Genomic DNA, 72,089 nt, shown 5'->3' with positions numbered 1-72,089 from the left:
GTAGCGTAGCCCGACGTCAAGGAAGGACAGAAGAAATTAAGAAAGAAGCGACTTGATCGAAACCCGCGTCGCAGTGGCCGAAAAATGACTCGTGAGCTGAACATATCACAATATTCCATTCGGCAAATATTGAACCAGTAAAGAAAGTCTTAAAGTCGGGCGGGGCCGACTTTATGATACCCTACACGACTTTGCTAATTTAGTAGAGCTCCACATAACAATTAAAAGTTTTTATGGGTGAGTTCAATCATACACGCTACGATTATAATTATAATTTAAAGTTCAAAGGACTAAATATGCCGAAGCATTTGTATCTTTTAAATTCGGAATTGTATTGCCCATTTGGTGCACAATTAATTTGAAATCGGATAAAGATATATATGGGAGCTATATTCAAATCTGAACCGATCTCGATAAAATTTGGCAAAGATATTTCTGAGCTGTATTTGATATATTTCCCTGAATATCGTTGTTACGGAGTGCATACTACGGCTGTGGGTAACAAATATGACAAATCGGATGAACAATATATATGGGAGCTATAGCTATATCTGAACCGATCTTCACCAAATTTGACATACTAGCTTCTAGACCCAATTCGGTCGTAAGTGCCAAATTCCATCCCATTTGAACAAATATTAGACGTTTGGTGCACAGTAAAAGGTAAATCGGACGAAGTTATATATGGGAGCTATATCCAAATCTGAACCGATCTCGATAAAATTTAGCAAATGTATTTCTGAGCTGCATTTAATATATTTCCCCAAATATTGTTGTTGCAGAGTGCATATTACGGCGGCGGTGGACAAAAATAACAAATCGGATGAACAATATATATGGGAGCTATAGCTATATCTGAAATTGGCATACATAAAATTTGGCATACATATTTTCAGACCTAATTTGAGTGTATATACAAAATTCCATACAATTCGGGCTGATATTACACGTTTGGTGCACAATACAAGTCACATCGGACGAAGATATATATGGGAGCTATATCTAAATTTTGACCGATTATTTCCAATTTCAATAGGGTTCGCCCTTGGGCCAAACAAATAATTTGTGCAAAATTTCATCTGGATCGGACAATAAATGCGACCTGTACTTTGTTTACAAAAATACATGGACAGACGGACGGACGGACAGACGGATGGACATGCATAAATCGACTCAGAATGTGATTCTATGCAGATCATCAAAAGTAACTATGGGTCTATGTCGTTTCCTTCTGCCTGTTACAAACAAATGCACAAAGACATAATACCCTGACCACCTTGTGGTGTAGGGTATAAAAATGAGCTCGGGGTAAAGCTATTGAAATTCCAAAAAATGCAAGAACTTACAACGCAAAATAAAGAAAATAGACTCAAAAGAGCTAAGGAGTTGCTTAGCTTGGCCGAAAGTGGTGAACTGCTGATTTTTTTCTCCCATGAGAAAACATTCGTTGTCCAGCAGCTAGTATAGGTTGAAAAGAGGGGCGAAGCAATTTGCCGCATGCCCTGTTGGGCATACACTTTAGCCAGTATAGGCCTGTTGTGCGCTCTGGACTAAGGGTTTTTGGAAGAAGACGGGCAGTTTACAGTCTGTTATATTTGAAATTCAGTTGAATTTATGAAATTTCTTAACTGTCTTATATTATTAACCATGGTCTGATTATGGTCTGGTACGGAGTTTCCAGTTGTCCAGCAGTTTGCGAACAAATAAAATGATCGTATTTACTTGCGATGGTGCTGAGTCCTGTTGGAATGTCCAAGGTCTGCGGCCAAAATGTTTGCTTGCCCGAGGCTTTTATACATCTTCCAGAATATTTTCGCGATAATATTCTGCATCTATTCTTATGCCACGGTCGATTAATACAAGGCGAGAGCGACCATCGGTTGTTATGGCAGTCCACACCATCACCACGGCCGGCGCTTAAGTTCTGGTGACCAACCGAAGGTGCACATTTTCAGCTGACCTCTTTGGCAAGTGAACACGATCATTTTGTTTGTTTACAAACTGCTGGACAACGAATGGTTTCTCATCGAAGAAAACCAAAATCGGCAGTTCACCACTTTCGCCCAAGCGAAGCAACTCTTTAGCTCTTTTGAGTCTATTTTTTCAGTCGCGGTGTAAGTTCTTGCACTTTTTGGAATTTCAATGGCTTTACCCCGAGCTCATTTTTCAATATTCGCCGAATGGAATTTTGCTATGAGACACAAAAGATTTATTCACATTTAAATGCTGGAGTGCTCTAACGATAGCCACTTGTTGTTTTCCAGCCAAATATAAAGAAATCCCACTATCACGCTCGAATTCCATCACGAATAACTTTTTTTTTTGACGATTTTAGCCACATTTTCCAATGGAATAGTCTGAAAATCCACACGAGGAGTTCTCTATGAGCACTTTACTCCCTAAAAGAGAATTCGCTATATAGGTCCACGATATCGTATAGCCCCCATATAACGGTACTCCCCAATATCCGGTATTTTGACGATTTTAGCCACATTTTCCAATGGAATAGTCTGAAAATCAACACAAGAAGTTCTCTATAAGCATCACGAATAACTTTTTTTTTCAGGAAAATTCTCACCAAAATGCTTTTGTATGCTTATAAACAATATTATGAGCTGTCACGTAGATAAACATTCATTAACTTTCATAGTTTAGATAATTTACTTTTTACAAATTCCCAGTGTAAACGTATAATTTTTAAGGTTATCTCATTTAGCTGAGTGTATAATGCTGCAGGGTATCACATTATCGTCCCCGCCCAGTTTGTCCTTTCATTACCGGTTTATGATGTTTATTGAAAAAAAAAACTGCAAAAAGATTTCCCACTTTTTCCCAAGAAAAAGGCAAATGACTTAAATTTCTGCGTCTCCTTTCCTTCTTGTATCCAACCTATATCCAAATGATCATCCTTACAACCAAATTTTGGAATAGATTTCAAATGTGTTTCTATTCACATTTAAGGTTTACCATGTTTTGTATGTAAATTTAGTAACATCTTCAAATATCTAAAGTCATACTGCTCAGGGAATCCCTCTCTCTCTCTCTCTGCCACACAAAAGTCAAAATGCAAGCCCCCTTTTCGTCTGCCACGAAATAATAGTCATGACATTTTGACACAACAACAAAAAATATCTAAAAAAAACCGCATCAACCAAAAAAATGGTTAAATAAAATTTACATGACATGTTTTATACTTTTGGCCTTAACCAAGATCGTGGCTGTATTCTTTGGATGTTACAACGCTAAGAGCGGGAGAGAGAACGAGTGACTGCCGAAGAAGAGGAAGCAGAGATGATGTCAAAGCTACATAAATGGAAAATTGGGTACGGTTACATTGCTTCCCAAGAGGCAGCAAAATAGACGTGCCATTACATGTTGTTGTTGTTGTACATGACAAATTATCTCGTGAGCCGATTTGTTTTCAAGATTTATTTGCAAACTAATAAAAAAAAATAATATTTATAATAATTGGCAAATTTGTTTTATTGACAAACTTAATTTTGTTTTCAATTTAAATTCAATTGTTTTCATTTAATTCAATTGATTTCATTTTCTATGTTTTATTTCGGTTGTGAGGCAAAAGAAACCCTTCAAGGTTAATTAGCAATTTGAGGTTGAGAATTGGATTTATTTTTGAAACTGTTTTCCTTATATGTGAGTAGGTTTATTGTTAATAGATTTTTGTGGTATTTAATAAATACTTTAACCACAAATTTTTGACCTTTAGTGGAATAACATCAAATCATAGACAAATAAAGGTATAGACTAAAACATTTTAAAATTTCCCCTTCCAGCAGATGTCACTATTGTTGATATTGGGCCAGTCAAGTCACTCAGGGCTAGTGAAGTCACTCGACTTCGAAAACAATTTATTCATTTTTCTGCTATTTAAGTTCTATATTTTTATTTTTCACGACATAATTGGATATGTAAAAGTAAACAAAGTCGATGTTTCATTTTTAATTGATAAATAATAAAGAATCATAAAAATATTTAATATTTTGTATTTTGAGAGAATTGAGTGAGTCTACTGAACCTCTCTCACAGCATGAACGACATCTATTGAAGAACTTTTTTCAGAGATAACAGAAGAGACAACTTTTTAGTCTATACCAAATTTGTCTATGATCAAAGTATATATATTTGTCTTGATTTTTTTTTTTTGGGATGGTTAAAAAACGTAGATATACAGGGTGAGATGAAGAAACTTCAACCAACTCCACTCTGTTGTCATTTCTAAGCCACTCGTCCGACAGCTGTTAAAATTTTTCCAGTGACAGCTCATTGTATTGTTTACAAGAGTACAAAAGCATTTTCCAGAAAAAAAAAATTATTCGTGATGGAATTCAAGTGTGATATTGTGATTTCTTTATATTTGGCTGGAAAACCGCTAGTGGCTAGAGCACTCCAGCATTTAAATGTGAATAAATCTTTTGTGTCTCGTACCATCGCTCGTTACCGTGATACTGGTAGCGTAGCCCGACGTTAAGGAAGTGGACGGAAGAAAACAGCAACATCAGCAGAAATGGTTCGAAAAATAAAGAAGGGACTTGATCGAAACACGCGTCGCATGGCTCGTGAACTGAACATCGGCAAATATTGAAAAATGAGCTCGGGGTAAAGCCATTGAAAAAGTGAAAGAACTTACACCGCAACAGAAAGAAAATAGACTTAAAACCAGTAAAGAAAGTCTTAAAGTCGGGCGGGCCGACTTTATGATACCCTACACCACTTTGCTAATTTAGTAGAGCTGCGCATAAAAATTAAAAGTTTTTATGGGAGAATTCAATCATACACGCTTTGATTATAATTATAATTTAAAGTTCAAAGAACTAAATATGCCGAAGCATTTGTATCTTTTAAATTCGGACTTGTATTGCCCATTTGGTGCACAATGAATTTGAAATCGGATAAAAATATATATGGGAACTATATCCAAATCGAAACCGATCTCGATAAAATTTTGCAAAGATATTTCTGAGCTGTATTTGATATATTTCCCTGAATATCGTTGTTACGGAGTGCATATTACGGCTGTGGGTAACAAATATAACAAATCGGATGAACCGTATATATGGGAGCTATAGGTATATCTGAACCGATCTTCACCAAATTTGACATACTAGCTTCTAGACTCAGTTCGGTCGTAAATGCCGAATTTCATCCCATTTGGGCAAATATTAGACGTTTGGTGCAGAATAAAAGGTAAATCGGACGAAGTTATATGTGGGAGCTATATCCAAATCTGAACCGATTTCGATAAAATTTAGCAAAGATATTTCTGATCTGCACTTGATATATTTCCCCAAATATTGTTGTTACAGAGTGCATATTACGGCTGCGGAGGACAAAAATAACAAATCGGATGAACAATATATATGGGAGCTATAGCTATATCTGAACCGATTTCGATCAAATTTGGCATACTTATTTTCAGGTCCAATGTGATCGTACGTGCAAAATTCCATACAATTCGGACTGATATTACACGTTTGGTGCACAATAAAAGGCAAATCGGACGAAGATATATATGGGAGCTATATCTACATTTTGACCGATTATCTCCAATTTCAATAGGGTTCGTCCTTGGGCCAAACAAATGATTTGTGCAAAATTTCATCAAGATAGGGCAATAAATGCAAACTGTACTTTGTTTACAAAAATACATGGACAGACGGACGGACAGACTCGACTCAGAATGTGATTTTATGCAGATCATCAAAAGGAACTATAGGTCTATCTTGCTTCCTTTAACAAACAAATGCACAAAGACATATTACCCTGACCACCTTGTGGTGTAGGGTATAAAAACCTTATTTCTGAAAATTTAGCACTTTCTCTCAATCTTTTGCACATTTTCTTATACAGGGTGAGATAAAAAAACTGTAACAAAGTTAAACGCCATAATTTTTACATTTTTTTAAATTTTATTAAATGAAAGCAAAAAATGTCAGAAATAGCATCAACTTTTAGAATAGGTTTAGATTTGTTCGATTGGTCACCTTTGCCACGAATTATGGCCTTCAATGACCAATGAAACCGTCAAACGCTGCCCCAATGTTGCTCTGAGGTATTTTGGCCCATTCCTGGCGAAGCGATTGCTTGAGGTGATCGACACTTTGGTATTTTTAGTGCCAACCTTGCTTTCCAAAATACTCCAGACACAGTAGTCCAAGCGATTGGCATCCAGAAATTTTGGTGGCCATTGTGAGCTGGAAATGAAGCGAGGAACCTCATTTTGAAACCATTCTTGGGTGGCGCTTGCTGAGTGCGATGGTGCTAAGTCCTGTTGGAATGTCCAAGGTCTGCGGCAAAAATGTTTGCGTGCCTACGGCTTTAATACACCCTCCAGAATATTCTCGCGATAATATTCGGCATTTATTCTGATGCCACCGGCGATTAACAAACTGCTGTTTACAAACTGCTGGAGACGAATGTTTTCTCATCGGAGAAAACCAAATTTAGCAGTTCGCCACTTTCGGCCAAACGAAGCAACTTTTTGGCTCTTTTGAGTCTATTTTTCTATCTGTAATATACACTATAAGCCTAAAATGTATGGATTGAAAGTGTGGATGAGGAGAGAACTTGTCCCCACTATTTTGTCTACTTTTCGATGTAAACTTTCAAAACTCCGATACATGTGTCTTTTTTGTTTAGCTCTACTTGCATAATCTGCCTGATTTTCCCAGTAATTATTGAAAAAATCTACTTCATTTTTGTGGCACAGTGTAATTTGTATTTTTTCTAAGTTTTCATCATCATTCAACAGTCACTTGTCAAACGAAGATTCTTTTTCACGTGAACCTGACCTATAGCAAAATTTTCCCACGCTCAATTGCGCATTTTTTGTTTCCACCTCATCGAAGATTCATTCAAAAGTTATTTCAAAATGCAAACCATTCATTCATTCGGTTGGTTGTTTGTTCGCTCAGGCTGGCAGGCTGGCGATAATGTTCATAATCACCAGAGCTTTGCTGCGACTCATCCCCACATTTGCTTATGTTGTTATTTTTGTACATTGCCGACCTTGACATCAGTAATAATTTTAGTGAAATAATTGTTGCCTCTACCCTGGCTGTGCAGAAGAAGAAAAAAAATATGATGATGAAGAAGAGTAATGGTGGAGTCAGTGCGGTCGTCTTCAATAATCATAGAGTACCACAAAACTTTACATCTGTTAAATTCTATTTAAATGTTAATTAAGAGAAATCGTTAATTGTGGGAGCTTGTCTAATTACAACAGAATAGGAATAGCAATTAAACAAATTTACAATGTTTTCCAAAAAATATGAAAATTTTTGCCAGTGAAGAATTAGGTTTTGAGTCAATAACAGAATGTATTTTTAAAACTTTTAACTGGGAAATTGAAGTTTAGCAAATTCTTCAAAAAGCAAAGGAATTGATTGCGTCTCCAAATCGGGTATTATTTTACCCAACAGTACTTTTTCTCAGAGCTATTAAACATATGATTCTATATACGAACTTCTGTATAAACAACAACTTTGTTACCCCTCCTAGATTGATACTGAAGATCATCGTCATTGACACATATAGATCTAGCTTTCATTATTTATGACACAATTCAAGTCAAGTCTGCAGTCAAATAAATTGGAACAAGTAAAAAAGCTGTTAGTTCGACCGGGCCGATCTTTGAATATCCTCCACCATTTGGAACGATTTTGGCAATTTTCAAAAAATAAAATCCGTTAAAAATTCTGTTAAAAATCTTAAAAATACCGAGTGTAGTCGTTATATTGGGGTCTATGCCAAGACGTGTGACCTGCATAGGGAACTTTTGTCATAAGCCATTACAATATTCCAATGCGAAACTTGAAAAAAATCTGTAAATAATGTCGCTAAAATCATCAAAATACCGAATATCGGGAGGTACCGTTATATGGGGGATATACGAAGACCTAGACCTGCACAGATAATTTTCTGTCATAGGCTGTAGTATCCATTACAAACTTCAAACGCCAAATTTGAAACAATTGCGGAAAAGAATGTCGCTAAAATCATCAAAATATCGAATATCGGGAGGTACCGTTTTATGGGGGCTATACCAAAACGTGGACCTACATGAACCATTTTCAATACCAAAAGTCCTGCAGACATAAGACACTTTTGAGTATAGTTTTATCAATCTTCTTCATTTCGTTCGGAAGCTAGAGTGATTTCCACAGACGAAAGGACATCGCTATATCGACATCGAATTTTATGCTGATCAAGAATATATATAGTTTGTGGGGTCTAAAATGTATATTTCAAGGTGTTATAAACGGAATGACAAACTTAATATACCCTCCATACTATGGTGGAGGTAATTAAGCGCCCAATATGAAACTATGCATGTTTATTGTGCGCATCAATCATGAACAACCATGCGAAGTAAGATACTTGATTGTCAAGCAAATGCAATCCACGCAGATATTAATAACATGGATAGGATTTAAAAGTACTAAAAGTATGACGAAAAATCGTGTAAATCGAACTGAGCTATGATTATATTCTCAGCAAATTTGAAAGATTTTACGGCTTCACTGCCACCCCACTTAGGATTTGAATTTTACCCAAATTTATATGTTGATTTATTACAAAAAAAAATAAAATTGTTTTCAACTAAAAATAATTTAAAACAGACTGGAAATGTAAAAAAATACTCAGTGCACTAAAAATTAATTATGTTGTTTTAAGTTTAGCTTTGGTTTCTCGTTGTTTCTTCAGCAATTTGATCATCATGGAGAAGGAGGTCACTACAGGAACCATAATGGGTAAGAACAGGGGTATATAAATTGCATATTTTTGTTCATCCGGAAAATATAGTTGAGCCAAAAGACTGGCATCAAAGAAGGCCTGTTCCGAGGCGATAAATGCTTTTTGAGCTAATTCTGAAGCCTTCATTAATTCATGATTGGCCAAGGCTTCTTTGGCTTTTATTATCAGTTCATAGGCCGAGTTAATGGCTTTGCCGACATCATCGTTAATTACAATATAGCTGATGTTATCTATGAAGAACAAGAAGAAAATAATGATTAAATCATTTTTAATATTTTGTTTTTGTTTCTTTTTTAATTACCCAATAATTTGATAAGGCTCTGCAAGGTATTAGTAGTGGTTGTAATGTGGGTTATGGCACTGCGTCTTAAATACGATTCATACTCCCACAGGCGTGGTGCCAACTGTTCAACGGCAACAGTTTTAACACCTTCGGTGGTTACCTAAAATATAATGTAAATTAAAACAAGTAAGCAAACGCTACAGTCGAGCGGGGCCGACCGTTGAATACCCTACAACACTATAATAAATGATACAGTTTATATAGGCGAGATACTCGAAAGAATTCCACAAGCTATTGTGACAAATAATAAAAGAAAACCATCAGGTTTCGTTCTCTAATTTTCGAATAATAGCAACTTAAACTAATTTGCTCATTTCCAATTTATTGGTAATTGGTCTTCCTAGATCTGGAAAATATATTTCCCAAAGACCTATAATATCTTAGAAGTGGCAAAAGATTAACATTTATTATTGGTTTTTGACTGAAACGCATCTATAAGAGATACAGATATTTGACTATATTCTTCAACAAAATCAGCGTTAACGAAATAGTCAGAAGTGCGTCTTTCCTGTATTTGTGAATTCTCCAAAAAGTCACTGGAATGGACATTTTCGTATTTGGTCTACAAAAGTTGGCAAACTCCTTCACACATTGAATATTTTTGGATGGCCATCCAAAACTACTTGGCTTTTGCAATGTCCGGCAACCCCCATTCAAATGTGTGTGAGGATCGGGCGATAATTACGACCTGCTGACAATTTTTCAGTTTTCTGGTCCATTTCAACACCTAAATATATGGCGATAATATCCAAAAAGAGTAGACTTCTATTCTGACCCTCATCTTATCCCCATGCAAAATTTCGTAAGGATCGGTCCATAAATGCGATCTGTATATGATATCCTGATATCCTAACTACTTAGTTTTGTTAGCTGTAGAAATATTACCAAATGTTTAATTCAAAATGAAAATATGCCAAAAATATGACAAAATGGAAAAAATATGTGAAAATGTTACAAAATAAATATTTTCGTCTTTAGAGAGATATTTTTATGAGATTTTTTTGACGTTTTTTCTTTCCTGCCAAGAGGCCATTCTGAATTAATGAGAACTGTCGAAATCAGTTCAGCCGTTCTCGACATATATGAGATCTTCTTTAATAGACATATATATCGCACATATTTTGCTATATATCCGATTTGTTCGATCTTAACATCAATGTAAAGATTAGAAGTAACCTTGTCATGGCTTTTTAATGAAAAATTTTGATTTTTTTCAACAAAAAAGATATGGTCTATTTTACCAGCTAAATATTATCCGATGACCATCAAAATTGGTAGGTTTCTTCCCCGCCCAAAACTCTAGCTACATACAAAATTCCGCGTCGATTGGTCTATAATTGCGACCTGTATAGCTACTGCAAAATCCGACATTTTTTCAGTATTTGGTCCATTTCAACCCCTAAATATTATGCGATCATCTTCAAAAGGAATAGGGTTATATTCTGACCTTAACCCCACCTCCATTCTAAATTTCGTGAAGATTGGGTCATAATTGCGACCTGTAGAGTGATTACAAATTAACATGGACAGACGGACAGACGGACGGACGGTCATACATAGCTAGATCGACTCAGATCCCTATATGGGAAACCAATATTTCATGGTGTTACATGAATTCTGGCCCAATCAAACTTATAATACCCCCAACACATCGTGTTGTAGGGTATAAATACAAAGAAACCCTTTATTAGGTCAATTTTATAAGTCGAGAATTTTTATTTTTCAGTAGGAATTTGAAACCTAGTCCACATTTAGACTAAATATAAATTACAATGGCAGAGAAGGCAAAGATGAAAAACTAAATCAAGTTGCCTTGTATACAGAGTGAGATGAAAAAACTGCAACCAACTTCAGACTGCTGTTATTTCTATGCCACACGTCCGTGCAAAAGCATTTTGGTGAGAATTTTCCAGAAAAAAAGTTATTCGTGATGGCGTTAAAGCGTGATAGTGTGATTTCTTTATATTTGGCTGGAAAACTACAAGTGGCTATCGTCGCAGTGGCCGCAATATTCCATTCGGCAAATATTGAAAAATGAGGTCGTGGTAAAACCATTGAAATTCCAAAAAGTGCAAGAACTTACACCGCAGCAGAAAGAAAATAGACTTAAAAGAGCTAAAGAGTTGCTTCGCTTGGCCGAAAGTGTTGAACTGTCGTTGTCCAGCAGTTTGTGATCGTGATTACTTATCAAAGAGGTCAGCTGAAAATGTGCACCTTCGGTTGGCCACCAGAACTCAAGCGCCGGACATGGTGATGGTGTGGGTCGCCATAACACATAACAGCCGATGGTCGCTCTCCGCTCGTTTTAATCGACCGTGGCATCAGAATAAATGCCGAATATTATCGCGAAAATATTCTGGAGGGTGTATTAAAGCCTTGGTCACGCACACATTCTGGGCGCCGACCTTGGACATTCCAGCAGGACTCAGCACCATCGCATTCAGCACGCGACACTCAAGAATGAGGTTCATCGCTCCATTTCCAGCGCACAATGACCAAAATCTCCGGATACCAATCCGTTGGACTATTGAGTCTACAGTATTTTGAAAAGCAAGGTTGGCACTAAAAAATACCAAAGTGTCGATCACCTCAAGCAAGCGCTTCGCCGGGAATGGGCCAAAATACCGCATACCAACATTCTAACTGCGTGTGACGGTTTCATTGACCGTTTATAGGCCATAATTCGTGCCAAAGGTGACCAATTTGAACAAATCTAAAATTATTCTAAAATTTGATGCTATTTTACACATTTTTTGCTTTCATTCAATAAAATTAAAAATTATTGCGTTTGACTTTGTTGCAGTTTTTTTTTATCTCACCCTGTATACATGAATGAAATGAATTTATAGGGATTGCCACAAGCAGAACAATTCATAATGAAATTAAATCAAAAATTTAAGAAAATAATGGTTACGGAAACACTGACATATTGCAGCTTTTCCCCTATGGACTTGAGCTTTCAAAATTTATATAAAAACCCAAATTAAAACGAATACGTTGGAATGCGAACGATTCGAGTCAATCGAACCTTTTTTACAATAACAGATTGTAAATCCGGACTTGAGTTATCGAACAATATTTTGTACCATTTTGTACTAATTATTATGAAATACCTATTACTTTTTTATGTAAAAAAGTTTGAATTACAAAAAATATTTGCTATCTTACCTCCACACTAATGTCCAAAAGTTTCTGCAATTGATGCAACATTATCTGCATAACATCATTGGTTTGAACAAAAAATTCCACTTTCTTCGAAGGGTTGTCATTATATTCTCGACATATTTCCAGTGAAGGATTTGCAATGATAATGCCACCCCATTTTGGAGAAATAAATCCGTTTATATTATCCTTAGAAACTCTTTGATTTTTGGTATTATAAATATAGACCGGAGCAATGTCACAGGGGGTTATGTAAACCACCAGATTTAGGGGTGTCTTATCCGTAATTCCCGATCCCAGATTCTTTTCAATGGCCGTAATAATGTGCGGCAACGAAGTCTCTGACAAGGCATAGTGGCGATTTAATATGGTATTATCACGGACTTGCCTCAAATCGGCCTCGAATGGTAATTGATATTTCCATTGTGTGGTAAGGGTGTAGTTGGATATGTGTGAGACTTGATCCAAATAGGGTTTTAAATAAGCTAAAAAAAGAGCAAGTTTAATAAAAATCTAGACATTTTAAAATTGTTAAATAATCGTACTTTCCACAGCCATTTGCACATGCCATTTGGCATCCATTATATCTGGTCGGGGATTCAATACCGAAACGGTGACATCATATTCTGCCTGAGGCGCTTCTGATTTCAACGAATCCATTTGGTCTTTGGCCAATATTTGTTTGACACGATGTGTTTGCAAAATGTAGCTATTCAAGACATGCATCAACCTCTTGGAAGCTATAATTAAAAAAAATTAAAATCATATTGAACGATTTTTGCAATTAGAAAATCGGCAAAAAACAATTTTTTGCAATTTTTCCGATATCATAAAGAAAAAAATCTGTTATCGTTGAATCATTTTTACATAATTGCAGGTTCTGGAACCGAGCAATTGCTACTTACTGGCATCGCTACGTATCAATGCTGTTCTATCGTTGGTTATCAAAACTTCTTCTTGTAATTTTGGCCATTCAATAAAAGCAAAATCGCCTTCTCTCAATTCTACCTCTTTTAGAATTAGAGTTTCCAAAGCTGCCGGGGTCTTAACAGTATTGGCATTTTCAAAATTATTTTTATGCACAAATTCCAAAGACCATATATCTGCAACGAAAAGTAATTGTTATTGAGCTGGGGGAATATTTTGATTTAACAAAATCAACTTACCACTTTTGGCATATTCCTCTTTCAATTCATTTATTAGAAGTGAAGCTCTTTCGTTCTTTACATTAAAAATACCAATCTTGATATGCATTTTCAATGGCTTGTCACTCAGCTCCATAATATCTGATGATGGCAGTCCAACTCTGTAAAATAAAGAAAGTAACACATAATTTTACAGAACAATCAAAAACAATATAAAATGTGAATGCAGAAAGTTCACAGTAATTTAATTTATCCCAGAAAAGTTGAATTGATATTGGAGAAGTATAAGTAAAAAACTGGCTAAAGCATTTGCAATTTTGCCACATTAAAACTTATTTGAGCAATTTGTAGTCAACTCTATTCCAGCAACAGGGATTGAAATCAAGTTGTCACAATCCGAAACTTCCTATTTTTTTAAGTTTAGGACCCCAATAGAACCGGATCGACCCGACTTCCACACGGTCGACGACTGACACTTCAGCCCATTGTGTAACAACCAATCGTGCTGTAATACCGTATGGTAGGCATTAGGTCTTCAAGACCTTCAGCCTCGCCATATAAGATAACTGCAAACAACTCGGACGGAAGAAATAACTAAAAAACGTTATGATCGGCCGAACTTTTAATACCCTGCACCCAGAAAAAGAAAATCTTTATTAGAAGTATCGGAATTTAATATTTGAACAGGTTCCATTTTGTAAACTAAAAATTCCATAACGTTGTCGGTTTCGTCATATGGAGTTGTTATCTATTGCAAGTTACCAAAAACAAATTAAACAAGTAAAAAAGCTGTAAGTTCGGCCGGGCCGAACTTTTAATACCCTCCACCACTTGGTACAAATTTGGCAATTTCCACAAACAAAAATAAATAAATAAATAAATAAAATCCGTTAAAAATTCTGTTAAAATCTTTAAAATTCCGAATGCTTATACGACGACTTGGACCTGCATAGGCAACTTTTGTCATAAGTTATTACAATATTTAAATGCGAAACTTGAAGAAAAATCTGTTTATATGCACAGACAATTTTCTGGCATGGGCCGAAGTATCCATTACGAACTTCACATGCGAAATTTGAAACAATCCCGGTAAATAGTGTCGCTAAAATCATCAAAATACCGAATATCGGGGGGTACGGTATATCGGGGCTATATGAAGACGTGGACCTACATGGCTTATTTTTTGACTTAGGATGTAGTATCCATTACGAACTTCAAATGCCAAATTTGAAACAATTCCGATGAATAATGTCGCTAAAATCATCAAAATACCGAATATCGGGAGGTACCGTTATATGATAACTTGGACCTACATGGCCCATTTTCGAACTTAACCTGCCTACTGGCAAAATATACATGTGTGCAAAATTTTAGCCTTCTATCTCAATTTGTTCGAAAGATAGCGTGATTACAACAGACAGACAGACAGACGGACATGGCTAAATCGTCTTGGAATTTTACGCTGATCAAGAATATATATACTTTGTTGGGTCTGACATGAGTATTTCGAGGAGTTACAAACGGAATGACAAAATTAGCATAGTATGGTGGAGGGTATAAAAAACAAGTAAAAATTTGGAACGATTTTGGCAATTAAAAAAAAAATAAAATCCGTTAAATATTCTGTTAAAATCTTAAAAATACCGAATTTAGCCGTTATATTAGGGTCTATACGACGACGTGGACCTACATAGGAAATGGTTTACGACAACCATTACAATATTTACATGCGAAACTTGAATAAAAAATCGGTGAATAATGTCGAACAAATCACCAAAATACCGAAAAAAGGGAGGTACCATTATATGCGGGATATACGAAGACGTGGACCTGCACAGACAATTTTTTGTCTTTGGATGTAGTATTCATTACGAACTTCAAACACCAAATTTGAATCAATTCCGGTCAATAAAATCATCAAAATATCGAATATCGGGAGGTAGCTTTATATGGAGGATATACGAAGACGTGGACCTGCACAGACAATTTTCTGTCATAGCCTGTAGTATCCATTACGAACTTCAAACACCAAACTTCAAACCTCACTTCCGGTGAGGTACCATTATATGGGGTCTATACCAAAACGTGGACTAACATCACCCATTTTCAATACCAAAGGTCTGGCAGACATAATTCACATTTGAGTAAAATTTTATCAACCTACTTCATTGCGTTCGGAAGCTAGAGTGATTTCTCCATACGGACGGACATCGCTAAATCGACATAGAATTTCATGCTGATCATATATAGATACTTTGTGGGGTCTAAAATGTATATTTCGAGGTGTTACAAACGGAATGATAATATACCCTCCATACTATGGTGGAGGGTATAACAATTGTATCATCAAAATGCCGAATATCGGGAGCTGCCATTTTATGAGCCTTGTAGGAAAACGTGGGTCAATATAGCTCATTTTCAATACCGATACCGTGAAATTATAAAATGAAAATATCATCCTTGGATTCCACGCCTGCATAAGCAAGAAAATAATATTTTTGGTGCAACTGCATTTCTTAAGATCAGATCCTTAATAGGTATAAATAGCAATAATATTCATCGTGAGCTTTTCCAAAAAATAAATAAACAATCCAACAATTATAAAGCATCCGAAGACTTTAAAGAATGTTTCACTAGAAACATATCAAGTTTTAATGTTTATATTCATAATTATAGAAAATAAAGTTTCTTAAACATCCTCTCTAAATTATTTTCCGTACATCAACTAAAGTACACACATGATAAATACATATCACTAGGGGTATAGTAAATCCTTAACGTTTTCTAAGGTTCGTCTACACAGTTGTGTAGATTATGTCCACTTTTTATTATATTTTGTACTCACCTGTAAACTTCCGTAGTTTTCCACCACATAGGTACACCAATCACAATAACCACGGTCATAAATGCAATTGTTGCATACAAGCGGAACTTGTCTGAAATTCAATAAAAATAAAATTTCAATAAAAAATAATCTACGTATATAAAATAAAGTTGTGTTAGTTACTACACTTATAACTTAAGAACAGCTGGGCTGATTTTTACGATTCATACAAATTCGGAATTGTCTCCTGTCCGAAAAGGATAATATACATCTATCGCGTAAAATGTGATAAATTAACATTTTCATTTTGTCTTTTGAAATGTACAATAGTAATGTTTTATTTTGAATGATTTTTTTCCATTTTGACTTATTTTTTTCTAATGTACATTTGTAGTGTTTTTTATATTTTATTTTTAAATTCGAATATTAACACCAATTTAATTAATTGACTTGATTTCTTGAGAACTGAAATTGATGGCGGGTTACATGGAAGTGTAGTACCGAATTATGTGGTGGAGAAACAAAATAATTTAACGCGGTCACACCAAAGTTAAAAGATAATTACTTTTTCAAAATCGCTAAAAAATCACGAAAAAGAGATCTCATTGCAAAAATTCTCAAATCGGGAAAAAATCGAAAAAAAAAATTTCAATGGAATCGAATTTTAAAATAATAGTCCATTCTATTGATAAACTTTGCAAGGATCTTTAAACATTTGCTGTAAAAAATCAACGAAAAAGTTGAAGATTTTATCAATTTGTTATTCTTTTTTTGTCAATATTTTTCAATTTGTATTATCATATTGAATTCAGTAGATTTTTTGTGAACAAAATAAAGAATAGTTTTTCACTATATACAATTTTTCAACAAAAAAATGAAATAAGTGCGAAATAGGATATTAACTGACATCTATCTTTCAACTCCAGGGCCTACAACGTGGTTCAGCTGGAAGATGCGAACACATTTAAACAAACAAAAATTACCGAAAAAGCCTAATGGGGCTTATTTCAAAGAGTGGAAATACTTCTTTCATGTGACAATAATCCGTCCAATGAGAGCTCAAAATGCAAAATTCTTTGGGAGTACAATCAGTAAAATACCAAATATAAAGGGTGCAAAATAGTGAGCGAGTGGGACTTTTAGTAAGAAAAGGATTTCTATCCTTCCAGAAATTCTTCTCAAACATTCAAGATACCTTAAAATGCTTTTGCAGGTCATGATATCGATCATAACTCACGGATAAGGGTACAACCCGATTTCTTATTTATATAACCATCGTATGATTTAAGCTATTTTTGGAGTCTTTGTCACTTTTTTCATTTTTGGCCCTTATTTGGTATCTTTGTTTTTTAGGGGGGTAGAGAACCTCTTCGCATAAAATTTGACATTTTCAGAGTAGGGCCCACATTGGTCTTGACCACATTAATCAATTGATTTGGCTAAAAAATTGTATTTATGCTACCCTGGGGCAGGGAACTTTCATACAGATAATTGCCACATAGGAATTTATTTAAGTAAAGTGCCCACATTGGAGTATCCCAAGTCCACTTTCACATCTAATGTGTGGTCAGAAAAGAAAATTTTGTATTCTATTGAATTTGTAACCCCCAAGAGAATATTGGTTGGGAATAGATTTCGGATGTACATCTATATGAAAGAAATTGTGGAAACATGAACAAATTACAAATATAAGAAAGTAGCGCGGGACCGCATTGAATTATACTATGAGAAAAATATGGACTTTATGGGGTCTCCAACTTACAATTTAAAATTCCCATCTTACGGTAATAGGTGCAAAATAGTAATTATATTTGACTATTCTGAAATCATTCTGCCCTCAATTATGAGGTGGATGAAACTATTTTTACTTATTTAAATCACGCGAAATTTTTTTTCAGTTTGACATGTTATGTTGTTCTGCTATATTTTTTTATTTGGCCTCTATTTGTCATCTTGGAATATAAGGGGTATAAAAAAGTTTTCAATGTAGGTCGATGTTTCGGAGTAGTGCCCATATATAGGTACCTCCTGATTTTACCATATTTCAAAGGATTTGGCTAAAAATGTGTATTTGGGGGGTGGAAATCTTACACAAAGATTTCAACATATCTACAAATTTTAGAATTTTCTCCATGTATTAGTACCCCCTCCAGCCCACCTTTTGGCGGACAAACAGACCGACATGGTTAGGGAGACTTATGAGGACTCTAATGCACAATCTATGTTGTTAATGGGTTTAAAAAAGTAATTAACTTTGACTATTCTTAAATCATTCAGCCCTCAAATATGAGGTGTACAAAATACAGTAAATTCCAAATTACTGCTCTGGAAAATTTTTTTGACTGGAAAATTTTGCTACGATTCTTACCATACTAAAAATTAATTTGATCCCTTACATTGGGGATAAGATTTATATTTACTTTTTAATAGAATTGTATATCACATCAACACATTTGAAGCCCACGGCTTAAATATGGGTACAAGTATTTTAAAACACTTTTAATCGACCAGTACGTGAGCTCTTATATCAGTCATATCTGTGAGTAATTATGCTTTGACAAATATGCATAATAGACAAAAACTACGGGCCGGTAACGCGGACTGGACCAGCTAGTTTATTATAAAAACGAACTCATGACCTAAGATAGCTTGGATAGTGTATCGATATTATGCGAGTTGAAATTTACTTTTTATTTTGAAGAAATATCTTATTTAGAAAACGGAATAAAGGTAGCTTATTTCTCATTCACTTTCCTTCTAATCTACAAAATTATAATAACTTTTTTCTGTAATATCGGCTATATATCCCTGATATAAGAAAATTAAGTCACTTAATGCAAATTAGTACAAATGAATAACAGAAAATCCTTTTCTTTTTTTTAATATTCTTTATTCAAAAACATTGTTGGTTGTTGGTTCTTTTTCTATACAATTTGTGTGTATACAATAAAGATGCTAAACATTTGTGTGTTAACAAACATGTATGTATGTATGCATGTTGCTCGCTCTATATAAAAAATAGAACATCTAATAAATTTCGTTCAAAATAAAAACATTAGGAAATCACTTAAATGACTCAAGTCGTTCATTTCAATGAATGAAAAACTCTATCCGTATAAAACAGGCACTTCTCTCCGAGAAGATCAAAATAAATCATAAATTTTTGGGTGGTACAGTTCGCTGCTTTTTCATTCCTTATAACTGCAGGATATAACAAAAACTGGTCCATTTTCCAATGGTGTATTACGTGATACATATTTTGTAAATTTCGTTGTACCCTCACAACGATAGACAATGTTAAGGGCATTATCGACGGGTGTGATGGTTAACAGCACCGATTCGTCGTCATCATCAAAACCTTCGCCTTCCAGAGAATCAGTATCGCTAACATCGTCACCACCACCTGTTTGTTTTAGTCCTTGTCCTGTGCCTGCTTGTTCTGTGTCTGGAGACAAATATGTGATAATTGCTGCTCCCTCGGACGCGTTGAGGTAATAAATTAAGTCTAGGGTATTATCTTCACAAATAGCACCATCTCCCAAAACGGTGTAGTCACCATGTGACCATCTTTGGATTTCTAAGGTAAATTGAGGATTTGCGGCATTCGGCCCAGACAAATCCAAGTCTGTGTAGTCCCGTAGAAGGCTAAACATTTCAGTGTTTGAAAATAGCTCAATTATTTGTGTTAGAGTTTTGGTAGCTGTTTTCAAATCGAGAACTTCAAAATTTTGTACATTTGCCGGCCCTTGTCGTGACCATTTAAGCTTATCGTCGTTGAGTAATTCTTTTAAGGCCTCTTCAAATATTTCCCTGCGGAAAAATTCATATAAGCAAATTTCTGAATTGTCTTCTATTCTCTTTTGAATACTGCGTTTAGTTGTGGGCTTTAGGTAGACCTCATTCAACAGAAGGTCTACGGAAGATTGAGGATTCACAGATATGGGAGGTTTAAATTGTAGTTTCGCAAAAGGTCTTATAGCATCGGCAATAAGATCCTCATTGGAGGCACCATGGAACCAGCCATTTATTGTTAAGCGAGGATAATCGAAGGTAGTGACTTCTCCGACTTGATGGAACGACTTTGAACCGACTTTAAAGAAGGCAAATTGATTGTTTTTCGGTGATATTTTTCTTTGTACTGGAAATCGTGGCAGGCATTTGTCGTCACTGGCAAAAATCTCCAAACAACCTCCTTGCTCCTGGTTCCACAGTTCATTCTCCTCCCAGGGCGAGAGGTAGTAAATGAAGGCAATTTGACGATCCTTCAGCAAGTCATCATGTACCAAAAGATAATCACCGCAGGTATACATAGAGCATGATGCAGACACATAATCTAGCTTTAAATTTGTCAATTTTTCCAACCATGGTCTAACTGACCGACGAAGCATTTGCAGAAAGTTGGCCAGGAATTTACACTCAATCATATTTGACAAATCAGTACTTTGATAAAATTCATACAGATCCATTTGTTTTCTTGACCAATGAACTTTTTTCACCATCTCATCCACTAATAACTTGCAGCTGTCTGTGTTGTTTAACATATTGGGAAGCAGGCATATTTGAAAGGGATTAGTGTATAATTCAACGCCGGTCGTTTCGTCTTTGTAGTCTTTACTTTGTTCAGAAAACCATTGTTTCTGCAACTGCAATGCATACTCCTCGGATGTGTAGCAATTACTCAACGACAAATCTATGGTTTGTGGCCCATTCTTTTCCTGGCGTTTGAGGATTTTGGCCTGAGGTGGTTCACTCAAATGACCATTGGCGACATCTGGAAAATAAGGAAACAATGAATATAATTTCATTATTAAAAAACATGAACAGCATACCTTATTTGTTAATCATAATTATCACGTTAAATTCATTTGTTTTTTTTTTCTTTGTTATTAAGGAAACACACTTTAACTTGATGGAGATAAGTAACTCCTTTAATACAAAACACGTTGTTATAAAAAAATCTTTAGGATTTTTAATGTCTCAAAAACAAGCCCATCCTTCTTTTTTTATCTTATCTACTACATAATGTTTAATATCTGGCCAAAGACTAATCTTAAAGGAATACACATGTGCATCTCACTCACCTTCGGCTGCATCTTCCTTGTTGTGCTCCAGCAGCTTTTCTTCACTTTTGCTTGTATCCATTCTTACAAAGAGTGTACAATTTTAATTAAATATACAATTTAATTTTCAATTTATTGTATTTTTCTCTTGCAAGGTAAGGTAAGTAAAGTTTCTTTAATGAGTCTTCTTCTTCTTTTCGATGGTACATTTAAATACACGGTGAACGGTTAACATGAATTGAGACTGTTAGAACTATTGTTGTCTTATTCTAACTCACAATTAAAGTGTATAATATGCATTATATGCTACATGCGGACTGTTAAATCATTACACAAAATGTAAACAATAAATTAAGCAAGCAATATAAGGCTTGCTCCCGGCCCCAGTCGGCCCAATATGAATTATTTGCTTTACTCAAGGCAGACAACAAAGCCGGATGATTGTTCCAGTCCCCGCTACACATGCAGTTTTTGACTATCGGCGACGACAAGCGGCTTTTGTGCCGACTGGCGGCTAAAAATTCGGAGAAGAGAATTAAAAAAATATATATTTTTTTATTTGTCGAAAAAATTAAGGAAGTCTATTGGAAGTAATTGAGGGAGACAAATGTTACTTTACATCCGTCCTTTTTCCCCAATAGTTCTTGTTATAAATTAACTGGTTCTTTTGAATAAAAATGGAATGTCGTGGAGCATAGAAACAAGGAAATGTGCTAAATAAATTATAAAATAATGGTGCATCTGTGCCGCACAAATTGAAAATCCTTCCAAACGCTATACGAATGGAGCGATAAAGAAAAAGGCCGCTGAAAAATTGTGCAAAACAAATCAATGGACGGGTTTGTTTACGAATGAGTGTGATGTATAATGCCGGGTGCTTTGTTTACGCACGTCGCGTGCAACCCATTCAGCTGGGAAAAAGTAGGGATCGCATAGTTACACTAGTGTTGTTATTGTTTATCGATAACAGAAGGCATTTGATTTTTCAATATAACTTATTTTCAAGAAAACCACAAATGTAATATATATATTGTACATTATATTTATTATTTTCAATTAATACAGTAACCTAGCTTACAGGGTAAAGGTGAGGGTACATAAGCATCTTGGCATAGTGGCTAGGCATAAGGTGTGTCTGGTTACTTTCCCTGCAGGAATTGTCCAGCAACATCTTTCTGAGAGAGTAAGGTAGTTTTATTCTCTTTTGCAAGGAAATTGCGAAAAGTAAACAGACGGTATTCCTGCACAAGCTTGCAACTAATCAGCTGATTTGTCAAAACAAACCAATTTGTACCCCTTTAAAAGAATTAAACGAAAGGAACCACAACCAATTTCACATGTTTTATAAATAAAAAGGAAATTGGCAATAAAATAAAAATATGAGTAATAAAAGGAAGATAGATTTGATGTGTTCCGCGGAATCCTTTAAACCTGTTTCTAATGGCATTTGTCTAAAAATGTTGGAAATAGTCTTTTATTTTCTTATTACATATTAATATTTATGTTTTTCACATTTTGTAAAGTTGTTCTCCAAAAACAATTAGTTTTGTTAATTCCAAAACAATATTTTCAAATTAAAATCACAAAAAGAAATAAGTAAACAATAGAAAACATCTGATTGAATGTCGATGAATGAGAAGAAGAAGAGTTGCAAGAGATTGCTGGAAGAAATTTTTCCAGCAAGAATTTGCAAACTCTCACTGAAAGAACTGTCAAAATTTCTCTCTCCAACCGCTCTCTTTTGCAGAACTTTTGGGTTAACAGACGACTTCCAGTAACAATTTGTAACAATTGTTACAAATTTTAGGGTAACCGGACACACCTATATTAATGTCAAATTATAACGAAAACAACGGCAGGTTTCAAAGTCTTCAAGCCGGTTATGTGCCCTCATTGAATTTTGCATTGTCTCGGCCATTATAGGTCGATATTTGACAAATCAATTAGATAAGTTATAACAAAGCTACCCCCTAAATATAATTTTTATACCCTCCACCTTGGAATGGAGGGTATATAAACTTTGTTATTCCGTTTGTAACATCCCTAAATATTCGTCGTAGATCCCATAACGATTTAACGATGTTCGTATATCTGTTGAAATCACGATACAGCCCAGATTATTTGACGTAGAGCTTCAAAATTTGTGTCTAAGATGGTCGGTATTGAAAATGAGATATATCGGTCCACGTAACGATACCTCCCGATTTTTGGTATTTTGATGATTTTTGCCACATTTTTTCACGGATTTGTCTAAAAATTGGTATTTGTTGGTCTTAACGGGTTCTGGCTGCAGTGGTGAAACATTGTATGTGTAGATCTACGTTTTGGTATAGCTCCGATATAACGGTACCTCCAGATATTCGGTATTTTGATGATTTTTGCCACATTTTTTAACGGATTTTTCTGAAAATTTGTATTTGTAGGTCATAATGGGTCCTAGTTCGTGTGGTGAAATATTGCATGTAGGGGTCCAGGCTTTGTTCTCCATATAACGGTACCTCCCGATTTTTGGTATTTTGATGATTTTTGTCACATTTTCCCACGAATATGTCTTAAAAATGCGTATTTGTGGGTCATAATGGGTTCTAATGTTTCCTTTACCCTAAGGTGGAGGGTTTTGAAAGTTCGGCCCGGCCGAACTTAATGTTTTTTACTTGTTTTCTTTAATTTATTGATTCAAAACAATCTTAAAAATATAAAGTTTTTTAAAATCTCAATAATGCTGAGTTTTCCCCTTTTCCCAGTGACTGAAGCAGGGCCATTAACTCAGACACTGAAGAAGGTTTATTTAAGTAAATTGAGTAAAACATAAACAAGTAACGATTGTCTAACTGCGATTCATCAAATATTCCTAAACCCTCGGCAATTTTAACTTACCGATTGTCTTCCAATGAATACGATAAAAAATTCAAATATTATAAAAATTAATTATTATTCACTTTTATTGTTATTTGGTACATTTGGCTGCATAAAGGCACTATACGTTACTGTGGATTAATTCCGACATACAAAGAGGATGCAAAAATAATACATTCATATATAATGGCATCGAGACTAGTAAGTAATAATATATATATTGCAAATGAAAATTAATACACACATAATAATAGCTATAGCAGTTAATAAAGATAATTTTGATAATTTTCTTGCTGAATTCTATCAAATAAATAAAAAAAGAATACATTAGAACAATACATTTAAACAAAGACGATTTCTTCTTTTAGAATAATACGAGTTATTTTTTTAGATTTGTTTTCAATCAATGGCCTCTAAGGGGATTTTGGTTTAAAGACATTTTGTACTGGTGTCGTCCATCATTATCGTCGTAATTTAGCCACACTGTAAACACTTCTTGTTTGTTTGGTTAGAAGGAACTTCATTCGGACGTTAACAGAAGCCTCAATTATAATTAATTTGTGATTATTTTAATATATAAATACGTTGTTGATTAGAATGTGTTTATGACAATAAGTTTTCATATAAATTTTAATAAGTTTTTGGGTTTAAATATTGTCCACAATATCGCAATAACTTATACGTTTATTTTCTTCCTCAACCGTTGTTAATTCCTCAGTTGTATTATTGGCAAGGGATTCTTCCTGATTAATGAGTGACAATTGATATGCCACCTCAAAGGCTTGTCCCAGTGTTAGAATTATTTCGGTGGCCAAGTCCTGTAACAGAAGAAAAAATGTAATTTATTTCTTTTTCATTTTTTTTAATAAAATTAAAACTTACCAAACTATCAACCATAAAGACATGACAATAATGAGTGTCCTTTTCCCTTGTTATGTAGGCAAAATATCTCAAATCATCCGTATCCTGGCTAACACAATTAATGTTCTCGATATCGTGGACACTTATGGTACTCTGCAAAAGTAAAACAAATATTTTTTTGGATAAAAAAAAAATGTTTCAAATTACCAATTTGTAGCTAGCTTTTACCTTATTTTCAGTGTCGATAAATCTAACACCAGCATGTGAAAGAGCTATACCAACTTTCAGACGTGTCTGTGCATTTGTTTCCTTTAGAATACGTGTTGAACAGTTGATATCTTCTATCAAACTGCCATCTTGGCCTTTGTACTCTATGGGGGCAGGTGTCTCTTCACGTTTCAGCTTTTGTATAGATTTTCTAGTCGATACGGTACCATGTAACTCCCTTATGACTGTGGAACCCAAGTACTAAATTAAAAAATTAAGAAAGAAAAAAAAACTATTTCAGTTACCATTTGTTAATGAATATTTAAAATTTACTCACATAAACATCGTAGAGAACATAGCCATATATCAAAGTATTTGCCGAATGGCACCAATTTGGATTGACATCTTCTTGTTCGGGTGAAATCAATAACAATTCCGCCGGTTTCCTTATGGTCAAAGTCTTTTTGCGCAATGTATTTGAGAGATAATTACATTCATCACTTATGGCATCTAAGGTGGTGTTTGTTGTTTCATTATTGGCAGCGGAAACCTCATTGCCAATACTTTCAAATATTGTATTTATTTCATCCCACACCTTTGAGGCATCAAAATCAAATTCACTTTCTTTGGCAGTGGCAGTTACAACAGGTGGTGGTGTTTTTATTTCATTTGACGCTACACCATTTTCTAGGGAATTTTCTTCATTGCCTGTGGGCGTTGGAAGTTGCATAGAAGATCTTTTTGTTGACATTGGTCGGACCGATTTAACCAAACTTGGTGATCTCAGCCCACTTGGTAACTCTTCAATTGCCTGATTTTTGTTTCCGGTTTCCTGAGGCGCGTCACTGGCTAAATTCAATGAAGAGCCCTTAAATAAACCGGCAAAGGGTACATCACCAACAAACTCCTCAACACATTCGGATACCCGTGAACTGCTAATTGAATCAAATTGCTCTTCTTCTGGTGGCTCCATTTGTTCTTCCCATATAAATGATTTGAGATTATTGTAAAATTGTGAATTGCGGTTTTGCAGTTGTAAGGATTTGCGTTTCCAACTTTTGTCCGGTGGTGGTTTAACAAATTCAAATATCGTTGTTTCGGCCTGAAAAGCAGTAGGTGGAGGATAATCTGGGGTTGGGGAGTGTACCGAGCGGTCTTGGCTTTGTCGTCGAGAATCGTTGTTGTTGTTATTTGTATCGAAATTATTGTTGGTCGCTGTGGGCGTCTTTGGTTGAATATCACTGGAATTTTGTAAAAACAAAAGAAGGACAATTTTTTTAAGAAATATTCACTTGCTATGTTGGCCACAAATACAATACCATTATTAAAAATCTTCTTGGGAAACAGGAAAATATATACATATTTGTTAATATCCGGTTGTTTACTTAACAAGACTGAAACTTGTGTTCTCTAACTACAATGAATAAACTACTATATCACAACTTTTTAATGCATTGTTTGTTAACATGCTTCTGCTTAAAAATATATATTTTTTTCAATATAAAAATTATTTTAAATAAATTTTGTTATCACTGACTAATACAAAGAGAGGCGTTGTTTTATGTCTACAGCTGCCACAAAAATGTGTGTGTTAGATTCATAAATGGCGCACGTGCTATCCTGTGCGCCATATCCTTTTGTTCGTGGCAAACGAAAACAATGATGCCAGATCGATGTATCCTGTTTGTGGGTGTAATTGTACTATCAATTGTTATAATAGATAGTGTATCTATGTATTGTTCTGCGTTCAGGTAGATATGTTTTGTAATAAATGTGATCAAAATATTTGGAAATTCCAAGACAGTTTCTACATGTGAGAAGATATGGTTTAACCTTAATACTCTTTTTGTTTTGTAAATTACTATTGGAAAATAATTATCAAACACTTAAAAATAGAGAAATATGAAATGAAATTAAATCTAGACTAGATCACTCACACTTAATTATTAATTTTAATACCCTCTACCATAGTATGGTAGGGTATAGTGAATTTGTCATTCCGTTTGTAACATCTCGAAGTATTCATTTTAGACCCCATGGAGTACATATATTCTCCACTCATTAACAAACGTTGTTTTTATAAAAAAACAACAATTATGGGATAAAGCCTAACTATTTTGCAATAAAAACATAATTTGGAACGAATTTGGCAATTTTCAAAATAAATAAAATCCGTTAAAAATGCTGTTAAAATCTTAAAAAATGTAGCCGAATGTAGCCGTTATATTAAAATCATCAAAATACCGAATATAGGGAGGTACTATTATATGGGGGCTATATTAAAACGTGGATCTGCAGAGACAATTTCCTGTCATAGGCTGTAGTATTCATTACGAACTTCAAATACCAAATTTGAAACCATTCCGGTGAATAATGTCTCTTAAAACATCAAAATACTGAATATCTAGAGGTACCGTCATATAAGGCTATACGAAGACGTGGACCTGCAGAGACAATCTCCGGCCATATGCTGTAGTATCTATTACGAACTTCAAATACCAAATTTGAAACAATTCCGGTGAATAATGTCGCTAAAATCATCAAAATACCGAATATTGGGAGTTACCGTTATATGGGGGCTATACCAGAACGTGGACCTACATGACCCATATTCAATACCAAAAGTCCTGCAGACATAATATACATACATGCGTAATATTTTATCAATCTATTAAATTTCGTTCGGAAGATAGAGTGATTTCCACTGACGGACATACATTGCCAAATCGACATAGAATTTTATGCTGATCAAAAATATATATACTTTATGGGCGATACCTGACGATATCTAAGGAGATGGGAGATACTTCCTGTCAAAGCCTTTGTCAACAATGCTACTAAAAGCCGTTAAGGCATGGTTCGTGGAGAGACCTATAGATCCTCGTTATCGTATTTTACATTATTATTACCATTTCGTCCACACCATCGTAACAAGGCGGAATATGATGTGACGAAGTAATTTTAACATTCCGCACTCGAGATGAACATAATCAGATCACCTCTTTAGATGACCAAACGCGATACCCCTGAAAGCCCAACGCTATTACGACGCAATGGAAAAATATTCAGTCCTGCCAGAATGCCGCGCTTAGAACCGCAACAGGGTTCCTCCTCATGACACCTGTCGACCATTTACATGAGAAGGCGAAGGTCTTATCTGTGCGAAAGTATAACAAAATGCTGTCAATGCAATACCTGCTTTGGTGTTACCGACAGAGCCATCCGAATCGACATCTGGTGGATAGGCAACCTCCGCCTAGGCACGTAGGGAAAGACCTTCATGATCTAGAGAGAGAGAGATACAAAGGTATAAGAGAGAGCCTCTAGATCAAGAGGCTCAACAAGCGGGACTAGTACTCACTCTAACGCGGTCTCAGAAGTTATGGAAGGATATAGAGTGAATACTGTGTTAAGAGACCATTCCCCTCCCATCGCATTAATTCCTATTGGGCCTGGATCGACAGCGATGGGCAGAACATCGGCCCTGCTTGTGGCACAGGACCACATGACACGCTGCACCTTTTTCGCTGTCTAGCCAAACCTACTCACCTAAATCCAGTCCCGCACAAGTTGCATCCTTTTTGAGACTGGACTTAGAGGCAGAACCCGATTGAGAAGAGTCAGATCGACAACAACTCCTATATGTTCTTACTTAATTTTAGGAAGATAAAAATACTGAATGACAATTTACCAAGCCCTATATAAGGTCGAATCAAGGCCTATATAAGGTCTAACAAGAAGACTACTTTTGACAATAAATATAGTAATGTTTACACTATTGTAACTCCACTTTCTTTGAATTTCAAATCACAAATATGTATTTTTACAACAAACTTATTGGTCAGATGGGCTTACTTTCCGAACTTATCTGTGCCTTGGGTAGTAATAACCTAATGTAACCCAACATAAGATTTACATAATATTAATGTTACTTTACTGTCAAATACGTCGCTTTTAATTTTGAGCGAATTTTATAAGGGTTGTATCTATCTGATAAGTTCAAAGAAAAGGTTTTCTGAAGAAATCAACATATCCAAACATCATGCAAATATATATACAAAATTGATAAAAAAAGAATTCCGACATTATAAATAGAAACGATAATCATGATTTTATTATAATAATCGACGTGAAATTTATGTTAGTAATATTTATGTATTTATCAGATCCAGAGATAGAAACTACATAAATAACTATATAAAACATTCAAAAGCATTTAGTATACCATTTTGTTAAGATACAATAATATCCCAATTAAACTTACTTATTGTTACAATCAGCTCCATCTTCTTCTTGTTCTTGTCGAAGTACCTGTCGTCGATTGTTTTGTGCATTATCCATTATAGCACTGATATTTGCATAATCACAATATTCTAAATTTCTTCTAGGACTTGGTAAGGGAGTTTGCACTTGAGACATTGCTGTAGCTTTGGGTGTTCGTGGTGTATTGCATGCACTTCCGGTCGGCAATGTCATTTCTACATATTCATCTACACAATGATATTGTGTGGAATTTAAATTGGATACATTCTCTTCCTCTATTCAAACCAAAAGCAATGCAATATTTCAGTACAAAATTTATAAAATAATCTCTTTGTAGGTTACCTACTTTTTGCATTCGTTTCTAATTTGGGAAATTTTCTTTCTGTATTCGTACCCAGACGTCTATTTAGAAGATTTGTTGCATAAACTGGCTTGTATTCTAGCAGGGTTTCTGGTGTTGAACGATTGCTCTTTGGCAGAGTTGATTTGGGATTCAATATCGGTTCCATTGGTGTATAACGATCGATGGATATTTGACGATCCAAAGAACTTACAAAGAAAAATTAAGTGTTATACACTTCATGTAACCATTTGAGATAAGACAATTTTTACAAATATTAGACACAGACACATGAAGAAAGTTTTGTGGTTTATATTTTTAGAACTTATATATGCATTTTGGAAAGAAAATGTTTTGGACAGAAACAGAGCATGTAGTAAAAATATTTATGAAAATCTTAAGACACATGAAATCATGAGCACTTGAATAAAATTGTTTTAAAAAATTCACCTCGACAGATGTGTAAGAAGATTAAAAAGGTTTCTTCTACAAATATGTCGAGGAAGATCTAAAAAATCAGTCGAAGAAACTGAAAGATTAATATCAATCAAATTTTGAATATTAAAAGACAGAAATCTACCACACAAGTCTTGCTCTCTAATATTTAATTTTCCTAGTAGTTGTAAAGCCAAATATCAGATTTTATCTTTAAAAAAATTTAGTTTGTTTTTCTAAAACTAGAGTAATAGGGTAAGTGTACCAGTAGTCGGCACTTTCAGGATTTTCGATTTTTCAATCTTTCAACATTCTGATTGAAATCTTTCAATTGCAGAAAAATAAAGTTGTTCAGATTCCAAATTTTGTTTAGTTTTCGAAATAATAAACAAACATTTAATTTGTTTTGTAAAATTTGCAATTTTACTAAAATAGTAGTTTTTTTGCCAGTAGTCGTTACCATTTTCCAATGCTCGTCATGTCTATTTGCCAGTATTCGGCATATGGCATTTCAGTAAAAAAAAAATATTATTTTGTATATTTTTTATTTCAAATTATATAAAACAATGCTATATTACTAATTCACAGTTTAATCCAGAATCCAGTTTTTAAATAGTGTTTTATTTAATTATCATTCTAAACCAAATATAGTTAAAAAATCAAGAATAGTATGGTTACCATCGGTAACGTATGGATTTTCAATTAAAAAAATGAGATTAAATAAAAAAAGAAAAAAGAGAGCAGAGAACACCGTTTCAATTATTTCATTATTTGGTCAATTCTATTCTTAGTTATTTAAGTTTAAATTTCAAAACTGCCGACTAATGGGACATGCCAAACTAGGCACACTTCCACAACTCAGACTAGCTATTGGATAGTGGATTTATAAAAAATGCACCAAATTTGAAAAAAACTTCTGAATATTTCAAAAATAAAGAATGGTATTTTTATAAACAAATACAGGATGAGATGAAAAAACTGCAACCAACTTCAGACTGCTGTCATTTCCAAGCCACTCGTCCGACAGCTGTTAAAATTATTCCAGTGACAGCTCATTAAATTGTTTACAAGCGTACAAAAGCTTTTTTGTGAGAATTTTCCAGAAAAAAAGTTATTCGTGATGGAATTCAAGATTTCTTTATATTTGGCTGGAAAATCACAAGTGGCTATCGTTAGAGGACTCCAGTATTTAAATGTGAATAAATCTTTTATGTCTCGTACCATCGCTCGTTACCGTGATACTGGTAGCCTGGTAGCGTAAGCCAACGTCAAGGAAGTGGACGGAAGAAAACAGCAACATCAGCAGAAATCAAAAAGTAAAGAAGCGACTTGATCGAAACCCGCGTCGCAGTGGACGAAAAATGGCACGGGAGCTGAACATACCGCAATGCTCTATTCGACAAATATTAAAAAAATAAGCTCGGGGTAAAGCCATTAAAATTCCAAAACGTGCAAGAACTTACAACGCAACAGAAAGAAAATAGACTCAAAATAGCTAAAAAGTTGCTTCGCTTGGCTGTACATGGTGAACTGCCGAATTTGGTTTTCTCCGATGATGATCGTGTTTACTTGCCAAAGAGGTCAGCTGAAAGTGTGCACCTTCGATTGGCCACCAGAACTCAATCGCCGGCCATGGTCAATCTCCAATCGTATTAATCGACCGTGGCATCAGAATAAATGCCGAATATTATCGCGAAAATATTCTGGAGGGTCTATTAAAGCCTTGGGCACGCAAACATTTTGGCCGCAGACATTGGCAATTCCAATAGGACTCAGCGCCATCGCACTCAGCACGCGCCACCCAAGAATGGTTAAAAAATGAGGTTTCTCGCTTAATTTCCAGCGCACAATGACCACCAAAATCTTCTGATAAAAATCAGTTGGACTATTGTGACGGTTTTATTGGCCGTTTGAAGGCCATTTTGCCAATTCGTGTCAAAGGTGACCAATCCGAACAAATCTAAACTTATTCTTAAATTTGATGCTTTTTCCGACATTTTTTTTTTTTTTTCATTCAATAAAATTTAAAAAAAAAAATGTAAAAATTATGGCACTTGACTTTGTTGCAGTTTTTTTTATCTCACCTAGTATATTGGAAATTGAGATTTTATCCTTTTGTGACTTATAGTAAAATGTGATAATGAGTATTTTTTTTCCTTCGCGTTGTCTTTCTAAGAGGATGCGGTTTAGGCGAATTTTACATATATTTAGGTGATGGTCGGTTTTAACCCTAAAACTGTTTTTTATATTTTGAATACGTTTTTGACCTATCCCATTGGATTGGATTGGACTGGATTAATAATAGGAATAATCCTCGTCTTGTTACCCATAATATTGTCAAAAATACAATAATCCAAAAATGCATATCTTCCAATGAATTTTTATTCGAACTTTTCAAAAAAAAAAAAAGAAAAAAAAATGTGAAAGAGGGGATAAATTGGCCCTCTGATTTTAAAAAACCAGCACACGTATCTTCTGTTTTTAGCTCAACTTCCTGTAATTTATTTTTTGTTGCACAGTTTTATTTAAAACCATTTACGTTTTTTCGTTGAAAATGTCGGCCTCAGTAACTATTGGTGTAAATGCATTTTTCACAATGTATTTGTAATTAATATACCACGGCTTATAATCTAACATGGAGATCTGATAACATTTAAGGTTCTCAATCCCAGACAAATAAATATCATTCTACTGCATAAATTAAGTAATTTTTAAATTCTTCTGCTTGAATAAGCTTAATTAGCTTCTTACGATGAAAATTTAAACATAAAGTATAGTTATCACTATTCTCAGAGAAGTACACTGAAACTAGTCAATTTATAATACCCAATACTTTGTAAATAGATGCTTAATTTTAATATGTGACACATAAAGCAAATTAGTACAAATGACTGTTTACATCGTCGTATAATGTCTAAAAATGTATGTAGATGTATTTAAAAAATAACAAATTATTATTACATGAATAAATATAAAAAAATATCACAACAATGTTAGTGTATAATTTGTAAATAATGCAATATGAGATCACCATCAGATTAATATTTAAAACATTTAAATTAACAACATGTTTTGCATATCCAGGGTGGAATAGACAAACTTTTTGGTTTTCACATAAGCAATAATATCCATAAGAATTGTTGACAATAAATACTAGGAATTGGTGCATTGTGTTTGTATCGTGGATGCATGGATGGATGGTGGTGGTGTTGGTTGTGGTTGCTAGAGGTGCATAACACAGATGATATGGTGCAAACATGAAGATGGATATAGAAAAGTAATGGCATTAGGAGCGTAGTAAACACGCACACACAAAAAGAAAACACATAAATAACATTATAATGGGACAACTTGATAAGTCATTCTTACTTCATTGTCATTGAGCGATTTTCCACAAAGTGCTGATGATGATGATTATTCTGTTGTTGCTGTTGTTCCATGACGTAGTTCTGCTCAGCTTTCGACTCATCTTCATATCTTGACATTGCTGTGTTGTCATTTACATCTTTAATTGGTATGAAATGAGAATTATTTTCCATTCTACAGCTCTCCTGGCAAAAATCTGCAATTTCATAAGAAATGTACATAATTAATGAGTCATCTACACAATAATAAAACAATGCTATCAGAACTTTTAAACATTTTGCCAGCAACAGGTCACTGAACGTTCTAATGTATGGCAGCAAATTACTGGATTTTGCCATCGCTGCCGCTACGTATACCTCCTACACACTTGACCACTAATAAAAATGCAGGCAGAATGTGTGTGATGTTCTATCTGTTCATAGTCAAAAAGTTGGTCATGTAAACAGCGGCTGGACAAACAACAAACGATTTGTGTACATTCTTAAGTATGTCTAGAGATTATTTGAGTATGATGAGAAAATATAATAATGTAATTGTTTTTAAAAGACAACGCAATCTAAGTTGCAATAAACACTTAAATGAGTTGTTTTACTAGAATACAAAGCAAATTTGGACCTTAAATTTAAATTTAAAAACATTGCGTGTGAAATGATAGGAATGTACTTTTTAACGTACCAAACTTAAAGAACTCTGAGAGAAATAACAATAAATCAAAACCAATAAGGAAAAGTCAAAAGTCGGGCGGGCCGACCATATGATACCCTACACATATTTAGTAGAGCTCCCGTAGCATAATAATTTATTTAAAGTACGTCATATCAACTATCAACTTTTGGCTTTAGAGTAGTTATAGTTTGGTTCCAGAGGGAACTAATATATAGGATGCATATCTAATTTTCAACCGATTTTCTCCAAATTTGATGTACTTGCTTCTAGACTGAATTCGGTCGGATGTACCAAAATTCAGGTCATTAGGACTGATATTGGGGCACAATTTAGCCGAAATCGGTTGAAGGTATATATGGCAGCTATATTCAAATCTGATCCAATCTTAATAAAGAGGTATTTCCGATCTCTATATGATATCAGGCACCAAATATCATTGTTGTGGAATGGATATTGAGAATATGAGAGACTTAACCAAATCGGATGTAACATATATATGGGATCAATAGTTATATCTGAAACGATTTTCACCAAAATTTGGTGTACTTGCTTCTAGACTGAATTCGTCGGAGGTACCAAAATTCGGGTCATTGGGACTGATATTGGGCATTTGGCGCACAATTAACCCGAAATCGGTTGAAGTTATATATGGGAGCTACATCCAAATCTGAACCGATTTTGATAAAGTTTGGCAGAGGTATTTCTGGGATGTATCTGACATTTGGTACCAAATACCTTTGCACATTACGCACGTGAGTGACTAGAAACTCCAAATCGGATGAAACATATATATGGGAGCTATAGCTATATCTGATGTACTTGCTTCTAGACTGAATTCATTTGGATGTGCCAAAACTCAGGTCATTTGAACTTATATTGGCTATTTGATGCACAATTAAACCGAAATCAGTTAAAGATATATTGGAGCTATATCTAAATCTGATCCGATTATCACCAATTTCAATAAGGTTTGCCCTTGGGCCAAACAAATATTGTTTACAAAATTTCATCTCAATCGGATAATAAATGCGACCTGCATTTTGTTTACAAGAATACATGGACGGACTGACATGCAAAAATCGACTCCGAAAGTAATTGTGTGAATGTGTTGAATTCCTGGCATTTAGATACATACATTGTCGAATATTTTGAATTTCTATGATGTCGTTTAGAGGTTGTTTTTAAGAATATTTTGAAAAAAAGACCAAAAAGACCCTTACTTTGATAAACTTGAGGGCTAGCATTTTTTACTAAAACAATTCTCGTATTGTTATATGTAATATTGCTGAAAACAGTATATGGCTAAAAAGTAAGGACTCCAAGGAATCTTTATCCGATAATTTAAAAAAATGGAAGAGGGGAAACTTATTTTCAAAACGCCAATACACATATTTTTAGCTATACTTTCATAACCTTTCATAACTGGATTTTTCCTTCAATTATTTTTTATGTGTACAGTTTAATTATATCTTAGTGAAATGCTAATTCTTCAAAATTGAAATTATTACTATTGTTTTCTTGAAACTTAGACGCAAAAATGAAAGCAATTGTGAACACACTTCATCAAAATTATACTTCACATGAATATTTTACCTACCTTTAATTATCGAAACAATTTCATAGGTAACATGTGGTGGATAGTCGGTTAAGACATCCAATGCCGTTCGTCCATTTCCATCGACGGCATATAGATCGATTCCGGCACGTAATAGTGTACATACAACAGACTTTTTGCCACACAATGCCGCTTCGTGTAAAGCGGACCCGGAATTTGTCAAAATATTTACATCTACACCAGCTGCTAATAACGTTTCCACCACTTTCTTATGACCATTACGTGCAGCAAGATGCAGGCATGAATGTGTAAAAATATGTTTTGTTGGTGTTATCGTATAGGGTGGTGAATGCCCATTTTCTAGAGCGACAATTTCATTGTAGACACGAAACGGCTCAATTAGTTCAGGATGTGTTCTTATCAATATTTGCACCACTTGTAGACGACCAAATTGTGAAGCTAAATCCAAAGCAGTTTGGAAACTATTATTTCGTATTGTTGGATCAGCACCATATGATAAAAGTATTGCTACTACAGCATTGTGGCCATGTTCGGCAGCACAATGTAAAGGTGTTTCATTTTGTGAGTTCTGGGCGTTTGGATTTGCGGGTCTTCGGGGATGCATTAGAAGCATTCTAACAATATCAGGCTTATCAGCCCATGATGCAAGATACAGAGGCGTGGAACCGCGAATGTCAGGTACATCGGTGGCAGCATCATGCGACAAGAGTAGTCGTACAATTTCTTCATGACCATTCAGGCAGGCATGATGTAGTGGTGTATAACCATTCATATCCTGTGCATTTAAACTGGGACTGCGTCGAAAACTAAAAATAAAAAATACATAAATTACATATTAAATTGAATTTATGGGAAACAAGTCGGGGCCAAGACCACTCATCTATTTCTAAAAATTTTACAAATTTTTAATAAACAAAAAGGAAACATTTATGTATGCAAATACACTAAATTTTCTAAAATGATGTCATATGTTGGTATAATTTTGAATACAGTAATGTTAGTCGTGTAGGCATGTTAATTCAATCACTAATGTGTTATTTCGTAGAACAGTCTCCCCCTCTTTCTAAAGTAGTTCTATAATTACTTTTAATTTTTACAAATATTTCAGTTATTTAAAATAAAGATACTATGTTTATCCTGATTTTTTGTTATTCTAAAGACAAAGACAAGTAAATGGATGTTTAAAATTCAAATCATCTTCAGCCAGGTTATGGGGCCTTTTTCAACCGTTTAGGAGTTTATAAAAATACGAATCAAAAATAATATTAATTAGTTGACTATAACTCTCAAACGGTTAAAAATTGTACATTCCCTATGTCTTTCAACCTCTCGTTGCTAGAAGGGTGTGCTATTTTTTTCTCGCAAATGTATGTACATTAAAGGTGTAAATTTCGATAGGCATTCAAGACCGTAATGACCTTAATTCAACGACCCAAACCAACATTTTCTTACGTATGTACGTACGTATCTATAAATTAATGCGATAAGTAGTGCATGTTTAAAAATGAAAGTATTTCGCTTACCTAGAAAGTGGACCTCCTTTTTTGGCATAATGTTCCAGAATTTTGCCAACAACACTAATGTTGCCAGTTCTGGCCGCGTCCAATAAATCCTGAGATCTTCCCATTATTACAGAACCATATACAACTGACAAAAAGATTAATTAACAATTTCGTAAATGCCTGCAGTAGCTAATTGTCAGCAATTTAAAATTGGGATCATCTTGCATTCAAATGATGAGAGAAGAGAATTGATCAGCTGTTGATTGACACTCTCCACCCACCACCACCCTTTCATGCACGAACAAAACAACAGCAACGACTTTCAAAACACAAGCGAACATGAATGTTTTTTTTTTTCTTTTTGAAACACCAACAACAGCACTGCTTGAGAATTATTTAAACAAATTATCACTGTTTATCCCGCATTTGTTTACACAATAGCTCGCAGCATACAAGAATTCAAGGTCTTTTATTCTTTTTTTCTCCAGCCCTGAGCAATGTCAAAAAATAGTTGAAATTTAAGAAAAAAACAACACCGAACACACTCTCGCTCGCGCACTCAAGGAGAGACAGATTATAGGGATTTGATCGAAAAATTTTTTTACGAGTTCATTCACTTGTTGCTTTTACTACTTTTTAAATTCATTTTCATTTACAACATAATTGTCATTTCTTGTTTTACAACTTATTCTTTAAAATCACTATTGTATTGTATAAAACACGTTTTTCTCGTGGAATTTAATATAAATTTATTAATTACTGTTTTAATTAAAATTGCTCCCCAACTCAACTCTCAGCCCCAAAGAAAACGATCCAATTGCCAATTTGTCAAGCAGCGGCGTTCAATGAAGTAATCACACGGCCACGTAGTTTAATTGAGTACATTGTCCGTACATGGGCTTTGAACCGTCGACATTGTTTAATAGGTGGTATCGCTTGCTTATCAACTGATTGTAATAATTTATAATATCAGTTTATTTTTTTGTCCTTTCTGGCACTGGCTGTCTTTTTCGTAAATGACCTACTGTTAATAATGTCTCGAAATTAAACTAAGTCAAACACTTATCTGGATTTTCAATCATTTATAGAATATGTTTGGTTATTTAAATTTATCATACAAAAATAAATGTTCTTATAACCGATCCGGTGCGGAATCTACTTTTTAAGGGAACGCATAGCGGTGTTTTAATGCGGTACGCTCTAAAGTCGCATTTTGCATTAGAATTACCACAAAACATGTAAAATGGTATTTGCTCATGATAATACATTGAACAATTCATTATTTTCCTTCAACACGGTTACTAATGTGACTCTACTTTTCAATATCATTTGGCTTTTTTCAAATATAAGTAGATTTTTATATGTTTACTTATACGACGTCATTCGGAGGTTATTATAAACATTTTTACACATTTAAATAATTTTCATTCAACATTTTCAATTCCAAAATTGGTTTGACAGTTCATTGTCCCAGCAGCTGTGTCGATGCGTCTACCTTTATTCTTCTACCATGCTTTTGGCTGTGTGTATACACAAATAAACATCCCCTTAAAGGGGATGGCACAAAAACTGTTTGGCATCATTGCATTACATATTAATAAATTATAAATTATGAGGGATTCGAGCGCGTCTCTGACATTCCTTTATAATATGGAAATAATTTTACCATGGTAGAATTAACAAGGTAATGTAATCCAATTATATGTTTACAATTTTGTTTTTCGAAATTATTCGTCTGACAACATCTCATTGTCAAAATTAATTCATTGTACCTAAACAAATCAGAGATGGGAACCTGATTTCAATGCCGTGCCAAGTTGTTTATGTATCATAACATTAAGGCCGGTTATCGAACACATAAATCATTTTTCATTGTTACAAGTTAAGTAAATTTATGTTGCCATATTTTATATTGATAATATGCCAATAACAGCAAAATTTATTAACATAAACAAATGGATAACCCTAATCGTTTATTTTATATTGAAGAACTGAATTATAGATTTATTTCACGAAATTAATTACAAATTATTTTTAAACTAATAAATTAAGATGACATTGTGAAAAAAATACAGCGACTACCAGTTACTTTCACAAGAAGCTTGCCATATCTTCATTGAATCATCAATGAGCATTGATTTTAACGGAATGGTTTAATAATGAAAACCCGATAATATGAACTTTATCCTTTAAGGGATAACAAAAGTGGACTATAAAGGAATTATATAAGGACGGACCTGAAGACCTAAAAATGTATACCATAACAACCTCCGATGGGCGGAGTAAAAGAAAACAGATAAAATCTTATTTTTGAAAAAAAAGCTTAGCTAGCTAGTTTGACACATCAATGTTCCCAATCGTTTATGCATCCACCTGTATTCTTTTACCATGTACCACGCGCAATACCTTTTTATTGTATTGAAGTAAAGGCAAGAAATGTTAATTAAAATTAATTCAAAGAAAACAATAAGGAACAAATATATATGTCAAAATAAGATGACAATTTTCAAAATGAACATATCAACAAATAATTATATATTTATCTATGTCAAATGTGTACAATGTTCATAAATTTGCATCCTTGTTGTACTATCTGAATGTATAGAAACAAAATACGTTTCGTTTCATAGTCAGCACCTTTTGTATATGTCCCTGTAATACGAACACTTCCCAAAAAGTGCTGCCAAACATACCAAGCTTTGTTGGTGGACTTTTGAAAATATAACGGCATTCAAAAATTTTCTCTAAAAGAAACAACAACTGCTAGGGACGCTCTTGTTAGGATAAATAAAATAAGGGTTTTAATCGCTGTATTGAATTAAAAATATTGAAGAAACAATTTGCGCAACTATACATGATGGAAAATTCGAATGAAAGTGATGGGGGTAAGTTATACATGCAGGAAAAATAGTAAGACATTTTTAACTAATGATCTCATTGTTATCCATAGCTCCACTAACCCATTCCCTTGAAAATGTATCAAGGCGTTCAAGAAAAGTGAAAAATCTTGAAAAGGAAGTTGAAATGATACTTTCACAAGACGAAAGTGATGAAGAGAGGGAAAATGATGAAGAGTTGGCACCATTACCCAAAACTCCTTCCACTAGGAGGAGGCAGGTCAAAGGAACTGCTTGTACTCCCCAAGCATCGGAATCTGTATTGCAGGATATGCTGCAAACTCCGCGTAGAAGTTGCCGGAAAAGTATTAAGCCACCGCAAGATTATGATGATATTGTGAAACATTCAACAAGACGGTCAGCTAGAAAGAAACTCAAACCATTGGATGAAAACAATGAGGAGAACGAGAATGAAATTGAGGAAGAATATCCTAAGTGGTCTGCAGCAAGTGTTGGAAGATCTTCAACAAAGCGTGGAAGAAAATCTAGGCGCAACACTACCACCAACCGTGGTAGGAGGAATTTAAATGAAACTGCATTGGACGAACAAAATGTTGCTCACGTCTCTTCTCGTGGAAGTGAAGAAACCGATGATGCAACTGTACACGTCAAAAAGGAGGTAGACGTTGAAATCTCGATTGTTCCCGATAATGTGATGGAGAACAATGAAAATGTTATGGAAGTGAAAGGTGTCAAGGAAGAGGGAAATCAACTATTCAAAGAAGTTATTCCAAACCCAGAAGTGCATGAAGAAATTCCTTTGGAACAGAAAGAAATAGAGGATGTTATATTTCCCAAAATGGAAGAGAAAAATCCTGAAGAGATTAATTGTGTAATCGATAAAATTCCACAAGAACAGCCTGAACATACAATGAACTTAATGCAAGAAGATGAAAATCCCGAGGAAGATATTCAATTAATTCAGGACGATGAAGAGGACGATGTAAAAGAGGTGATAATCCAACAACAACAAGAGGAGGAAGAAAAGAAAACAATAAATGATGTTCCCTATTTGAAAGTGGAAGAAGTTGCTGATTTAAGTGTCCAAGAAGAATCGATGATTTCAATAAAAGATGATTCCATTATTGAACAAGTTAAGAATGAGAACGAAGAATATAAGGAGAGAAAATCATCCGTGGAAAACGATTCCTTTGGTTGTTATTTAAAATCAAAAGAAATCGACATTGATGATCTTGGTTTAAATCCTATCAATGATGATGATGACTCAGCTAATGTATCCATTAGAGAAGAGGTCAAAATGGAGGAAACCCAGAATGTGGCATTAATCGAACAACCGGAAGAAATGCCTTCGTTAATACTCTGCGATGATGATGATGACTGTGAAGATAATAATGAGAAGCCTCAAGAAGAAGAAACGGTCAATCTAAATGAGACATTCGATGCAGGAATTACTGAGGATGTCACAAAAACATCGAATGTTGAAGGACATTTAATGGAGGTGGACAATTTAGCTAAAGGAAGTGACTTACCGCTTTCTATAGAGACAACAGAAATGGACAAACTACAATTGTCTGATGATGAAGAGGAGGAGGAGAATGGTCCAGCCAAGAAAAAGTCGAAGGTCATGTTTAGCAATCAAATTCCATCTTCACCCTCAACACCCAAACAATCAAAAATGACAGTCAGACAACTAACACCATATCGCACTAAAAGCGATAGCAAACCTAAAATAGTTCCAATGCATGGTAGTGACAAAAAATTACATTTGAAAAAGGACAACTTAAATTTCAGTACATCCGAACTAACAACAATGACTCCAAGAGATATTGTCTTAAGAGGCATACGTAAGAGGTCCATGTCCGTGTGTTTGGGAGTTCCAGTGCCCAAACTTACCAGAAGTGCCAAAAAGGCACAACAAAAAGCAGTGAATTTCTATAGTCCAGCAAACCAGACAGCAATTATTGAAGATTTAGATAAACTAATACAGAAAAATGTGAAGCAAAATATGCAAAAATCAGAAGATGGAAATAAAAGTAAGTATTTTAAGAAGCGCTATTTGTAGTAAGCATAATTAATTAATGAGTTACTTTTACAGATGTAACAACAAGGCGCAAACGTTCATATTCTTTTGATGAGTCCACTATGTCAAAATCCATGTGTGTAACCTCAAGACTTCCACGTCCAAGTAAGTTCTTTTGGAAGTGTGTTTTTAAATTATCTCATTAATATTTTTCTTGTATTCTTTTCAGTGGCCAATTCCAAACATTTCCTAAATTCAACCACGACATCATCATCGACTTTACTGACCTCAAGTATGTCCAAACCGGCACGCACAAAATTACCAAACTTCGCTGCTATTCATCAAAAACAGTTCCAGAAAATGGAAAATTTAGCTGATCATGTCGCTCGTAAACAGGAACGCTCTAAAAATTTAATCAACTCCAACAGCAAAATAAGGCCAGGTAAAAATATTTTTTTTTTTCAAATATGTCGATAAGAAGAAGGATACTTTTTATATTCTGTTGGCCCAGTACAGTCTTTTTGTTTATTTTTGACATTTTATTTTATCTATGTACACTACTAATGGTGATCCCCCTCCCTACGATTCCAATTGTTGTTTTCTAACAACAATGTGCCTAAGACAACAACAGGCCTAAGACTGGGTTTAGGTAGAAATTAAAAAACAACCCCTAGAGTGCAAGCAATGTAGGGGGGATGTAAATAAAAACAAAGAAATACTAAAATGCAAGAAATCCTAAATAACTATCGTTTCGGAATGCACTGAGAAATGTAATTCACAGGCATGCCTTATCATCATATCAAAAAGTAGAATGAAGTTTAAAAAATAAGTGGACGGTACAACAATACATGGTATTTATGAGTAACAAATTGGCCAGAAGAAATAAATAAAATAATTTTTTACATTTTCTTCAGACTGTGAACGTGTTTTCTGGTGTCTTTTTATACCCTCCACGATGTCCGGACGTCTGTACGTCTGTGGGAATCACTCAAATGTATATTATGCTTGCAAGAATTTTGGTATTGAAAATGGGATATGTAGGTCGTCGTTTTGGTATAGCCTCCATATAATGATACCTCCCTTTTTCGGTATTTTGATGATTTTAGTGGCATTATTCACCGGAATTGTTTCAAATTTGGTATTTGAAGTTCGAAATGGATACTACAGCCTAAGACAGGAAATTGTCTGTGCAGGTCCACGTCTTCGTATAGCCCCCATATAACGGTACCTCCCGATATTCGGTATTTTGATGATTTTTAGCGACATTTTTCATCGGAATTGATTCAAATTTGGTATTTGAAGTTCGTAATGGATACTACAGCCTAACATAGAAAATTGTCTGTGCAGGTCTACGTATTCGCATATCCCCTATATAACGTTACCTCCCGATATTCGGTATTTTGTTGATTTCAGCGACTTTATTCACCGAAATTGTTTCAAATTTCGTATTTGAAGTTCGAAATGTATACTACAGCCTAAGACAGAAAAGTGTCTATGCAGGTCCACTTTTTGGTATAGCTCCATATAATAGTACCTCCCTATATTTTGATGATGCAGGTCCACGTCGTCGTATAGACCGTACCATAACGGATACATTCGGTTTTTTTTAAGATTTTAAGAGAATTTTTAACGGATTTTATTTTTTTTTAAATTGGTGGAGGGTATTTAAAGTTCACCCTGGCCGAATTTACAGCTTTTTTACTAATTTATTGACATCAAAATTTTTTGATATAGAGGCCTTGCCATTCTATTCGACATAAACATTGTTGGTTCAGCAGTATAGCTCATTATTTATTTGTTGGTTTCATTTTCAATCTCTAAGCGAAATCTCGCTTTCTTAGCGAATAATGTCATGTCGTGTTTAGAGGGATCATTTTTTATATTGGGGGATTTTAACGATAGTCTCGTTTCTACCGAGATCAATGTAATAATAAATATATTATATACTATATACATGCATTTATAAAAATAAATTTTTTAATAATTTTCTTATCCCTTATTTCTTTTTTTAGTATCGGCCCAGAAAAATATTTCAACTTCCGTGAGGAATAACAGCAATACAAATGAAAAACCTAAGGCTTTGAAACGCATAGATATGACATCATCACAAAGTCAAATTCAAGGCAAGTCAGCAAATACTTCGATAGCAACTACTGCAAGAAAATTGCCAGCTCCTCTCAATAATCAAAATAAAAATCCCATAGAACAAAATACAAAATCATCCAATTTACCGGATCCAAGAGATGCCAAGATACCACTAACTACTACTAAATCAAAAACAACAGTAGCTCCGTCAAGCATGTTACCTAAAAAACATTTGCAGCCAACGCAATCCTTTAATGTTTCATCAAATACAAATTATTCTTTTAAACAAAAGCCCACATTCAATTTGTCAACACAAGTGGCCGCTGGCAGCAGCAGTACAGCATCAAGTAGACTCGCAGCTAACACATCGATTGCCCAGAAGAAAACCACAACAACAGGCCTTACCAATCAGGATAAGATGGCTTCACGGTTACAGCGTCACATGGATATGTTCAAAGGTCGTGTTCCGGCAGCACGCGCTGGTGTCGCTTCACGTAAAAATGAGGCAGCTATAAAAGGTGTCCGTTCGAATCGTCGCTTTGAATTGCAAATGCAACATAGAAAGAATATCGAAAATTAGTGTTTCTCATATTGCAATTTGTTGAATTTGCTTTAAAATGTATTTTTATATTTTTTAATTAATTTAATTATATTTAGGATGTATTTATAAGTAAGGGTTAAGATACTCGTCGTTCGCTTTTTCAATTTGAATTATTTTTATAATATTTGTTTCAATGTTGATTTCGAGTTTGTGCTTGTAAAAGACATTGTTCGCGTGGTTTCGCTCTCTTGACTATTTTTTCGGTAATACTATATAAATGTAAATTTTTGGCATAATTGATGAAAGAACAATTATTCGAAATAAAACATTTTTAAAATGTATGTTTGTGATGTTTATTATATTATGCGAGCGATTGAGGAGATAGAAGAATAGGTTACGAAAGAAAATTCTGTATGAAATCGGTAGTGATTTTTTACATTTATTGTAATCATAGGTGCCAATAGACCCATTGGGAAAATAAGTACCTTTGAAGCATCGTTCTTAATTAATATAGATCTTTTTTTATTTACTGGGTATTAAATAAAGTTTTATATGGGTCGACTGCTATGATAACTCTAGGGAAGAACAACCCGTTTAATCTAAACTACATATAAGCATAGCAATGTTATTAAACTTAAATCATGTAGGAAGATAAATTATGTTGATTCACTTTACCTCATCTCCTATTCTAATTGAATAATGTAGCTAAAATCATCAAAATACCGAATATCGGGAGGTACCGATACATTGGGTCTATACGAAGACGTGGACCTGCACGGACAATTTTCTGTCTTTTTAGTATCCATTACGAACTTCAAATTCCAATTTTTTTCAATACCAAAAGTCCTGCAGGCATAGTATACATTTGAGCAAAATTTTATCAATCTACTTCAATTCGTTCGGAAGCTAGAGTAATTTTCAAGACGCACATCGCTAATCGATACAGAATTTTATGGTGATCAAGAATATATATACTTTGTAGGGCCTACATAGTATATTTCGATGTGTTACAAACGGAATGACAAACTTAATATACTCTCGATACTATGGCGGAGGGTATAACAAGTTATTCGTGATGGAATTCCAGCGTGACAGTGTGATTTCTTTATGTTTGGCTGGAAAACCACAAGTGACTATCGTTAGAGCACTCCAGCATTTAAATGTGAATAAATCTTGTGTGTCTCGTACCATCGCTCGTTACCGTGATACTGGTAGCGTAGCCCGACGTAAAGGAAGTGGACGGAAGAAAACAGTAACATCAGCAGACATGGTTCGAAAATAGACTCAAAAGAGCTAAAGAGTTGCTTCGCTTGGCCGAAAGTGGTAAACTGCCGAATTTGGTTTTCTCCGATGAGAAAACATTCGTTGTCCAGCAGTTTGTAAATACACAAAATGATCGTGTTTACTTGCCAAAGAGGTCAGATAAAAATGTGCACCTTCGGTTGGCCACCAGAACTCAAGCTCCGGCCAAGGTGTTGCTGTGGGCCGCCATAACAGTCGATGATCGCTTTCCGCTCATATTAATCGAATAAATGCCTAATATTATCGCGCAAAATGTTCTGGAGGGTTTATTAAAGCGTGTCCAAGGCTTTAAACAAACATTTTGGCCGCAGACCTTGGAAATTCCAACAGGACTCAGCACCATCGCACCTAGCACACGCCACCCATGAATTGTTACAAAATGGGGTTCCTCGCTTCATTTCCAGCGCACAATGGCCACCAAAATCTCCGGACACCAAACCGTTGGATTATTGTGTCTGGAGTATTTTGAAAAGCAAGGTTGGTACTAAAAATATACCAAAGTTTCGATTATCTCAAGCAAGCGCTTCTCCGAGAATGGGCCGAAATACCGCAGAGCAACATTCGGGAAGCGTGTGGTTGTTTCATTGGCCGTTTGAAGGCCATTTCGCCAATTCGTGCCAAAGGTGACCAATTCGAACAAATCTAAACATATTCTAAAATCTGATGCTATTTCCAACCATTATTTTTGCTTTCATTCAATAAAATTAAAAAAAGTAAAAATTATGGCGTTTGACTTTGTTGCAGTGTTTTTATCTCACCCTGTAGATAAATTGTAAATCGTACCCATTTTTGTGAGGCACAAAAGTGTACGAAATATCCAAATCATATCTGACAAACTAATCAGATTTTTTATTTTGAGTTATTTGAATATTTGAATTTAAGAATTTTCGCTTTTATAAGTCAGCTCATTGAATAAAATGCAAGTTACCGGGACTTTGTTGATTATAACATTGCTATTGACGGCCGAACCCATTGCGGGAGATGATGAAGAAGCGGCTCCAGCAGATGGTGGTGAAGAAGAAGGTAAAATCTTAACGTCGTTATGGAAGGTTTGACTGAAAAACAGTAAATACGTAGTCTTCGCACAATTTTCTTTTGAAGATTTTGGCGGTAAAAAGAACGGTAAACTCCTGTTTGGGTTTAGTTTTGCTTTTCAATTGATATAAATAGTTTCTATTACGATTTCTCCCGATTACTTTTGGTGATTAATACTACTTTAAGATCGTTTGTGAATGTCTTTGGAGCTGACGTCTTATGGGGTTTCCTTCGTCTTTGACTCCTTTGGTTTCATGTTTAAAGGGTGAAAATGGATGATTTATAGGACTATCAGATTTTTAACATACCTAAGAGAATTTTTTGCTTGACATAAGTCATGGGCTGGATTCTTGTGCAAGATTAAATTAAATATCATGGATTATTTAAAATATTTTTTAACGACTATAAATTATGGATCTTTAATGAAGGTTAGGTTGGGTTAAAGGATGTGCCGTTGTATTATGGTTATCCGGCTGTTCATCCTAATTTGGAAAAAAGGAAAGCGAAAAGAGAAGATATTGGGCAAATAATATGATGATTAAATAATAGTCGAGGATTAAAAGTTCATCCTGTCGTCTTTAGCTACTTTAATCTTCAGGAAGAATTACTTCAGGTTCTGTGTTGGAGAATGAGTCTTACATTGATGTGAGTTGGACGGTGGCCGAGCAAATGTTCGACTGTCTCAATTTCTTCCTTATCTTGGCTGATCATACATTCGAGTGTGCCATTGGTAAAGGCTCCCCTCATATCGAAGTAATCTACCAAGGTAAATAGAGAATCATGCATATTTTTTCTCGATGTGACCCACGACAACATGTTGCGCTGTCTCAATGGATTTGCCTTTCATATAGGCATGCTGAGTGGTGCTGATGCTAATCGGGGGTAAAGAGCTCTGATTTCAATGTCAATTAACATTTCTAGAGTTTTTAATGGGAATCTTTTATAAGACCAAAAAATCTGACTTTTTTTGAGGACTTTTAAAAGTCATTTATATTTACAGGGTGAGATGAAAAACTGCAACAAATTCAAACGCTATCATTTTTACATTTTTTTTTAATTTTTTTGAACCAAAGAAAAAAATGTCGGAAATAGCATTAAATTTTAGAATAAGTTTAGATTTATTCGAATTGGTCACCTTTGGCACGAATTATGGCCTTCAAACGGCCAATGAAACCGTCACACGCTGCCCGAATGTTTCTCTGCGGTATATTGGCCCATTCGCGGCGAAGCGCTTGCTTGAGGTGATCGATACTTTGGTATTTTTTAGTGCCAACCTTGCTTTCCAAAATACCGCAGACTCAATAGTCCAACAGATTGGTATCCGAAGATTTTGGTGGTCATTATGCGCTGGAAATGAAGCAAGAAACATCATTTTGTTACCATTCTTGGGTGGCGCAAAATATTTGCGTGCACCCTCCAAAATATTTTCGCGATAATATTCGGCATTTCTTCTGATGCCACGGTCGATGGTCGCTCTCCCATTGGCTGTTATGGCGTCCCACACCATCACCATGGCCGGCGCTTGAGTTCTGGTGGCCAACCGAAGGTACACATTTTCAGCTGACCTCTTTGGCAAGTAAACACGATCAGTTTGTTCTTTTCACAAACTGCTGGACAGCGAATGTTTTTTCATTGGAGAAAACCAAATTCGGCAGTTCACCACTTTCGGCCAAGCGAAGCAACTCTTTAGCTCTTTTGAGTCTATTTTCTTTCTGTTGCAGTGTAAGTTCTTGCACTTTTTGGAATTTCAATGGTTTTACCCCGAGCTCATTTTTCAATATTTGCCGAATGGAATATTGCGATAAGTTCAGCTAACAAGCCATTTTTCGGCCACTGCGACGCAGGTTTCGATCAAGTCGCTTCTTCTTTATATTTCGAACCATTTCTGATGATGTTGCTGTTTTCTTCCGTTCACTTCCTTGACGTCGGGCTACGCTACCAGTATCACGCTGCAGAGCCCTAACGATAGCCACTTGTGGTTTTCCAGCCAAATATAAAGAAATCACACAATCACGCTTGAATTCCATCGCGAATACCTTTTTTTCTGGAAAATTCTCACCAACGATTGTAAACAATATAATGGGCTGTCACTGGAATAATTTTAAAAGCTTTCGGACGAGTGGCTTAGGAATGACAGCAGTCTGAATTTGATTGCAGTTTTTTCATCTCACTCTGCCATTATTAATTCGAAACAAGTTCAATTTCCCCTCCTCTGTTATCTTAGGTGTCAAGTGTTACGTCTGTAGTGGCGAAAATGTTGAATGCATTAGTCTGCAGAGTTACAAGTCTCGCTACAAGCTATTGCAAACCTGTAAAACTGGATGTGCTGTACTGTTGGGACAAACTGGCGAAATTGGTGAATATGGTAAGCATCTAATGATCAAGAATAAATCGAAAAGAATTATTTCTAAAATTCTGCTGTCACAGACACGAGTATTAAATTTGCCCGAGGCTGTGATGATCTGGAGAAATGTGATGCAAAAAATGTCCATTGTTGCAAATGCAGTTCGGATGAGTGCAACATTAATAATTATTGTTCTGGCGCCTCCAGTGGTGTTCTGCAAAATTTCAAATTGTTGCAAATAATCATTTATTTTGTGTGTGTCTGCTATGCTGGATTTAGAACTTGAAAAATTACTTTGTGACATACAATACACATTTTTTTTTACTAAATTTCAGTGAAAAATAATACCCAAGATAATTGCATGGCTTATCGCCTTGCCGTGTCTGATGGCGGCTGACTGTTACTCTGACATTTTAAATGTTAAGGAAATTGTTTTTACTTTCTACTCTAGCGGCATCCTCACCTTTGTTTCCTGACATTTGTAGAAATTTCCTCGTAAAATCACCTTTCCTCACACACCAAACTTTAGGAGCTAGCTATACTTACTTACATCTTCTTCCTTGCTTTCAATTGTTGTGTGCTGTTCTATCGCAAAAAAATGAAAAAAAAAACAGGACATTTAGCTAGTCCGGATTCCATGGCGCTCTGTTCAAATTCACTTTGAAATGTTAAGTCGTCAACAAATGGAATGACACCAACCACTACAATAGCGGCAACAAAAGCACATAAGTACAGCTGAAAAAACGAAACGAAAACGAATTTCCTTTTTCAATTGCTAACAAACACACTAATATATTTATGAATGCATGTCTGGATATTAGGTTGATACGAATGCAAAAATATTGATTTTTAAGTCACTCACCCGTATCGCGTAACAAATTTTCCCAAAAAAAAAATCACCATTCCAAAAAATGCAATCATGTACTTTTTTTCATAAAAGTTCACAAAAAGAAATTATAATTATATTAATTTTGGGAATGGGGATTCACAATTGTCATGCGAACAAATATTCACAATTTCTACGCGATAAGGGTGACTGTTGGTCAGAGATTTGGGAATGCTCACTTTGATAATAATTTCATGAGTACGTTTTTTAGCTTTCTTCAATCAAGATAATCCTAAGTTTTAACTAATTTATACATTCGAATCAGTTATAATTAAGCATATCCTTTACATTGTGCAACAAAGTTCAATTTTTTCCAAAATTATGGGGACAATCCAGCATGTTATGAAAGTAGATCTAAAACCAGTAAAGAAAGTCCTAAAGTCGGACGGGGCCGATTTTATGATACCCTACACCACTTTGCTAAGTTAGTTGAGCTCCACATAACAATTAAGAGTTTTTATGGGAGAGTTCAATTATACACCCTACTATGATTATAATTATAATTTAAAATTCAAAGGACTAAATATGCCGAAGCATTTGTATCTTTTAAATTCGGACTTGTATTGCCCATTTGGTGCAAAATTAATTTGAAATCAGGTAAAGATATATATGGGAACTATATCCAAATCTGAACCGATCTCGATAAAATTTGGCAAAGATATTTCTGAGCTGTATTTGATATATTTCCCTGAATATCGTTGTTACGGAGTGCATATTACGGCTGTGGGTAACAAATACTAGAAATCGGATGAACAATATATATGGGAGCTATAGCTATATCTTAACCGATCTTCACTAAATTTGACATACTAGCTTCAAGACTCAATTCGATTTTAAGTGCCAAATTTCATCCAATTTGGGCAAATAGCAGACGTTTGGTGCACAATCAAAGGTAAATCGGACGAAGTTATATATGAGAGCTATATCCAAATCTGAACCGATCTCGACAAAATTTAGCAAAGGTATTTCTGAGCTGTATTTGATATATTTCCCCAAATATTGTTGTTACAGAGTGCATATTATGGCTGCGGAGGACAAAAATAACAAATCGGATGAAACATATATATGGGAGCTATAGCTATATCTAAACCGATTCCGATCAAATTCGGCATACTTATTTTCAGGCCTAATTTGGTTGTATGTGCAAAATTCCATACTATTCGGGCTGATATTACACGTTTGGTGCACAATAAAAGGCAAAACGGACGAAGATATATATGGGAGCTACATCTAATTTTTTACCGATTATCTCCAATTTCAATAGGATTCGTCCTTGGGCCAAACAAATGATTTGTGCAAAATTTCATCTCAATCGGATAATAAATGCGACCTGCATTTTGTTCACAAGAATACATGGATAGACGGACGGACGGACAGACGGACTGACATGCATAAATCAACTCAGAAAGTGATTCTATGGAGATCCTCAAAAGTAAGTATGGGTCTATCTCGCTTCCTTTTCCATGTTACAAACAAATGCACAAAGACATAATACCCTTACCACTATGCGGTGTAGGGTATAAATAGAAGATATGTGTATCGGCGTTTTGAAAGTGTAAATCGAAAAGTAACCAAAATAGAGGAGGCAAGTTCTCCCCTTTCCCATACTTTTGGAAATTTTCGGATTAAGAATCCTCAGGAACCATGCATTTTAGGTCTTAAATTATGATAAACAGTTTCTTTTAACAGGATCGTCAAGATATTCCACAAAATTGTTTGTCATACAATTCTACTATAAATCTAAATCTTACATAAAAGCATCGAATTCATATATATTAAAGCACATTTAAAAGCGGTTAAAGCGGTAATCTGTGTGAGTTTGTGAAAAAATCTCAAACAAAGCAAACTTTTAGACAAATGGCGCCAAAGACAAAAATATTCTTCATCACATTTTACTATAAGTTATCAAAGAAAAAAATATCTATATTTCCACTGAATATTAAACAAGTTAAAAAGCAGTAAGTTCGACCGGGCCTAACTTTGAATACTCTCCACCATTTGGAACGAATTTGAAAATTTTCAAAAATAAAATCCGTTAAAAATTCTATTAAAATCTTAAAAATACCGAATATACGACATCTCAAACAATTTCGGGGAGTATTGTACCTTAAATCGTCAAAATACCGAATATAGGGAGGTACTGATATATGGGGCCTATACGAAGACCTGGACCTGCATAGACAATTTTCTGTCACAGGCTGTAGCATCCATTACGAACTTCAAATACGACATCTCAAACAATTTCGGTGACTATTGTACCTTAAGTCATCAAAATACTAAATATTGGGAGGTACCGTTATATGGGGGCTATACGAAGACGTGGACCTGCACATACAATTTTCTGTCATAAGCTGTAGTATCCACTTCGAACTTCAAATACCACATTTGAAACAATTCCGGTTAATAATGTCGCTCAACTCATAAAAAAAAACCAAATATCGGGAGGTACCATTATACGGAGACTTCAGAATATCAGCTCTGTAATTCCCTCATTACAAAATGTAATACTCTTCTTTCAACTTCAGGAGACATTCGTATCAAATCTCAGTATTTCAACTCAATTCCTTCACTCATTACCAAATGTAGTACTAGTTAGCACTTATCTTACAATTATAGTACACACCACCTCACAGGGTGAGATGAAAAAACTGCAACAAACTTAAGACTCCTGTCATTTTTAAGCCACTCGTCCGACAGTTGTTAAAGCATTATGGTAAACATTTTCCAGAAAAAAAGTTATTCGTGAAAAAGTTATTTTTTTATGTTTGGCTGGAAAACCACAAGTGGCTATCGTTAGAGCACTCCAGCATTTAAATGTGAATAAATCTTATGTGTCTCGTATTATCGCTCGTTACCGTGATACTGGTAGAGTAGCCCGACGTCAAGGAAGTGGACGGAAGAAAACAGAGCAACATCAGAAGGAATGGTTCAAAAACTAAGGAAGCGACATGATCAAAACCTGCGTCGCAGCATTCCATTCAGCAAATATTGAAAAATGAGCTTGGGGTAAAGACATTGAAATTCCAAAAAGTGCAAAAATTTACACCGCAACAGAAAGAAAGTAGACTCAAATAGATTTAAAGAGTTGCCTCGCTTGGCCAAAAGTAATGAACTGCCGAATTTGGTTTTCTCCGATGAGAAAACATTCGTTGTCCAGCAGTTTTTTAAGCAAACAAAATTATCGTGTTTACTTGCCAAAGAGGTCAGCTGAAAATGTGCATCTTCGGTTGGCCACCAGAAATCAAGCGCCGGCCATGGTGATGGTGTGGGCCGCCATAACAGCCGCCGGTCGCTCTCCGCTCCTATTAATCGACCGCGGCATCCAAATAAATGCCGAATATTATCGCGAAAATATTCTGAATGGCGTATTAAAGCCTTGGGCATGCAAAAATTTTGGCCGCAGACCTTGGACATTCCAACAGGACTCAGCACGCACCACCCAAGAATGGTTACAAAATGAGGTTCCTCGCTTCATTTCCAGCGCATAATGGCTAAAAAAATTGCAAAATCTCCGGACATAAATCTGTTGGACTATTGTGTCTGGAGTATTTTGAAAAGCAAGATTGGCACTAAAAAATACCAAAGTGTCGTTCACCTCAAGCAAGCGTTTCGCCGCAAATGGGCCAAAATACCGCAGAGCAACATTCGGGCAACGTGTGACGGTTTCATTGGCCGTTTGAGAGCCATAATTCGTGTCAAAGGTGACCAACTCAAATAAGTCTAAACTTATTCTAAAATTTAATGATATTTCCGACATTTTTTACATTCATTCAATAAAATTTAAAAAAAAATGTAAAATTGTGGTGTTTGACAGTTTTTGTGATCTCACCCTGTATATCGTGACTCTGATTTTTAAAGAATTACCCTAATATTCTCTACACTCAAAGTGACTCCATTCTATGAACTGAACTGTTGGTAGTTCCAAACTGAGCTCAACTTTTATTAGCAACGAATAGACAAACATACATACCCATACACATATGTGTGTTGTTGCCGTTTGCATCGAAGCTTGCCAGGTGGATGGACGTTTTCCCTGTTTTGTAGTCGGAAATGATAAAAATCGGAAATGTTTGTGATTTTGGAGAATTTTTTGCTGCATTGTTTTTTATTTGGATTTGTTTATTCGATTAAAAGCAATTTGTATTTTAATCAAGATTGAAATCTACGGATATTGGATGGTTCTTTTGAAGTTTACAGATGATTTGCTGATAAAGTGTTGACATGAATTGAATTGTTGTGGGGAAAGGAAGGAAGGAAGGCGTTTGTTTTCATGGGATTTATTTGCTTTGTCGAGAGCTCTTGTGCGAAGAAATATGGATTACAAACATATGAGTAACAACGTCATTGCATCTTCTATAGATATTTAGTCCAGGAGAAGGATTCAAATCCAGATCCACAAGTTTTTAAGAGACTGCATTTGTATACCCCCCACCATAGTATGGAGGGTATATTAACTTTGTCATTCCGTTTGTAACACCTCGAAATATGCATCTCAGACTCCACAATATAATATTCTTGATCAGCATAAAATTCTATGTCGATTCAGCAATGTCCGTCCGTCTGTCCCTCTGTGGAAATCATTCTAGCTTCCGAACGAAATGAAGTAGTTTTATACAATTTTACTCAAATGTATTATGTATTGTATTATGTCTGCAGGACTTTTGGTATTGAAAATGGGCCATGTAGGTCCACGTCTTCGTATAGCCCCCATATAACGGTACCCCTTGATATTCGGTATTTTGATGATTTTAGCGACATTATTCACCGGAATTGTTTCAAATTTCGTATTTGAAGTTCGTAACAGACACTACAGCATAAAACAGAAAATGGGCCATGTGGGTCCACGTCTTCGTATAGCCCCCATATAACGGTACCACCCGATATTTGGTATTTTGATTATTTTAACGACATTATTTACCGGAATTGTTTCAAATTTAGTATTTGAATTTCGTAATGAATACTACAGCCTATGATAGAAAATCTTCGTATAGCCCCCATGTAACGGTACCCCGATATTCGGTATTTTGCTGATTTTAGTGACATTACTTACCGAAATTGTTTTACATTTTGAATTTCAAGTTCGTAATGGATACTACAGCCTATGCCAGAATATTGTCTGTGCAGGTCCACGTTTTATAGCCCCCATTATACCTCCCTATATTCGGTATTTTGATGATTTTAGCTACACTATAAACAGTTTTTTTCAAGTTTCGCATTTGAATATAGCTTATAAATTATAGCTTCCGAAAAAGTTGCCTATGCAGGCCCACGGCTACATTCTGTATTTTTAAGATTTTGACAGAATTTTTAACGGATTTTATTTTTTTGTAAATTGCCAAATTTGTACCAAATGGTGAAGGGTATTCAAAGTTCGGCCCGGCCGAACTTACATCTTTGTTAATTGTTATTAATAGAAATCTTTCTGCGAGTAAAATGACTAGTATTCGTCTATAGGTAGTGTATCTTTAATAGGCTTTCGATGTGTAGAGGAACTACTAGTATTTCGTGGAAAACAGACGTTAATAGACTTGTATACGGATTTCCTTTTATGAATCTTTTGCTTTCAGTAAACCTTCTCAAAGATTATTTTTCTAAAGGTTTCTTAAGAAGATCCTTTATGTGAATTTCATCAGGTAGAAGGACCTCAATTGTTTTTCTGTAGATTGTAGGTCTGCTATAGATAACAGTCCTTCTAAACCCTTCCATAAATGTAAATTATATTATATATGATCCGTGGCTTATGCGGAATCTTCTTAGTTTCCATTCTTAAAACCCAATTAGAAAGCACATTGTACCCTTTGGTTTGTATACTCATGTGACTAATTTTCAGCTAATGTGAAAGTATTATTCTCCATTAGTCATAATAAACTAAAAGTATTTTAAATTACCCACAGGGTAATGGTCAAACCATTCTCCGAAACAAACTAACGTTATGAAATGCAATGTGGAACACACACACACAGAGAGAGAGAAGAGAAGAGAAAAAGAGAGAGAGGGAGGAAGAGCATACATTCTGTTAGTAAAAACTTAAAGCGCTATTATGTGTGGCCGAGACGAACTTGCTATACCCTCTGTCACGAAAGAAACCTATACACTTTGAAAAGTTTTTCAAAATGGATATCATGGAAGTTTTGCAAAAATTTGGTTGACTGCACCATGCCAAGAGTCAGATTACAATTAGGATCTAGAAACTATTTCAAAAGACTGCAAGTCCCAAACCAGTAAGGGAAAGTCAAAAGTCAAGCGGGGCCGGGTATTCATACCACCTATTAATATTGGGTGCATTATATCACTTGGAGAAGGAAACGTAGGTCCCAAAATTCGCTCCGTTTGGGCTGATGATATTAGCCATTGTTTGCACAATAAACCTGAAATCGGATTAAGGATATATATGGGAGCTATATCCAAATCTTAGCCGTTCTAAATAAAATTTGGCAAAGATATTTCCGAGCTTTATAAGATATCTAATACCAAATATCATTGTTGTCGAATGCATATTACGAATTGGAGGGACTTTAAACCCCAAATCGGATAAAACATATATAGGAAACTATACCTATAACTGAACCGATTTTCTCCAAATTTGATGTGCTTGCTTCTAGACTGAATTCGGTCCGCAGTACCAAATTTCAGGACTTTAAGACTGATATTAGCCATTTGGTGCACAATAAATCTGAAATAGGTTGAAGATATGGGATCTATTTCCGAGCTCTATAAGATATCTGGTACCAAATATCGTTGTTGTCGAATGCATATTACGAATATGAGGGACTTAAAAACCAAATTGGATGAAACATATATATGGGAGCTATAGCTATATCTGAACCGATTTTTGATTTACTTGATGTACTGAATTTAACTGATGGACTGAATTCGGTCGGATGCGCAAAAATTCAGGTCATTTGGACTGATATTGTCCATTTGGCGCACAATTAACCTGAAATCAGTTGAAGATATATATGGGAGCTATATCCAAATCTGAACAGATCTTGAGGTATTTCTGGGATGTATCTGAAATTTGCTACCAAATATCATTGTTCTGGAGTGCATATCACGCATATATGGAAGCTATAGCTATATCTGAACCGATTTTCTCCAAATTTGATGTACTTGCTTCTAGACTGATGTACCAAAATTCAGGTCATTAGGCCATTTAGTGTACAATTAACTCGAACTCGGTTGAAGATATATGCGAGTTATATCTAAATCTGATCCGATTATCATCAATTTCAATAGGTTGTTTGCAAATTTTCATCTCAATCGGATAATAAATGCGACCTGCACGGACGGACTGACATGCTTAAAACGAGTCAGAAAGTGATTCTATGATTATCCTCAGATGTAACTATGGGTATATTTCGATTCCTTCTCCCTGTTATAAACAAATGCACAAAGACACAAAGACCCTTACCACTATGTGGTGTAGGGTATAAAAATGCAGTGATGGGAAATCATATTCGAATGACTTTATTTTCTTAGTTCTACCATGATGTTTATCTTAAAAAATAAAATAAATAAATAAAACTTATTTTCCATATTATTTTCAGCAAATAATTATGGGGGATATACGATATCGTGGATCTATATGGACAACTCTCTTTCAGGGGGTAAAATACTCACAAAGAACTCCTTGTGTAGAATTTCAGACAATTCCGTTTAAAAATTTGTCTAAAATCATCAAAATACCGAATATCGATATCGTGGACCTATATAGATAATTCTCTGTCAAGGGATAAAGTACTCATAAGGAACTTCTTGTGTGGATTTTCAGAACATTCCATTAGAAAATGTGGCTAAAATCATCAAATTACCGAATATCGGGAGGTACCGTTATATGGGGGCTATACGATATCGTGGACCGATATAGCCCATCTTCGAAATTAACCCGCCTGCAGACAAAAAAAAAAGATCTGTGCAAGTTTTTAGCTTCCCATCTTAATTCGTTTAGACTGTAGCGTGATTACAACAGACGGAGGGACAGGGCTAAATCGTCTTAGAATTTTACGCTGATCAAGAATATATATACTTTGTTGGGTCTAAAATTATTATTTCGATGAGTTACAAACGGAATGACGAACTTAATATGCCCTCAATACTATGTATGGTGGAGGGTATAAAAACGCGAAATATAAAATTGTAGCAGATTTGCTTGGACCGATATTGACAGATCATCTGCAAGCATCAGCTTGTTCGTCGACTTGGAGTTTAAGGTTCACTTTTTCAAGGGGTTACAAATTGAACGACAAAATTTATTTAGACTTCATCTTGTGATAGAGGATATAAAAATGTTTTGTTATCCTTGTTTGCATGTTGCATATTTTTCTTTACGGCCGAACAAGCTGATACCCACCAACAAGTGTATACATATCCATGAAACAAATTTCAGAACAATGCAATGCTGGGCGACACAACATATTCTACTGCGAGGATTTGCTGTGTGGGAACGACAGCAAAGATAAGAAACATTGTTTGTCTCTTCCATTATTCGTTACTATTGTTATGCTTTGTATCACACCCCACCATCATCATCATCATCATCACCGTATATTTTAATGAATGTTTTCGGTTACATATGGAACTCAGGAGTTATGTTTTCACATAGGTGGTGACATGTTAAGGTAAAGTCAAAAAGATGCTGAGCAACTAATGAAGAAAAACTACGAATGACAATTGGACTCTCTGAGCGTTAAACATGGATAGCGAATTTCACTGCTAATTACGTTATATGAGGATTTATAGTCATGCAAGTTTGGGAAACAAACTCCTCTAAATGAGCATTTTAGACCTCACAAAGTATATATATTCTTGATCAGCATATGACATTATGTTTGTCTGTGCATCTGTGGAAATCACTCTAGCTTCCGAAGGAAAATTATCTCAAACTTGGTATTTAAAGTTTGTAATAGGCATCACCCACGCTGGCAGATAATTGATTACACTGTCTCACACAAATAATAATTCCGGGGAAAATGTAACAGATTATGAAAGTGGAGCTAAAACAAGTAAAAAAAGCAGCAGCAGTAAAACTTTGAATACCCTCCACCATTTGGAACGAATTAGAAAATTTTCAAAAAAATAAAATCCAATAACAATTCTTTTAAAATCTTTAAAATATCTAATATAGGAAGGTGCCGATATATGGGGGATATACGATATTGTGGACCTATAAAGACAAATCTATGTCTGCGTGTAAAGTACTCACAAGGAACTCCGTGTGTGGATTTTCAGACAATACGATTGGAAAATGTGGCTAAAATCATCAAAATACCGAATATCGCGGGGTACCGTTATATGGGAGCTATACGTTATCGTTAACCTATATAGAGAATTCTCTGTCGGTGGGTAAAGTGCTCACAAAGAACCCCTTGTGTACAAAGAACCCCTTGTGACCATTCCGTTGAAAAATATGGCTAAAAACATCAAAATACCGAATATCGGGGGTACCGTTATATGAGGGCTATACAATATCGTGGATCTATATAGATAATTCTCTGCCGAGGTATAAAGTACCCACAAGGGACTCCTTGTGTGGATTTTCAGACAATTCCGATGAAAAATGTGGGTCAAATCATAAAATACCGAATATCGGGAGGTACCGTTATATGGGGGATATACGATATCGTGGACCTGTATAGACAATTCTCTCTCAGGGGGTGAAGTACTCACAAGGAACTACTTGTGTTGATTTTAAGACAATTCCATTGAAAAGCGTGGCTAACATCATCAAAATACCGAATATCGGAGGTTCCAGTTATATGGGGGATATACGATATCGTGGACCTATATAGACACTTCATTTTGAGGAGGTAAAATGCCCACAAGGGACTCCTTTTGTGGATTTTCAGACAATTCCGTTGAAAAATGTGGGTAAAATCATCAAAATACCAAATATCGGGGGTACCGTTATATGGGGGCTATACGATATTGTGGACCTATATAGATAATTCTCTGCCGAGGTATAAAGTACCCACAAGGAACTCCTTGTGTGGATTTTCAGACAATTCCGTTGAAAAATGTGGGTAAAATCATCAAAATACCGAATATCGGGGGGTACCGTTATATGGGGGCTATACGATATTGTGGACCTATATAGATAATTCTCTGCCGAGGTATAAAGTACCCACAAGGAACTCTTTGTGTGGATTTTCAGACGATTCCGTTGAAAAATGTGGGTAAAATCATCAAAATACCGAATATCGGGTGGTACCGTTATATGTGGGCTATACGATATTGTGGACCTATATAGATAATTCTCTGCCGAGGTATAAAGTACCCACAAGGAACTCTTTGTGTGGATTTTCAGACGATTCCGTTGAAAAATGTGGGTAAAATCATCAAAATACCGAATATCGGGGGGTACCGTTATATGGGGGCTATACGATATTGTGGACCTATATAGATAATTCTCTGCCGAGGTATAAAGTACCCACAGGAACTCTTTGTGTGGATTTTCAGACGATTCCGTTGAAAAATGTGGGTAAAATCATCAAAATACCGAATATCGGGGGGTACAGTTATATGGGGGCTATACGATATCGTGGACCGATATAGCCCATCTTCGAACTTGACCTGCCTGCAGATAAAAGAGAGATCTGTGCAAAATTTTAGCTTCCTATCTTAATTCGTTTAGACTGTAGCGTGATTTCAACAGACGGACAGACGGGCGGACAGGGCTAAATCGTCTTAGAATTTTACGCTGATCAAGAATATATATACTTTGTTGGGTCTAAAATGATTATTTCGATGAGTTACAAACGGAATGACAAACTTAATATACCCTCCATACCTTTTTTGGTGGAGGGTTTAAAAAAACGCGTATATCGGCGTTTTAAAACTTTACATAGAAAAATAACCAATATAGGGTAGCGAAATATTGAAATATTGTAGATAAAAATACGATGAGTATTTTAGTCGAAAGTTGGTCCTTGTTATGCCCTACAACACAATCATAAGTTTAATTAGGTCAAAAATTATGTAACACGTCGAAATATTGGTCCCCGGTAGAGGAAACTGCATATGGATCTTCTTATGAACAGGGTGAGATAAACAACAAAGGTAAATGCCATAATTTTTACATTTTTTTTTAATTTTATTAAATGAAAGCAAATAATATCGGAAATAGCATCAAATTTTATAATAAGTTTAGATTTGTGAATTTGTCACCTTTTGCACGAATTGGCGAAATGGCCTTCAAACTACCAATGAAACCGTCACACGCTGCCAAAATTTTGCATTGCGATATTTTGGCCCATTCCCGCTTGAGGTGATCGACACTTTGGTATTTTTTAGTGCCAACCTTCCTTTCCATAATACCCCAGACAAAACAGTCCAACGGATTGGTGTCCCGAGATTTTGGTGGCCATTGTTCACTGGAGCCTCATTTCTTTGATGTTGCGTGCTGAGTGCGATGGTGCTGAGTCCTGTTGGAATGTCCAAGGTCTGCGGCCAAAATGTTTGCGTGACCAAGGCCTTAACACACCCTCCAGAATATTTTCGCCTTAATTCGGCTTTTATTCTGATGCCATGGTCGATTAATACAAGCGGAGAGCGACCATCGGCTGTGAGTTCTGGTGGCCAACCGAAGGTACACATTTTCAGCTGACCTCTTTGGCAAGTAAACACGATCATTTTGTTTGTTTACCAACTGCTTGACAACGAATATTTTGTGTCATCGGAGAAAACCAAATTCAAAAGTTCACCACTTTCTGCCAAGCGAAGCAACTCTTTAGCTCTTTTGAGCCTATTTATACCCTACACCACATAGTGGTAAGCGTATTTTGTCTTTGTGCATTCGTTTGTAACATGGAGAAGAAAACGAGATAGACCCATAGTTCCTTTTGGGGATCAGCATAGAATCACATTTTGAGTCGATTTATGCATGTCCGTCCGTCCGTCCGTCTGTCCATGTATTTTTATAAACAAAATGCAGGTCGTATTTATTATTCGATTGAGATGAAATTTTCTAAATAACATTTGTTTGGCTCACGGACGAACCCTATTGAAATTAGTGAAAATCAGTCCAAATTTAGATGTAGCTCCCATATATATCTTCATCCGATTTTAGGTTTATTGTGCACGAAATGGCTAATATCAGTCCTAATGGTGCGAATTTTTCTACATCCGACCGAATTTAGCCTAAAAGCATGTGCTTCAAATTTGGTAAAAATCGGTTCAGGTATAGCTATAGCTCCCATACATATGTTTCATCCGATTTGGTATTAAAGTCCCTTACATTCGTAATATGCACTCTACGAGACTGATATTTGCACCAGATATCAGATACAGCCTAGCAATTCATGATTCAAATTTTATCAAGATAGGTTCCGATTTGGATATAGCTCCTATATATATCTTTATCCGATTTTAAGTTTCTTGTGCACCAAATGGCTAATATCAGTCCAAATGGTGTGAATTTTGGCGCTTCTGACCGAATTTAGTATAGAAATAAGTACTTTAAATTTGGTGCACCATACAAGAATGATATTTGGTACCAGATATCAGATGCAGCCAAGAAATAAATGTTTTCAATGTTAAGAAGATCGGCTCAGATTTGGATATAGCCTCCATATATATCATTATTCGATTTCAGGTTTATTGTGCACCAAATTGCTAATATTAACCCGAAATGGAGTGAATTTTCTAAATTCAACTGAGTTTAGCATAGAAGGAAGAATTTTAAATTTGCTCCTATATATATGTTTTATCCGATTTGGTTTTTAAATCTCCAACTTTCGGAATATGCACCTTACCATAATGATATTTTGTACCAGATTGCAATATAAATCATTCTTTTACGAGAGTTCTACTAAATATGCATAGTGGTGTAGGGTATCATATAGTCGGTCCCGCCCGACTTTTGAGCTTTCCTTACTGGTTTTCTGTTGCGGTGTAAGTTCTTGCAATTTTTGGAATTACAATGGCTTTTGCCCAAGCACGTTTTTTAATATTTGCCGAATGGAATATTACGATATGTTCAGCTCACGAGCCATTTTTCGGCCACTGCGACTTGGGTTTCGATCAAGTCGCTTCTTTACTTTTCGAACCATTTCTGCTGAGGTTGCTGTTATCTTCCGTCCACTTCCTTCACGTCGGGCTGGGCTACCAGTATCACGGTAACGAGCGATGGTACGAGACACAAAAGATTTATTCACATTTAAATGCTGGAGTGCTCTAAAGATAGCCACTTGTGGTTTTCCAGCCAAATATAAAGAAATCGCACTATTACGCTTGAATTCTATCACTAATAACTTTTTTTTTGGAAAATTCTCTTTTGTACGCTTGTAAACAATATAAAGAGCTGTTACTGGAATAATTTTAATAGTTGTCGGACGAGTTGCTTAGATATTTCAGCAGTCTGAAGTTGGTTACAGTTTGTTCATCTCACCCTGTAGAAATAATCCTTAATTTTTTATATAATTATTTTCAGTTTACATGTACAAATTTTCTTCAGAGTTTTCAATTTTCTTCATTTTTTTTTTTGGTTTTTAACTTTTCCTCTACTTCCATTGGGATTTGATCGATTTTTCATCATCCAGTTAAGTGAAACTACAAAGTGTCTTTTAAAATAATTTAACCTATCCAAAACTCCATGTCAGATGGCACTTCAATGTGACGTGTCCAAATTTACACTTTGGGAATATCTAAAACACTTTATGTTGTTCTGGATGTTGTTGTTGTTTGCAAGACTAGCAAAATTGTTAAATTGTTTGAGGCTAGAATTGGAAGTCATGGAAATGATTTTGTTTCTAGAGAACGATTTGGAATTTATTGTCATAAATTTAGTGTAAATCATCGAGGAGGTAAAAATTGGGTTATAATAGTATTTTGAACAAGTTATAAGGTTAAAGTCGAATAATTTATCATTGATTTTTTTAGAGCTTTTTGTTTGAAAATCTCATATTTTTTCTGTCTTACATCTTTAGAAGTCCAACAGAAGTCATTTCCATTTAAGACCACAGGAGCTCTCCTTTCTATAGAAGTCTTCTATCTATAGAATTTCATAGGTGTTTTTCTTTAGATGACCTTAAAAGGTCAACAACCTGATAAACACTTCTTTTAATTATTTCAAGTGCTTCTTCAATTTAAAATTCTCTCGTATTTCTTCCTTTTATTGAAAATGTCCTTTGGGTACTATGTCAGAAATATGATGTTAGTCATCTATGTATGTATGTTGCTCCCATATTCTTCCTCTTCTTCTTGGTACATATGACAAACAGCTATGAGGTTGTAGCCATTGTTGTCGGAATTGAACACATACATACAGACAGACAGACCAAAAATTGAAAATCATTCGATTCATTTGTTTGTTTGGGAAAATTTTCGGTTGGAAAAGACAATCACTTCCCACATTTCACCCCCTGGGGTTGAAGAGGTCATTCAGAGCCACAGTATGACAGTATATACAATTGGAACGTATGAAGGCATACGTATGTACAAAGAAATAACTGTATCATGTTTCTCAAAAACAATATTGGACTGAGACAAAAAAAAAAATAAATGGCAAGCTATAAAGTATGAGTTGTATGTATGATGTTCAATGTATGAAGTATCTGAAAAGACGAATTGCCATTTAGTTCAGATGCCATAACGGATGTGATTCCTTTAATGTTTGGCAAATTCAGTATTTCAATGTATGAATTATCTGAAAAGACGAATCGCCATTTAGTTCAGATGTGATTTCTTTAATGTTTGCCAAATTTCGTATTTATGATGTAAAGGCCAATAGTGATTTAACCATTTTTCGGAGGAATTTATTTCAATTATTTGTCCTGAAATTTTTGTGACAATAATACAAATTAAGTTCATTTCTGAAAACTGTTTGTTTAAACTTTTAAATTTTGCCCTTTAGTTCTTTTTTGAACCGACACAAGGGTCATTGTACACATAAACGCATAAGCTTTAAGTCACATTACAATGGTTAGATTAACAACTTTTTTGATGTATATTTTATACCCTGCAACATTACGTGGGGAGGGTAAAATAAGTTTGTAATCATAACCTTCAACATAAAGCAGTAAAGTGAGGGGCCGACTATTTATAGTTATCAGAACTACCCGTAACAAATATCAGTGTGGAGTGTATATTACGAATGTAGGTGACTTGAACACCAAATCGGATGAAACATATACAGGGTGAGATGAAATCACTGCAACCAACTTCAGACTGCTGTCATTTCTAAGCTACTCATCCGACAGCGATTAAAATTATTCCAGTGACAGCTCATTATATTATTTACAAGCGTACAAAAGCATTTTGGTGAGAATTTTCCAGAAAAAAAGTTCGTAATGGAATTCAAGCGTGATAGTGCGATTTCCTTATATTTGGCTGAAAAACCACAAGTGGCCATCGTTGGAGCACTCCAGCATTTAAATGTGCATACATTTTTTTCTTTTGTGTCTCGTACCGTCTCTCGTTACCGTGATACTGGTAGCCTAGCCCGACGTCAAGGAAGTGGACGATAGAAAACAGCAACATAAGCAGAAATGGTTCGAAAAGTGAAGAAGCGACTTGATCGAAACCCCGCGTCGCAGTGGACGAAAAATGACTCGTGAGCTGAACATATCGCAATTTTCCATTCGGCAAATGTTGAAAAATGTGCTCGGGGTAAAGCCATTGAAATTCCAAAAAGTGCAAGAACTTACACCGCAACAGAAAGAAAAAAAGAGCTGAAGAGTTGCCTCGCTTGACCGAAAGTTGTGAACTGCCGAAATTGGGTTTCTCCAATGAGAAAACATTCGTTGTCCAGCCGAAAAATGTAAACAAACAAAATTATCGTGTTTACTTGCTAAAGAGCTCGGCTGAAAATGTGCACCTTCGGTTGGCCACCAGAACTCAAGCGCCGACCATGGTGATGGTGTGGGTCGCCATAACAGCCGATGGTCGCCTTGGGTACGCAAACATTTTGGCCGCAGACCTTGGACATTCCGACAGGACTTAGCACCATCGCACTCAGCATGCACCACCCAAGAATGGTTACATTTTGAGGTTCCTCGCTTCATTTCCAGCGTACAATGGCCACCAAAATCTCCGGATACCAATCCGTTGGACTATTGTGTCTGGAGTATTTTGGAAAGCAAGGTTGACTCTAAAAAATACCAAAGTGTAGATTACCTCAAGCAAGCGCTTCGCCGGGAATGGGCCAAAATACCGCAGAGCAACATTCGGGCAGCGTGTGACGGTTTCATTGGCCGTTTGAAGGCCATAATTCGTACCAAAGGTGACCACTTCGAAAAAATCTAAAATTATTTAAAAATCTGAAGCTATTTTCGACATTTTTGCATTCATTCAATAAAATTAAGAAGAAAATGTAAATGTTATGGCGTTTAGCTTTGTTGCAGTTTTTATACCCTACAACACTATGTGTTGGGGGTATTATAAGTTTGATTGGGCCAAAAATTATGTAACACCTCGAAATATTGGTTTTCCACATAGGAAAGTAACTATAGATCTTCCTATCTCGCCGAGATGAGTCGATCTAGCTATGTATGCCCGTCCGTCCGTCCGTCTGTCCATGTTAATTTGTAATCAAGCTACAGGTCGCAATTATGAACCGATCCTCACGAAATTGAAAATGGAGGTGGGGCTATGGTCAGAATAGAACCCTATTGTTTTTGGAGATGATTGCATATTTAGGGGTTGAAATGAAACAGAAAAAATTCCTGATTTTGCAGTTGCTCTATAGGCCACATCGGATATATAGCAAAATAGGAACAATATATATATATATATATATATATATATATATATATATATATATATATATATATATATATATATATATATATATATATATATATATATATATATATATATATATAAAAGAAAGAGATCTTATTACTCTGCTTATAAATCAAGAACCGCTAGTCCGAATTTCACAATTTCCATCAATTCGGAATGGTCTCTTGGCACAAAACGATAAAATCTAAGAAAAACGCGGAAAAATATACCAATAAAAAAGTGAATATATTTTGTCGAATTTTTTCAATTTTTCTCATATTTTTTATCGCATGCGATTTTTTCAATTTGACTTACAAATTTGAATTGTAAATTTTCTAAATTTTTACACCCCCCAACACTACGTTTTGAGGGTATTATATGTATATCGCAATTATCGTCCGATCTACACGAAATTTTGCATGGGGGTAGGGTTAGGGTCAGGATTAAAGCCTATTGTTCTTAAGATGTGCATTTAGAGGTGCAAATAGACTAAAAAAAATAGGCCACAATTGAAAACTTATCGACACGGAATTTCGCATCTGAAGAGAGTAAAGGGCAGGGAAGAAGTTTAGCATTTTGAATGACCATTGGATTATATTTAGCTGTAAAATATACCACAACTTTCGTGTGAAATTGTTTTTGAATACTTAACAACACTACGGAGTACGTAAATATTGGCCGGATTCTCCGGATCAAAAAACTAAGGGTAACCTCTTTGCGGGGCTCTTTGACATTATTTCAAAAACAAAATCTTCCAAAATGGATTCGGATATAAGGGGACTTCGAACATATTGTAGTGTTGTAGGGTATCACATGGTCGGCCCCTCACGACTATAGCCTTTGCTTACTTGTTTGGAATAATAATGTAGAATATTTTGCAGCGATCCTGTTTTAAGACATTTTTTTTAAATACCAATAAGATCTTCTCTCGAGGGTTGAAATTCTAGACTAAACTAATTCTCGTATTGTTACCTATCAATAATGGAATTCCTTTAACTGAAATTCAAAAAAATTGCTAAAGGACTGGAGAACTTGCTCTCGTTTTTTGGGATACTTTGCGATGAAAACTTTCAAAACTCCGAAACACGTGTCTTCATTTCTAAGCTTAACTTATATAATTTGTTTGATTTTTCTTGTTATTGTATTTTGCAAACAAAGCTAGACCAAGTGCAAAGGTTATATTTCATCGGCAAGCCGGCTGATACTCTATAATTCGCTTAAAATACACTTCCTTTAGACCCTGCCTACTTGTCAAACACCAAACCTCTTCACTGTTGCTTCACATTTCCCATTAAATACTGCAAGCGTTGTGGCTCGCCTTGGCTTATTACACAACATGGGTTTGACATTTCCTCTTAAGCTGTGGGTCCGTCTGTCCTCTCAGTCCTCGTTTAGTTTCGGTTTCAAGTGTTTATGATTTTTCATTTTATGTCAGTGTTAAAACCATTACAATATTGGCTACTACTCAACTTCACTCAACCTGGCATAGGCAAGAGCATATCATAATACTTGTTATGTTTGAGGTGTGGGAGAGAGACAGGGGTTCTCCTTTTCTGTTTCCAGGAACATTTTTATGTCCTGGCTTCGTTTATTTTGTTCGTTGGGTTTTGTGTGCAACGTAATATTTTATCATTGCCATGGCTGTAACATTGTTGTAGTCTCTTTTTTAATTGCTTCAAGTAAAAATAACACAAAGCCTGGCATTTCAGGTTTTTAAATGTTCCCAGAATTGAGAGCAACTTTTGCCAGGGTCACTGGGTTTTATGTGAAGTCCGAAAAAATTACAAAAAGTAAATAAAATTTAATAGGCTAACGGAGAGAGAGAGAGAGAGAGAGAGAGAGAGAGAGAGAGAGAGTAGCATTACCGTAGGGCATTCACTTTAACATTACAGCAAATACTTTAAAATCTCATTTTAATGGTCGTTTCGAAGAAATTTTATTAACCGCAAAATAATTGCATGAAAACAACAATAACATGGCGAAAATGTGGAAGAACTGGGCAATTTGTTTTTGTAAGTTAAGGAAACTGAATATTTTACAATAAGTGAATGTGACACTGGAATAATTTTTCGAGTGCCAAAAAATTTAAAAAAACACAAATTTAACAAGTAAGCAAAGGCTATAGTCGTGCGGGGCCGACCATGTGATACCCTACAACACTATAATATGTTAGAAGCCCTCTTATGTCCAAATCCATTTTGAAAGAATTCGCTTTAGAAATTACGTCACCAGTGACATTTGCCCAATATTTACGCACATCGCCGTGCTTTTAGTTGTGCTAAATATAATCCAATGGTGATCCAAAAGTCTAGAATTCTTCTCTGTTCTTAACTCTCTTCTCAGACGTGTCGATTGGCTTCAATCGTGTAATCACGAATTTATTTCTGCTTTTGGTTCATTTGAAACCCTAAATATTTTTCGAAAGTAAGAGGCCCCTCTGTATCTCCAAATTTAGACTCATCTATATGATATGCTTATCTAAGATATTTGGCTATATTCGTCAACGAAATCAAGTATTACAAAATATACACTTCAATAATATAAGTCAAATTGAAAAATTGCATGCGATAAAAATATGAAAATAAAAAAAAATGTCACAAAATACTACAAAATCTATAATAACATCATTATTGGCATATTTTTATGCAATTTTTTTAGGTTTAATACTTTCACACCAAGAGGGCATTCTGAATTGACAAAATTTGTCAAAATCGGTCCAGCCATTCTTGAGATATAAGCATTCTAGCTAACATCCCTTTCCTTTGTATATATACATTGTATATATTTCGCTATATATATCCGATATATTTACTATCGGCATCTACGTTACGGTCAGAATTGACCTGTTCGCCGTTTCTCATTTCGCCGTTATTAAAAATATTCGCGGTTTAATATAAAATTTGACTTTTATTTAACAGAAATGTTATGGTCTATTTCACCCACTAAATATTACCCGATGACCACCAAAATTGGAAGGCTTCTGCCCAGCCCGAAGCTCTAGCCCCATGCTAACTTCCGCTTCGATTGGTCTATAATTGCGTCCTGTAGAGCAACTGAAAAATCTGGAATTTTTTCAGTTTTTGGTCCATTTCAACCCCTAAATATTATGCCATCTTCTCCAAAAGAAATAGGGTTCTATTTTGACCCTAGCCCAACCTCCATTCTAAATTTCGTGAAGATGGGGCCATAATTGCGCCCTGTAGAGTGATTACAAATTAACATGGACAAACGGACGGACGGACATACATAGCTAGATCGACTCAGCTCGGCGAGATAGGAAGATCCATATATACTTTCCTATGTGGGAAACCAATATTTTGAGGTGTTACATAATTTTTGGCCCAATCAAACTTATAATACCCCCAACACATAGTGTTATATGGTATAAAAAGTTTAAGTTACAAAATAACAATATTAATTGTTATACCCTGAGCCATATGGGTAAAGATATGGTCAAAACGTGCCTAGTCGAAATAACGGTTTTAGACCCTAGGTCTCTTTGGCCCAAATCCGTTTCAGAACATTTGGAGTCGATCTAGCAATGTCCGTATGTCTGTCTGGCTGGCTGGTGCGCACGATAACTCTCTAAGGGTATCCGATTTGGTTCAAATTTGGTACATCGTAATATTTTTATCAAACTTCTGGTTCTGGTATTCTTCTGGTAATATATATGTTTTGCACAGAAAGAGAAATCATAATTCGATTTTGCTCCAACTTTGCAAATCCTAATATTTGTGTCAGTGCTAGGTCAGGTGTGAAAATCGACAATATCGGTCCACTCCATCAAGTACCTCCCCACAAATGGTGAAAATTTTGAATAATTACTACTCTCATAAAACGTGATGTACGAGTCCGATTGCCTTTAAATTTCAAACATCCCAATATTTTTATTAACCCAAGGTCTGGTGTTAAGATGGGCAAAATCGGTTTACCCCTTCTGGTACCTCCCCCACAAATGGTCGAAATTTTCAAAAAATATATATTTTTGCATAGAAAGAGAAACGATATTTCGATTTTGCTCCAACTGTGCCAATCCTAATATTTGCATCAGTTCTAGGTCAGGTGCAGAAATGGATAATATCGGTCCACTCCATCAAAGGCCTCTCCCACAAAGGGTCAAAATTTTGAATAATTATAACTCTTAAGAAATATGATGTAAGAGTCCGATTGTCTTCAAATTTCACACAACCTAATATTTTTATGAACGCTCAACATTTTGAATATCCACGATGTTCCTAAAAAGTGAAATCAACATCCGATTCCATTTCAGACATGGTGCATCTCAATATTTCCATGAACCTAAGATCGGTTATAAAGACAGTAGAGATCGGAGCATTTCTTTTGCTACCTGATCCACATAGGGTTCAAGATTTTGAACAACAAAACGCTCAGAGAAAGCGAAATAAGCATCCAACTCTCTTCAAATTTCACACACACACAAACATATCAGCGAAACCCAGATATATAGCATCCCACAAAGGGACACAACTCAGCGATTTTTTACTACTTGCTATACTTTAATATATGTCTCTCAACCAGAATCCTGGGATGATTATGGAATTCATGATTTCCCTTAAATTGGATATAAATGTTCGATCTTATATATTTATAGTAATAATTACATCATATTTATTTAGGTCCGATACTAAATGGACAATATTGACCCATTCTTTCAAAACCCAATCCATAGAGGGTCAAGAGTTTGAAAATTCATAACAGAAGTCAAAATATTTTAAAATAATCGAACATTAGCTGAGGGTATACATCTGTCGTAAAACCGATTGATACTTTTTTACTTGTTTTGAAGATTTTTTTGGTTCCGTAATCAAAAAAAAAAAAAAGAAAAAAAAAATTAAAAGCTTAAATTACAAAATAATAATATTTAATTTTTTGGAAGATTATTGGAGAATTCTTGAAAGGC

General features: G+C 35.2%; 4 protein-coding genes across 8 annotated transcripts; 2 read left to right on the top strand and 2 right to left on the bottom strand.

Annotated features, from left to right (window-relative positions):
• Positions 1 to 8,558: 8,558 nt before the first annotated feature.
• Positions 8,559 to 21,723, bottom strand: LOC101896147 (prolyl 3-hydroxylase sudestada1). Of its 2 annotated transcripts, XM_005175619.4 has the most exons (8): positions 21,331 to 21,717; positions 16,271 to 16,361; positions 13,447 to 13,586; positions 13,186 to 13,383; positions 12,826 to 13,020; positions 12,287 to 12,765; positions 9,077 to 9,218; positions 8,559 to 9,005 (listed from the first exon to the last, which is right to left on the bottom strand). In XM_005175619.4, exons 1-8 carry the CDS (start codon positions 21,389 to 21,391, stop codon positions 8,680 to 8,682), a joined length of 1,632 nt encoding a protein of 543 aa, XP_005175676.2. In that variant the 5' UTR covers positions 21,392 to 21,717; the 3' UTR covers positions 8,559 to 8,679. The 2 variants fall into 2 exon arrangements, with proteins under 2 accessions (XP_005175676.2, XP_011292910.2); XM_011294608.3 differs by lacking the exons at positions 8,559 to 9,005; positions 9,077 to 9,218; positions 12,287 to 12,765; ... (2 more) ...; positions 13,447 to 13,586; positions 16,271 to 16,361 and adding an exon at positions 19,118 to 21,020 and having other exon boundaries at positions 21,331 to 21,723.
• Positions 21,724 to 24,233: 2,510 nt separating this feature from the next.
• On the bottom strand, positions 24,234 to 38,207 carry LOC101895988 (ankyrin repeat and sterile alpha motif domain-containing protein 1B). 3 transcript variants are annotated; one of them, XM_059127934.1, is made up of 9 exons: positions 37,403 to 38,202; positions 35,901 to 36,685; positions 33,641 to 33,833; positions 29,843 to 30,045; positions 29,498 to 29,771; positions 25,571 to 26,474; positions 25,255 to 25,494; positions 25,048 to 25,179; positions 24,234 to 24,983 (listed from the first exon to the last, which is right to left on the bottom strand). In XM_059127934.1, the coding sequence occupies exons 1-9, from the start codon at positions 37,504 to 37,506 to the stop codon at positions 24,813 to 24,815; spliced, it is 3,006 nt and encodes a 1,001-aa protein (XP_058983917.1). In that variant the 5' UTR covers positions 37,507 to 38,202; the 3' UTR covers positions 24,234 to 24,812. The 3 variants fall into 3 exon arrangements, with proteins under 3 accessions (XP_058983917.1, XP_058983918.1, XP_058983919.1); XM_059127935.1 differs by lacking the exons at positions 29,498 to 29,771; positions 29,843 to 30,045 and having other exon boundaries at positions 37,403 to 38,201; XM_059127936.1 differs by lacking the exons at positions 24,234 to 24,983; positions 25,048 to 25,179; positions 25,255 to 25,494; ... (1 more) ...; positions 29,498 to 29,771; positions 29,843 to 30,045 and adding an exon at positions 33,261 to 33,493 and having other exon boundaries at positions 37,403 to 38,207.
• Positions 38,208 to 40,107: 1,900 nt separating this feature from the next.
• Positions 40,108 to 45,226, top strand: LOC101891250 (probable serine/threonine-protein kinase kinX). Of its 2 annotated transcripts, XM_020038841.2 has the most exons (6): positions 40,108 to 40,266; positions 40,332 to 42,272; positions 42,335 to 42,424; positions 42,489 to 42,701; positions 44,272 to 44,382; positions 44,464 to 45,226. In XM_020038841.2, the coding sequence occupies exons 1-6, from the start codon at positions 40,236 to 40,238 to the stop codon at positions 44,922 to 44,924; spliced, it is 2,847 nt and encodes a 948-aa protein (XP_019894400.2). In that variant the 5' UTR covers positions 40,108 to 40,235; the 3' UTR covers positions 44,925 to 45,226. The 2 variants fall into 2 exon arrangements, with proteins under 2 accessions (XP_019894400.2, XP_005189326.2); XM_005189269.4 differs by having other exon boundaries at positions 44,272 to 45,226.
• A 1,801-nt stretch (positions 45,227 to 47,027) lies between these two features.
• Positions 47,028 to 49,887, top strand: LOC101891426 (uncharacterized). The gene is made up of 3 exons (XM_020038840.2): positions 47,028 to 47,210; positions 49,447 to 49,587; positions 49,650 to 49,887. Exons 1-3 carry the CDS (start codon positions 47,105 to 47,107, stop codon positions 49,850 to 49,852), a joined length of 450 nt encoding a protein of 149 aa, XP_019894399.2. The 5' UTR covers positions 47,028 to 47,104; the 3' UTR covers positions 49,853 to 49,887.
• Positions 49,888 to 72,089: the final 22,202 nt, after the last annotated feature.

The sequence above is a fragment of the Musca domestica genome, unplaced genomic scaffold (genome assembly GCF_030504385.1).
Source record: "Musca domestica strain aabys unplaced genomic scaffold, Musca_domestica.polishedcontigs.V.1.1 49, whole genome shotgun sequence".
Taxonomy (NCBI): domain Eukaryota; kingdom Metazoa; phylum Arthropoda; class Insecta; order Diptera; family Muscidae; genus Musca; species Musca domestica.
Note: the sequence above shows the minus strand (reverse complement) of the source record. Positions and strands in the feature narration are given on the sequence as shown.

What these genes read in the sequence shown, in the direction of transcription:
- LOC101895988 (XM_059127934.1), bottom strand. Translation starts at nt 37,506, where the DNA reads ATGGGAAGATCTCAGGATTTATTGGACGCGGCCAGAACTGGCAACATT. An exon ending in AAAGGAGGTCCACTTTCTAG is followed by an intron (nt 36,686 to 37,402) that starts GTAAGCGAAATA and finishes TTTTATTTTTAG; the next exon opens with TTTTCGACGCAGTCCCAGTT. An exon ending in TTATCGACACTGAAAATAAG is followed by an intron (nt 25,180 to 25,254) that starts GTAAAAGCTAGC and finishes TTACTTTTGCAG; the next exon opens with AGTACCATAAGTGTCCACGA.
- LOC101891426 (XM_020038840.2), top strand. Translation starts at nt 47,105, where the DNA reads ATGCAAGTTACCGGGACTTTGTTGATTATAACATTGCTATTGACGGCC. An exon ending in AGATGGTGGTGAAGAAGAAG is followed by an intron (nt 47,211 to 49,446) that starts GTAAAATCTTAA and finishes CTGTTATCTTAG; the next exon opens with GTGTCAAGTGTTACGTCTGT. An exon ending in TGGCGAAATTGGTGAATATG is followed by an intron (nt 49,588 to 49,649) that starts GTAAGCATCTAA and finishes CTGCTGTCACAG; the next exon opens with ACACGAGTATTAAATTTGCC.
- LOC101891250 (XM_005189269.4), top strand. Translation starts at nt 40,236, where the DNA reads ATGATGGAAAATTCGAATGAAAGTGATGGGG. An exon ending in TTCGAATGAAAGTGATGGGG is followed by an intron (nt 40,267 to 40,331) that starts GTAAGTTATACA and finishes TGTTATCCATAG; the next exon opens with CTCCACTAACCCATTCCCTT. An exon ending in CTCAAGACTTCCACGTCCAA is followed by an intron (nt 42,425 to 42,488) that starts GTAAGTTCTTTT and finishes TATTCTTTTCAG; the next exon opens with TGGCCAATTCCAAACATTTC.
- LOC101896147 (XM_011294608.3), bottom strand. Translation starts at nt 21,391, where the DNA reads ATGGATACAAGCAAAAGTGAAGAAAAGCTGCTGGAGCACAACAAGGAA. An exon ending in CAAGGAAGATGCAGCCGAAG is followed by an intron (nt 21,021 to 21,330) that starts GTGAGTGAGATG and finishes CTTATTTTCCAG; the next exon opens with ATGTCGCCAATGGTCATTTG.